Genomic DNA, 70,851 nt, shown 5'->3' on the forward strand with positions numbered 1-70,851 from the left:
GGCACCCAGCTGGAAGTTTCTTATGTTAATATTCAGAACATGGCAACGCCTTCTTTTGTATCCTAGGGTATTAAATGTGCTGGACTGATTCTGAGATCACTAAAGTTAACTGAGAAAAACTGAAGCTCTAGAGATTGAACTCAGAGTCTATTTCATTGATGTGGGAGTGTCATATATCAATCTGTTGATTTCATTGGTTAAGTTATAATAAACCAGCTGCTTGGCCTCATGGCTTGGAACATAGATGGGAGGAGTAAACAGAATAGAATTCTGGGCAGAAGAGGAAGTGAAGTCAGACTCTGCTCTGCTTCCGGAGAGACGCCATGCTCAGCTCTCCCGGGTAGACGAGATAGCTCTGCACTCTGAGGCAGACGCATGAAGCTCAGATCCACGATGGACGGAGGCTAGAATCTTCCCGGTAAGCGCACCTTGGGGTGCTTACACACATCATTAGAAATGGGCTAGTCCAGGTGCGAGAATTAGCCTGTAAGGGTTAGAGTTCATGGGCCAAGCAGTTCTTTAAATGAATACAGTTTGTGTGTTGTTATTTCGGGCGTGAGCTAGCCAAGCGGCTGGGGTGTTGGGGACGCAGCCCCGCCGCCGCTCCTATTTCAACAGATGGCGCCCAGACGTGTGGCTAACTGAATCCACAAAAAGCCTGAGAAAGCTGGGGAAAGAATGGAATGAAGCATGTTTTCTTGGTAGCAACAAATTTCTTGGGTCTACTCTGCTTGCTAGAGGCAAGCAAGCGCTCTCATCTAAGAGAGGCTTCCTGACTCAGCTTCAGCTGCAAAACCCTGCAGCTCATTAAGAGGTCCTGCCACGAAACACTTAAACGGTGTTGGTGAAAAGCTGAACGCATGCTTTTCGGTTTTCAGCCGTAGCAGGAAAAAAGCTGTGCTGTTTAAAAATGCCGGCTTTCTGGGCCGTCCTGCCAGGGCAAACTCTGACTGAGGCAGGAGGGCCAACTACCGAGAGAGGACTTGACTGTTGTCTGTTGTAGCTCGCTGGCTGGCAGGGACCTTGAAACGCCATAGAATTGTGGCTATAAACATGGCTACAGCCTGTATCTCCGCCATGAGGCTGGAAAGCTAAGGAATGGACTGGATCTAGCTGGCAAAGCCACGGCTTTAATCCTACTCATATTGCTCAGTAATTTAAAGGCTCGTGTGGTCAGAAAAAGAGAGAGATACAGTAAAGAGATTCAAAGATAAAGAAAATGTTTAAATGATTTACAGTGTGTTAAAAATATATGCAAGCTAAAAGTTAAAAGTTTTTAAAAAAAAAGTAAGAAAAAGAGAAGTTGTGTGTGGTAGTACACGCCTTTAATCCCAACACTTGGGAGGCAGAGGGAGATTGACCTCTGTGACTTCAAGGTGTGGTAGCACACGCCTTTAATCCCAGTGCCTAGAAGGCAGAGACAAACAGATCTCTGTGAGTTCAAGGTGTGGTAGCAAACACCTTTAATCCCAATGCCTGGGAGGCAGAGACAGGCGGATCTCTGAGAGTTCAAGGAGAGCCTGGTCTACAGAGTTATTCCAGGTCAAAGAGATACAGAGAATATAAAATAAAAGTAAAAATAAACGAAATAGAGGTTAAAATAAAGCGTACAAAGATGGAAAATACACAGAGAATCTTGATACTGTATACTATTATGCTCTCTTTGAATTGTTTGAATGCTGAGGAAGGAGCAACAGATGCTAAAAGATATTTGTTTATAAATGCTGCTGAACTAATCCATCGTAGAGATTTTGATGCCTTGACTTTGAAATTTGGATCTAAGGACATGATACTTTGGAAAGGAGTTTCTTATTTTGTTTTCACAGAGGATGAGACCCTGTTCATTTCTTCTATTCCGATATGGTATGATGGACCACGCCCTCCTGAACGGTTGCTGTGAATACCTTCAGAAAATTGCTTCGCTCAACTGCCAACTGAGATGAAACTAGCACACAGGTTATACCATGAAAGACCTAATTAACGACGCCCCCATTCAGCAGGAAGCAGTTTGGAGAGAAAAAACTGCGCCCATGTTCCCAAATATTGTTTATAAATGTTCTTTTACATTTAAAGGGGGAGATGATATAGGTATGAATAATTTACATTGATATGGATTTTGCTTTAGTGATTTAAATTTAAGGTTAATTTTGTAATGTATATAGGTTGTTAATGAATAATCATTAATAATAGTTAAGTTTGTAGTCATGTTAGTTAAGATTTTCTAGATGTGCATAGATATATTTTAGATAGGCATTCTTCATATTTTTCAAAGATTATAGAATATGGCATTTTAAATGTTTTAATAACTTAGGACTTTTCATGACAATGAGACACTCTGCTCCTGGCAGCACCAATCTACTTCAAGAGGAAGATGGGCATCGAAGAGGATCCTTATGGAGTTTGATAGCCATTTGGGCAAGAAACTGCTCTTGCCTGGACTATTGCATAAACTGGACACAGAGAACCCGCAGAGAGAGGACTGCTGAACTTGCCTAAAGGTGAGATGATCTTTCGGGGTTCCTGATTCATGAAAGAGTCTGCAAGACATTCTTCAGGACAAGCAGATAGTGACTGCCTTTGAAATTTCCTGCTTTGTGGAAATGTCTGCTGGAAACTATGGGCCTGTAGGCCGAAGATGGATGCCCCAACGGTACAGAGGAACTTTGGGTGACTGTCCAGGCAGCGAGATGTCTCTGTCATTTCTAGAGCTTTGGATGTTAAGTTAAAGCCTTCTTTTTTTTGTTTAAACAGAAAAAGGGGAAGTGATGTGGGAGTGTCATATATCAATCTGTTGATTTCATTGGTTAAGTTATAATAAACCAGCTGCTTGGCCTCATAGCTTGGAACATAGATGGGAGGAGTAAACAGAATAGAATTCTGGGCGGAAGAGGAAGTGAGGTCAGACTCTGCTCTGCTTCCGGAGAGACGCCATGCTCAGCTCTCCCGGGTAGACGAGATAGCTCTGCACTCTGAGGCAGACGCATGAAGCTCAGATCCACGATGGACGGAGGCTAGAATCTTCCCGGTAAGCGCACCTTGGGGTGCTTACACACATCATTAGAAATGGGCTAGTCCAGGTGCAAGAATTAGCCTGTAAGGGCTAGAGTTCATGGGCCAAGCAGTTCTTTAAATGAATACAGTTTGTGTGTTGTTATTTCGGGCATGAGCTAGCCAAGCGGCCAGGGTGTTGGGGACGCAGCCCCGCCGCTCATATTTCAACATTTCATTACAAAGCGTACCTGGGGCTGGGGATGTAGTTTAGCTGGTAGAGTGTTTGCCTAGATCCACAAGTCTGAGCCCAACCTAAGAGATGAGAGACTCTGTGTCTTAACTAGGGTTTCTATTGCTGTGAAGAGACACCCTCACCACAACAACTCTTATAAAGGAAAACATTGGATTGGGGCAGCTAACGTACAGTTCAGAGCTTTAGTTCATTATCATCATCATAGAAAGGAGGCAGCATGCAGGCAGACATGATGTTTGTGGTGATATTTTGTTCATGTTTTAACAAATAAAGCTTGCTTGAAGATCAGAGTGCAGAGCTAAGCCACTAGAGGCCAAGCTGTGGTGGCTCACAATTTTAACTTCAGTACTAGGAAGGTGGAGACAGGAAGTGATATGGCTGGGTGGAGAGAGGAATATAAGGCGAGAGGAGACAGGAGCTCAGATGCAGTCTGAATTGCAGTCTGAGTTGAAGTTTTCAGTCTGAGGTTTAGTGGAGACAGATGCAGTCTGAGGATACAGTCTGAGGACGGGATCATCTTTGGTCTGATCATTGGTAGAGGTAAAAGGTCTCTCTAGTGGCTGCCCACTCTGCTTCTCTGATCTTTCAGCTTTCACCCCCTGATAGCTGGTTCTGGGTTTTTATTTATTAAGAACAATTAGAATTCATGCTACAGGTGCGGGAGCTGAGAGTCCTTACATCTTGATTCAAAGGCAACAGGAACAGAATTGTCTCACTGGATGTAGCTTGAGCATAGGAGACCTCAAAGCCCATTCCCACAGTGACACATCCAACGAGGCCACACCTACTCCAACAAGGTCACAACTCCCAACTGAGTCTGTCTCTCTAGGGGCCATTTGCTTTCAAACCACCATACTCTGTCTCTAGAAGCAACAGCAGTAGCAACAAACCACCACTCCGGGGAGATGGCTCCACAGGTAAGGACGCTTCCCACATAAGCCGGACAACCAAGTTCAATCTCTGGAGCTCGCACAAAGATGGTAGGAGAAAACCAGCACCACAGGGTTGCTTTCTGACCACTACCTGTGCGTATTCCCCACATCATACACACAGTAGTGATAATACAAACCCACACATTTTACTGAGTCACATCTATATATCAAAATAATTGAAAATTTATGCCCTGGCAATGCTTAAGCACGCATGGGCAGCCCATATATGTCGGATTCTGTTGAATTCGTTCACATTGGGTTTCATGGTCTAAGTTGATGAGGACGACTGACCAGGTCTCTTCCTCACTGACCAGATCTCTTCCTCACATCTATATATAGACTCACTTAAATCAATAATACCGTGTAAGTAATGCATTAACCTATTACTGCCGTAAGCATGAAAATATAAAAGCAGTTTAAGGATCCAACTTGGCTCCTTTCCAAATTCGACTGTAGAATATGTTGTGTTTTCTTCCAGACATCTGTTACACTTAAGTGCTTCTTGATTCATATAAAATACCTACTTAAAAAAAAAAACAACAACCTGGCTGCAGTGGTTTTTGTTTGTTTGTTTTGTTTGATTCTGTCAGCCTTGCAGCCACACCTGAATCTACTTATATTTTAATTACCATCTGTGCCTTGTGGTCTGAAGTCAGCACCAAGCTGGCATTGGCTTGGTTACCAAATGTAGATTTTAACTAAGTCTTTATCATTGTGATTACCAATAAAGAATCGGGTCAGATGTTGGGGTGAAAACCTGCTAGATCAGAGAAGCCGAGAAGCAACCAACTGGCCTTTGTTTGTGGCCAGAGATCCAGCAAGAGAAGAGTCTCTCCACTTGTCTCAAGACTTTGAATCCCCACTCCTTCCTGTGCGACTCTCTATCCGCATTCCTGGCCCCTCTGTCCTCTCTATGGCCTATTCCCGCCAGGTAGTCTCTGCTCTGCCTCCTGATCCAAGGTTAATTTTATTAACACAGTTTTGGAGTTTCATAGCGCAATCAATCATCCAGCACTCAGAAGGCAGAGACAGATGGGTCTCTATGTGTTCAAAGCTAGTCTGGTCTAGGTAGCGTGTTTCAGGACAGCCAGGGATACACAATGAGATCCTAAATCAAAAAACAAAACAATAAAAAGTGCTAAATTGCCAGGCGGTGGTGGTGCACACCTTTAATCCCAGCACTTGGGAGGCAGAGGCAGGCAGATCTCTGTGAGTTCGAGACCAGCCTGGTCTACAAAGGGAGTTCCAGGACAGGCTCCAAAGCTACAGAGAAACCCTGTCTCGAAAAACCAANCCAAAAAAAAAAAAAAAAAAAAAAAAAAAAGTGCTAAACTGTAGTTTTGTTTGCATAACTTAAAACAAACAGATCCACTATCTCTGTCTTTCCAACTGCTATGTGCATGTTGTGATGTGTGTGCTTCAGAGTTCAGCTGTTTACCTGCAGTGCCAAAGTCCCTCGCAGCTTGAGCCTCAGCTCCTGGTGCTGCTTACTGCTGCTCTGACTGTTCTGCTGTCACTGAAGCACCCTGATGTATTTTTCTATAGTCGTCACGTTTTCAGTAAATTGTGCTTATTTATTTATTTATTTATTTATTTATTTGGTTTTTCGAGACAGGGTTTCTCTGTGGCTTTGGAGCCTGTCCTGGAACTAGCTCTGTAGACCAGGCTGGTCTCGAACTCACAGAGATCTGCCTGCCTGCCTCTGCCTCCCGAGTGCTGGGATTAAAGGCGTGCGCCACCACCGCCCAGCTACTGGCCAGCTTTCTGAGGGTGAGAAAAGTGCCTGGAAGGAGCCAGCACCCATTTCTTCCTCAGAGAGTTTTGCAGAAGCATGGATCCCATCTTCATGTGTGTGACCAGGCTACATACAACCCCATACTGCATACAACACACACATATACAACATACACAAAGCACACACACACATGCCAGGCAGGGGCAGCCACAAGACTTTAATCCCAGCATTTGGGAGGCAGAGGCAGGCAGATCTCTGTGAGTTTGAGGCTAGCCTGGTCTACAAAGTGAATTCCAGGACAGCCTGGGCGGTTATACAGAGAATCCCTTTCTCATGCCTCCCTCTGCTCCCCCAAACACATGGTGAATAGCTTGGTGTCTGTAGGTCATGTGGTCTAAGCCTTCAGGGTCTGAGGAAGTACAACAAAGAGGTCACATTGGTGGCACATTGTGGCCTCTTTCTGCATACTCCTCCCTGGGAACAGAAATAACTTGTAGGAGATGGGCATTGGCATTGAGGACACGAAGCACCTTTCAGTTCCTGGGTTTCTGGCATTCAAGCCATATCTGAAGGAGCAGGACCAGCAAGCACTGAGGCTAAGGCTTGGCCAGGGAAGCCGCAGAGCGACGATGACTGCTGTGTGTAGTCTGGTCCAGCAGCAATCTTATTCACTCGGCAACAGCTGAGTCGGGAAAGAAAAGCAGCCAAACCTTGCTGATCCCTTGGGTGAGTTACACTAGTTCTTGTTTTGATTTTAAAAAAATGTATTTATTTTATTTTTTTGTGTTGTTTATGTACGCATACATACAGGTGCCTAGGCAGCCAGAAAAGGGGGTTGGATTCCCCAAAGTTGGGGCTGCAAGTGGCTGTGACCCACCCTATGTGGGTGCTGGGAATTGAAATCAGGTCCTCTGCAAGAGCAATAATTACTACTAATAATTAGTAATAATAATTACAAAGCCATCTCTCTGGTCCCCCACCCACTTTTTTGAGACAGGGTTTCAATATCCTTAAGCTGGTCTCAAATTTGCCATGTAGCTGAGGCGGAGCTTCTGATTCTTCTGCCTCCATTTTCCAAGTGCTGGGATTGCAGCAGCAGGCCAGGATTTTTAGTGCTGTGCTGGGGGAAGTGGGTAGAACTTGCTACATGCTAGGCCAGAACTCTGCCAACTGAGCTACAGCCCACATTTGTATGTTCGCTTATTTAATTACGGAACTGAGGCATCATGCATGCTAGGCAAGTTGCAGTGTACACTCTGAGCCCTGTTTCTTTTTAAGACAGGTTCTTTTTCGAACCTACGCGGACCCCCCACCAACCATCAAGTTGTCACCATCAGGATTATGCAGTATTTAATGTAATCGATCAAGCAAATTGTCCTCCAAAGTGGCTGCACCAATATACACCAATGTACAGCCTACTCAGATATCTGTCATTACTGTTAATGTAGCGGAGCAGTTTTCCCTAGAAACAAGGACTCAGAAAGCCCAGTGCCTCTCCCAGGCCTGGCCACGCCCTAGGAGGCCCGCCCTGCCCCGCCCCTTGCCCCGCCCACGCACAGTACCTGCCTTTTCCGCTCGTTCCTCCCTTTCACTCCCGCCTCCGGGCGTCGTCTCCTTTCCCAGGGTGAGCAGCGCGAGGGGCGGGGCCCGGCGCATGACGTCACTGCCGGCCGGGCGCCATCTTGCTAGGTTGCGGCCGGCCTCGGACTCCGGGGGTGGCGGTGGTGAGGGCGTGGGGAAGGGTGGGGTGTGGGGGCGAGGCGGCGACGAGGGCGGCGACACTCTCCTCCACTCGGCTCCACGGCGTGGGACGGCGCGGACGTGGTTTCGGAGGGATGTCCGCCTTCTCTGAGGCGGCGCTGGAGAAGAAGCTGTCCGAGTTGAGCAACTCGCAGCAGAGCGTACAGACCCTGTCCCTGTGGCTCATCCACCATCGCAAACACTCGCGGCCCATCGTCACAGTGTGGGAGCGGGAGCTTCGCAAAGGTGAGCGGCCGGGCGCGTCCGACCCTGGCTGCCGGCTTCCTGGATCCGGGGTCCTGCTCCCGGCTCCCAGTCTTTCCCCAGGTTTCCCGCTTCCCACCCCGAACTCCCCGCGCGGGCTTCCCGAGTTCCGCCTGGGCTCTCTAGTTTTTCCCAGGTTCCTGCCATTTCGGTCCCTGCTCCCTGGCTTCCATCGCCGCCTCCCTACACCCTACCCCAGGTTCCCGGTGATCCGGTTCGGGGTGCCGTGTTCCCGCGCCCTGCCCCAGGCTGCCCTCTTTTCACTCCTGGATCCTAGCATCTCACGCCGCACCCCAGCTTCCTGGATCCCGCGTCCTTTCCCGGGTCCTGGCACTCGGTAAACCACTCCGACCCCTTGGTACTCTGTTTTTAGCACTGTCTCTGCGCGTCCCACCCGTTCCCGCCCGGCTCGTGAGTACTTTCCCGGGGTCTTGGGGCGTGGGGATTACTAGTGTATCCCGATCTCATTCACCATACCTCCTGCAGAACCGGTGCTTGGTCCGCAGTGACAGACTAAAAGTGTAAATAATCAAGAAGTCCACAACCAAACACTAAATAGTATCGAGAGATTTGGACCCAGCACCAGTTTAGAGCCCGAAACTCATACAGTCGGCGTTTTTCTCATCCTGTAGTTTTTCGTGGAAGATAGGAGAAGGAAAAAAAATCACAAAGTTAAAAGGAAAAAAAAAAAAGTAGGGTTGGGAGTTGTGCTTTTTCTATGATAGATCAAATTTGCTCATGTATAACTAATACAGGCATGTCAGTTTTTGAACCGGGAGTTTAAAGACACGTGATGCGGAGTAAAGATCCCTTGCTTGGTAGGAAAGAGGATCTCGGCTGGTGAATTCCTTTTAGCTTTTGAATTGTAGATGCCTTACCTGAAAATGACTGGCTCTTGAGTTCGAGATCACCCTGGCTGGCCTATGTGAGTTCCAGGTTAGCCAGGGCTACATTGTTCATTGTGAGATCCTGTCTTTTTTTCATTGGCTTAAACTGAATTTTATGTTACTTCTTAGATCATTGAACAGAGTGGCACTGTTCTTTATTGTTTCATACATCTGCATAGCTTTCATATAAAGTGTCTGTGCTTAACTTGTATGTGTGTGTTTCCAGACAGGGTTTCTCTGTGTGTCTTTGGCTGTTCTGGAACTCTACACCAGGCTGACCTCAAACTTAAGAGATCTGCCTGCCTCTGCCTCTCAGGTGCTGGGATTAAAGGTGTGTACCATCACCGCCAGGCAACTTTATTATACATTAATAAAATTAGTTCGATGTGTATGATTGTTTGCCTTAATTATATATGTTCTCTTTTTGCTGTGCCTGGTGTCCACGAATGCCAAAAGAGGATGTTGGGTTCCCTGGAACTATAGTTACAGGTATATGTGGTTAGACTTGATGTGGATGTTGGGAACTGAACCCAGGTCCTCTGCAAGAGCAGCAAGTGCTTTTAACTTAGCCATCTCTCCAGCTCCCTTATTGCACTTACTGTAGGGGGAACCCCAACAGAGCTGCGGTTGGTTTGATTCTGGAATGTTGGCACCTAGCCTTAATCCACCCTTTGTCTTCAACACCTTCTGTTTGAAATATGTAAATCGTGTCTGAGTTTCCCAAAGGTGCAAAGCCTATACAAAACTTGGCTGGAAAAAATCCATCCAGCAAACTGTGATATTCCTTGATTGAGAATTTGTATTTGGCATTGTCCCTTTGAGAGACTTAGATGAGATGTTTTGGGATATGGAAATGAACTTGCTAAAGGTATAGATTGGATAACAAAAGCCCTGGGCTAAGGCTCATACCTGGAGATTGAAGTTGAAAGTGTGTGTGTGTGTGTGTGTGTGTGTGTGTGTGTGTATGTGTATGCCTGTTGATGTCAATTTTTTTTGCTAGGAATATATCCAGTAATAGAGCACAGAATTCTGTATTGCATTATAAAAATGGAAATTTAACTTAGTTTTTTTCCTTTTTTTAAAAAGATTTATTTATATATTTTGTATATAGTGTTCTGCTTGCATGTATGTCTGCACACCAGAAGAGGGCTCCAGATCTCATTACAGATAGTTGTGAGCCACCATGTGGTTGCTGGGAACTAAACTCAGGACCTCTGGAAGAACAGCCAATGCTTTTAACCTCTGAGCCATCTCTCCAACCTCAAATAACTTTCTTTTGGGGGTGTGTGGTACTAGGGATTGAACCTAAGGCCTTGTACACTCTAATACTGTTTTCTTAAAAGCAACATAACCCCATCTTATGATACCATGTACAGTGATAGTTTCCTAGTTCACAATAGTTAAATGATTGCCATTGGCTCTGTGCTGTAAGAGATGAGATGTTGGAGTTGATAAGCAAAACTGTGGGAATATGAAGAGGACACATGGTCTGGGTCCTGAAAGAAGACCATTGAGTTACATTTCCAGCCCTTACAAAGTGGAAACAGACATTCTGGTAGGAGAAAATGACCTTTATGTTGTGATATTAACACAAATTAATAATGCTTAATAGTTTTGTTGTTGTTTTTTAATTGGTGAACTAGATGCAGGTAAGTGCATTCTGCAGCTGGAGGGCTCTTTGGAGCCAATATAAATGTGCCCAACACAGAGTTATGAACATGATTTTTTTTTTAACGTGTGATTTTGTTCTTTGGTCATTCTGTTGCACAGAAAATGTTTTAAATTTTATTTATGTGTATAGGTGTGTATGTATGTTTGTGCACCATTTGTGTGCCAGAGGAAGCCTGAAGAGGGTGTTGAAACCTCTGAAACTGGAGTTACAGATGATTATGAGCCACCATGTGAGTGCTGGGAATTGAACCCAGGTCTTCTGCAAAGGCAGGAAGTGCTCTAGACTACTGAGCCATCTCTTTAGCCCTATTGCATAGTTTTTTAAAAAAATTAATTTTATGTGTGTGAATGTTTCACTTGCATGTATATATGTGCACCAGTGCCTAAGGATGCCATAAGAGATCTTCTCCTGGTTGTGAGCCACCTTGTGGGTGCCCAGAGCTGAACTCCAGTCCTCTAAGAACAATTGTCTTACCCACTGAGCCATCTTTGCAGCCCCCTTTGCACAGTTCTTGAGTGTGAGTTTTATAGATGACAGTGTGTTGTAGTGTCAGAAGGCTGGGCATTCCTTATAGAGCTATGTGGAACAGCATAACTGAATTAAGGAACAACCAAATCTTGAGTAAAACAGTCAGGGTACAGACCAGTTTGCTATTTAGAAAAGTTAGAAAACTTTCAAAATCTAGTGTTTACATAATGTGCAGTTGCAACGAACGTATGTATAGCTCTGGTCTTGGTGATGCTTACCTCCAAAATTTGGAGGCTGAGGCAGGCAAATTAAAGTTCAACTTTAGTCTAGGCTGCATAGAGAGACTTTGCCTCAAACAACCACATTAACAAAACAAGAGCTATGTGGAAGGTAGTGGTTGAGCACTATATTCCAAGATAATGATTACCAAAGGCAGGAAAGGAAGGACTGAGATGTATGCTAGGTGATTTCAATATATTAAAAAGATAGTGGTGCAAGCGTGCAGGCAGACGGTAAAATGCTATGAGCCTGACTGGGGACACCCTTATGTGATGAAATGCTTTATACTTAGGAAGAAAATGACAGGTAAATAGATGTTCTGAATGACAGTGCGGACAGTACTGGAGGTGGTGAGCTTGCTTCTGCACAGAACTCACAGTTGTCTGGATTAGTCTGCCCCAAAATTCCTTTCCTCATCAGGGGTGATTTGTAGGGCCTCATCAGAGTCCCCTTCCACTTCTTCAGCTTTAGGATGATCTTTATCCCCTCAGCACCATGATTGTGTACTAGGAGACTATCACTCTTTTGTGTTATAAGTGGGTTGTGGTGGTGTGGTATGTATGAAGCAAATAGTGGACTCTTTTGGGTTTTCTTATTTCAGTTTTTAGTTGTTTTAGTTCAACTGATTGAAGTACTTGTTGAATTTGTATTCACTGATAATGCTTTAGATCAGTAAGAGGTGATGTTAATAAAATAAAGACTGTATTACCTGCTCTAATTTGTTTTAAAAACAGCGCTGTGTGTGTATTCTTGAAGACATTCTGTTTTTAAATGACAGTTTTCTATGTTGCGTGATACTGTTACTTATTTCTGTTTTGTAGTTAGAACTAAATAAGTTTGCACTGAAGTTTTCATAGTTAAAAAGAATTGATGGATGCACCGGATGGTGTTGGCATACACTTTTAATCCTAGCACTGAGGAGGTAGAGGCAGGTAGATCTCTGAGTTTGAGGACAGTCATGGCTACACAGAGAAACTCTGAAACAAAGCAAAACAACAATAAAATAATTGATGTTTTCAAACCAATGTAGACTGTATCTTTGAAGATAATTGTTGAACCATAGCTGCATAACTTTTCCCTCATTTTCTTCTTTTCTTTTTTTTTAAGATTTTTTTTTATTTATTATGTATACAGTGTTCTGTCTTGCATATATGCCACTCTCCAGAAGAGGGCACCAGATCTCATTACAGATGGTTGTGAGCCACCATGTGGTTGCTGGGAATTGAACTCAGGACCTCAGAAAGAACAGTCAGTGCTCTTAACCTCTGAGCCATCTCTCCAGCCCTCATTTTCATAGATTTTTTTTTCACATCCCTTTCCAGGAATAAGATCTGTAGTATAAAGTTATTTTTGTATTATTTTTGGATGGAATAAATATTTAAATTATCAGTTGATAGGCCAATCAAAAAAAAACAAATTGCTGGGCTGTGGTGGCGCGCACCTTTAATCCCAGCACTCGGGAGGCAGAGGCAGGCAGTGTCTTTAAAAAACAAAACAAAAAAAAGAAAAAGAAAGAAAACAGAAAAATCATGAAACATGTCAAATAAATATAAACATCACGTAGTTGTCTCCTAGCTTCAGCAGATAATCTTTACTAACACCTAAAACATGTTAGCTTTTTTCTTCATCTTTTTTTAAAAGTAGATACAAATTTGCATTTACTGAATTGATTTCATACAACATAAAATGTTTTGGTGAAAGTTTGTTTCCTAATAGAATATTGGGAAGAGGAGTGACTATTTCTACATTGTTGTCTGTGGTGCTGTGGGTGGAGTCCAGGACCTCTTGATGCTAAGTGAGCTACCTCAGCCCCTGCACATCTTTTAAATGCCTTAGAGGGGAATGAATTCTCAAGTTTGTTTCTGCATTACATCACACATCTCATGACTGCTGCATGAAAGAGCAGCACTGAGTGTGTAAGAGAGAGGAGGAAAAGACACAGGATAGTTGAGCATGTTGTAGATCGAGTTCTGGGTACATGGGCCCCAGGAGATGGTTTTGAGGATCCCAGGGGACCCACAGGCTAGTCCCCACCCCCCCCCCCCAGACAGGGTTTTGCTGTGGCTTTGGAGCCTGTCCTGGAACTAGCTTCTGTAGACCAGGCTGGTCTTGAACTCACAGAGATCTGCCTGCCTCTGCCTCCCGAGTGCTGGGATTAAAGGCGTGCGCCACCATCGCCCGGCCCACAGGCTAGTTTTTAAGGAATAGTTCTCTTTCCTGTAAATGGTTAGTTAGATATGGAGCAGAAGGTGCATTGTTGTGCCATAAGCATGCTTCTTTTAAAATATGAATTCCTCTGAATTGAAATTTTAGGTTTTCTTCTCTGTGACGTACACTTTTTTAAAGAGTGGCATTTGTTCCTAGTTAAGCAAGTTTCCTTTAGTTTCTAATAAAGATAAACATGTGCTCTTACTTTGAACAAACAAATGTAGTTTTATAGGGCAGAAAATGAGGGGAGAGGTCCTGTAAAAGCTCAGTGTGAAGATGTGTGCTGCTAAGCCTGGTGTTTTGAGTTCTATTCCCACTACCTGCAATGTTGGAAAGAGTTGTCCTCTGACCTTCCCATGCATTCTGAAGAATGAACACACAAGCCATGTACAATACACACATAATATATGTAAAAATATAAAAGAAATTTCTCGTGTGTGTTTGTATGCATGGGTGTGAGTGCCACCTATATACGTTCATATCAATGCCAGAGGTTACAGATGATGTCTTTTTTCAGAAACCACTTACCTAGTTTTTTTAAATAGGATCCCTCATCCAGTGATTACTGATGAGGCTAAACTGGCTAGCCAGTGTGCCCCAGGGGTCTGCCTGTCTCCGCCTCCTCATTGCTGGAATGTATTGCCTGACTTTTATGGATTCTGGGCATTGAATTCAGGTTATGCATCAGCCATAAGCCATTTCCCAGCCCAAGGTGTTTTTGTTTGTTTTTAATAAAATAAATATTCATTTGAAATGTACAGGTAGATCTTTTGCTTTATTCAGGAAAAGGCTTTTGTATTCCTCTTAATGGACTAAGATGATTTAGCAGATAAAATGCCACAACTTTCTTTTCAGGGAGCTTTCATAGCAGCCAGGGAAGTAGATTCTGCTACTGAGTAATTGCACAGGGGACCTAGCTTAGTTTAGGGAATTGGGAAGACTTAAAGATTATTAGTATAATTTGCTACAAACTGTACTGCCAATACAGATTTTTACAGTAGTTTTAATAATTTGTTTTCTTATATTTCTGGAAGTCAAACCAAGGGTCTTGCACATACTAGGCAATGCCTTCAGCTGTTCTCATCATTAGAATGTGGGTATTTGCCATGACATTTCCACTGAACATTTATTTCTAATTCTAAATTTCTGTTTTGAAGGCAGGAAGGGAAGTAGCTTCTTAGATAACCTTTGGTAGCTTCTCACTGCTCCACCCTGCTGGTTGTGTTCTCAGGCCCTGCTGCCACACAGCTGTTCTTCTTCAGAATTTTCTTGTTTTTCTGAATTAACTGTTGAATTATCTTATTAGCTGAAAGAAAAATACATTTAGGTTTTTGAGAGGGCATCATTTCAAATTATTACTATTGTCTTAAAGACAGTTAACATCTTTGCAATGACAATGTTTTTAGTTGGAAAACTGTAGTCTTAATCTGCATGTGTGGTTATTATAAGTGGTCCTCAAACTTGTTCACTATCCTCCCTCTGTCTTCCTTGTGAAAAAAGACTTAAACTGAAAAAAAGTTAGCTGTGCTTTTCTAAATTAAGAAAATGGTCTTTATTGTTGAATGTTTGTCCTGTGACACGTTGGTCCAGTTTAGGGAGCATATTTCTGCTTCAGAAACAGTTTAAGTAAAGCTCAGCATTTCACCCAGCGTGTCCCCATGTTCCCAGTTTACTCAGGAGATTTTGTCTGTTTCTACTTCCCATGTAGATTAGATCCATGCATGTCTCTCTTAGGGTCCTTATTGTTGTCTAGGTTCTCTGGGATTGTGATTTGTAGGCTGTGTGTGTGTGTGTGTGTGTGTGTGTGTGTGTGTGTTTTCTTTATGTTTAAAAACCACTTATGAGTGAGTACATGTGATAATTGTCTTTCTGGGTCTGGGTTACCTCACTCAAAATGATGTTTTCTAGCTCTATCCATTTGCCTGCAAAATTCAAGATGTTGGTTTTTTTCTGCTGTGTAGTACTCCATTGTGTAAATGTACCACATTTTCCTTATCCATTCTTCGGTCGAGGGGGATTTAGGTTGTTTCTAGGTTCTGGCTATGACAAACAATGCTGCTATAAACATAATTAAACATCCTTTGGATACTCAAAAGTGGTATTACTAGTTTTGAGGAAGTCATAATTTTCTGAGAAATCACTACACGCATAAAAAATTATGAGTGGGGCGGTAATGGCTCATGCCTTTAATCCCAGCCCTCTGGAGGCAGAAGCAGGTGGCTCTCTTAGTTCAAGGCCAGACAGCCTGGTCTACAGACTGAGTTCTAGGACCACCAGAGCTACATAGAGAAACCCTGTCTCACAAAGACAAGCAAACAAATTATGTGTGTATGTCTTGGGGCTTGGGAGGTGGAGGTGATATATGCCTGTGAGTGCAGATTTCTTTGGAGGCTTGGAAAGGGCATCCTATCCCCTGGTGTTGGAATTTCAGGCAGTTGTAAGCTTCCCAGTGCTGGTTCTGAGAACTGAATTTGGTCTACTGCAAGAGCAGCAAGTACTGTTAATTTCTGAGCCTCTAACCCCAAACTTAGTAATTTTCTTAATCATGGACCTGAATTCCCACCACCAGATGACTAGATAAATGTGATATATCCATATACTGGAGTAACATTCAACCATAAAAAGGAAGGTAGTGCTGACATATATAGCAGTGTGGACAAACCTTATAAACATCATGGAAAGCAAAAAGAAGCCTCATATATGATGTGGGAGTGATTTCTTATTAATAAAGAAACTGCCTAGGCCCCTTGATAGGCCAACCCTTAGGTGGGTGGAGTAAACAGAACAAAATGCTGGGAGAAAGAAGCTTAGTCGAGGAGTCACCATGATTCTCCCACTTCAGACAGACACAGGTTAAGATCTTTCCTGGTAAGCCAGCTCGTGGGCTACACAGATTATTAGAAATGGGTTAGATTAATATGTAAGAGCTAGCCAATAAGAGGCTACAGATAACAGGCCAGGCAGTGTTTAAAAGAATACAGTTTCCATGTAATTATTTTGGGTAAAGCTAGCCGAGCAGGCGGCCGGGTGCCAGGAACGCAGCCCTGCCGCTCCACACTACAGAGTGGCGACAGCACATATAGAAGGTCACATACTGTACAATTCTGTTTCTTTGAAATATATAAGTTAGAGAAAATCATAGAATAGGAAGTGGTAGTTGAGATGTGAGGGGGAGGGAAATAGGGAATGAATGCTTAATGGATAGGATGGGTCTTTGAAGGAACTGGAAATATATTGGAACTACATAAAGGCAATAGTTACATAATCCTATAATGGCTAAGCGCTCCTAAATAATTAATTGCCTGCCTTAATATGGTTAAGTGAGTTTCATCTTAACAAAAAGAATGCACTTTTTGTGTGTACTTGTATGTTCTCTCTCCTGTTTCTTAGCTTCCGTTCTCTGTTGACAGCTCCTCGCTGCAGTTTTAATTTCTCTTGTACAACCAACTTTGTTTTGGTACCAGTTTTCTTCAGTAGCATCCAAAAATAAATCTGTTCTTGTTCAACCGTCCCTCCTTTTGTGAAGTAGTTGTCTTCACAATTTACTTTTTTTGTGTTGGACACTGTCTTAGGATTTCTATTGCTATGAAGAGACACCATGACCATGGCAACTCCTATAAAGGAACACACTTACTTGCAGGGGTATCTTACAGTTCAGAGGCTCAGTCCATTATCATTATGGTGGGACAGAGCAGCATGCCCACAGACACGGAGCTGGAGAAGAAGCTTAGAATTTTACATATTTATCTGAAGGCAGCAAGAAGTGAATTGAGACACTGGGCATGGTTTGAACAGATAGAAGACCTCAAAGCTAGCCTCCATAGTGACACACTTCCTCCAGCATGGCCATACCTACTCCAACAAAGCTATACTTCCTGATAGTGCCTCTCTCTCATACTTGCTGATAGTGCCTCTCTCTCCCTATGAGCTTATGGGGGCCAATTATTCAAACTATCATAGGTACTAATGAATAAAGGTATACTTTTTTGCATTTTGATTGTTTTCAAAGTATGATATTGCACATCTGTAATCAAAGCCCTCTGAAAGGAGAGACACAAATTCAAGGTTAGTGAGCCGGACTCAAACTTAGCAATCAAATAAAATACCCTTGGCAGCATGGTGCCTGGTCCCGAGTGTGAGTTCCAAGATAATCAAGACTACACAAAGAAACCTATCTCGAGGGCTGGATAGATGGATCAGAGGTTAAGAACACTGACTCCTCTTCCAGAGGTCATGATTTCAATTCCCAGCAACCACATGGTGGCTCAACCTTCTGTAATGAGATCTGGTGCCCCCTTCTGGTGTCCAAACATACATGCGGGCAGAATACTATACATAATAAATATTTATTTTTTAAAAAAGAAACCTATCTCAAATAAACAAAATGAAAAAACAACAACAAAAGCCCATGATTTCAGAGGTCTCAGTCTCATCTGTCATCAGTAGCTCCATTGCTTTTGGACCCAACATAAAGCAGAATATCAGGGCAAGGAGCATGTATGTAGTAGAGCAAAGTTTAGTGTGTGGTGGCCAAGAAACAGAAAGAGCACATAAGTGGCTAAGGACAAGGTCTACTCTCCAAGTCACATCTGGTTCATCCAATTAGGCCTCATGTGCTTGAACTTCACTACCTCCCCAACCTTTCAAGTGCAAATCAGTGAGTGCACTGTGGTTCCCTGTGAGCTAGGCTCAGAAAGGCAAGAGATGTAGTGATGTGATCACACCAGAAGGCGGAAAGCAGCCAGGAAAGAGGAAGGCAGGCCAGGCATGAGGGCTCCACAGTAGTCATCCAGGTATTGTCCCTTACTATAGGCTTACTCTGAAGTTCTTCCGTGCGGGCCTTCATTAGTGCCAGTGTCTCTGTTCCATAGAGGGTGATGTCCTTCCTTTGTCTTAAAGACATAGTAAGGTCACTGAGATACCTCAGGAGGTAAAGGCACTTGCCAATCCTGACAGCCTTAGTTTGAGCCCCTGAACCCACATGATGCAAGGAGAAAACTGACTCCTGCAAGTTGTCCTGACCCCCAAACCTGTGCCTCTCTTTGTCCCGCTCCTCCCAAAGTAAGTAACTGGGAGCCAAGGTAACTGGAGGGAAGAAGGGTTGGAAAGAGATTATAGGAAAGGATTGGATGAATTTAGAAATAAAATTAAATTAGCTAAGTCAGTGATTGAGCCATCCTTCTGAACTGTGTAAAGGTTACAGACTTAAAATACAATAATACTGGCTTTTGTGTTTGCTTTTATATTTACCCTTACTGTTGAATATTATTTCTTAGGACTTTTCAATTAGTATCTAGTGTTTTTCAGATCAGCCTTAGAATTCTTTTAGTATGTCCTGTTTGTTAAGTCTATTAGTATTGTTATTAGGTAAGTTAACTTACCTTAGCTTTGGTAGCTTGAAAGGTCTTATATAGGTGGATTTTTCTTTGGGCCACCAGTTCACCAAAATAAAACAACAACAACAAAAAAAAAACCATGAAGACTTTTATTAATTATGAAAGCTTGGCCTCAGGCTTGTCCCAAAAGCTCTTATAACTTAAATTAACTCATATATTTTAATCTATGTTTTTTTACGTGGCTTGGTTACCTTTACTCTGTACTGACTATACTGCTTCCTCTCTGGCTGACTGCTCGGCCTTTCTTCTTCCCAGAGACCTCTCTGTCCTCATGCCTAACATGCCTATCTATGGGACATTCAACTCTTTATTAAACCAGTTACAGTGACACATCTTCACTGTAAGTGTGAAGGAATTCTCCTCAGCAGTCTTAGACTTTGTTCCACCTTTAAGGGCAGTCTTCTGGATGCTGGAGAAAAGGCACATTACTCAAGAGCACTAGCTATTCTTTTGGAGAACCCAGGTTCAATTCTTAGCACCAAGTACCCATAGAGCAGCTCACAACTGTTTGTATTTCCAGTTTCAGGGGATCTTCTGGCCTCTAGGCACCAAGCACCCAAGTGGTGCAGACATACATGCGTGTAAAATACCCACAGAGGCAAAAAAATAAGATTATTTTTAATGGTTGTTTTATAACTCAGGCTATGCCTGAACTCATGGTAATCCCACCACAGACTCCTATGTGCTGGGATTACAGGCAGGAACAGCTGTGCCCACTGAGTTTTAAGTTGCATTGATCTTTTCCAAGAGTGGGCTTTATTTTCATCAATCCCTTCTTCCTCTTTAATTTAGTTATCTTGTCACTATTCCTTTCTGCTTGCTCAGGTTTATTTTGTGGTACCGCCATATTTTCCTAGATTTTGGAGCTCTGAGCTTGCTTTGAGACATCCTTGCTGCAGTGTGTACTTATGGTGTTCAGTTTCCTTTCCTGGCACTACTTCGCTTGTGTCTCATAGACTTGAAATGTATTTTAAAGCATATTTTCATGCATTTTTTGATGGCTGCTTTAAAACTTTGTCATGATTCTCTTATCTCCTTGGTGTTGGCATGTATTGATTATTGATTTTTCATTCTATTTGAGAGCTTCTTGTCTCTAGTTGTAGCATGTAAAAGCTGACTCACTGCTAGGCATAACCAACACTTGGGAAACAAAAACACTACTCCAAGTTCCAATAATAGTGAGAACCATCAGAAAACAACAGATAAGAAACAAACTCCCCAAAAAGTTGATTCATATTTTGTTTGTTTTGAGACCCATTTTCACTGTGTATCCCTGGCTGTGCTAGAACTTATTGTATAGACAAGGCTGGCCCCAAGCTCTCAGAGATCTTCCTTGCCTCTGACCACTGCCAAACTGGGTTTGATAGTAAGTGCTACTACATCTGGCTTTGATTCATAGATTTACTGCACGATGTTATGAAATTCTCACTCTTGTTCAGTCCTGTTTTAGTTGGATTTAAGACACAGCACATCATAGGAGGGAGGTGTGACTCGGGTCTTCAGTGACATCACAGGGAGGGTGGGAATGGGTGTAGCCTGTTATTCGTGGGCTTTTGTGAGAGTGGTGCCCAGGAGACCTTCTCCCAGGAAGTGCTGGTTAATGGAATCCATTGAATTAAATTGTAAATCCAGAGAAATCTTTAAGGGTATTTTTTGTTTGTTTTTAAAGCACAGACTGGCCTTGAATTTTTAATTGTGATTTTGTTGCCTTGGCTTCCTGGTACTGGGATTGTGGGATGCACCACCTGCTGCTTAGGAATTGTGTAAGAGAGTATGTGTTGTGTGCATGCACGTGGAAGTCTGTTTTCTTTGCGATAGAAGTTCTGTAATTGGTTGTCAAATTCAGTAATCAGCACTCTTACACACTGATCCATCTTGCTGATCTCAGGATTTTTTTTTTTTTTTTTTTTTTTTTTGGATTTTTGAGACACGTAAATCTCCGTAGCTTTTTGGTTCCTGTCCTGGAACTAGCTCTTGTAGACCAGGCTGGCCTCGAATTCACAGAGATCCTCCTGCCTCTGCCTCCTGAGTGCTGGGATTAAAGGCGTGCGCCACCACTGCCCAGCCAGGATGTTTTTTTTTTTAACAAGATATTTAGAACTAATTCTAAAGATTCAATTATTGGGAAAAGCAGACTTGGAAGCCAGAGCCTATATCATTTTGAAGGGAAGCCAAGAGTGGAGGTAGTATCTGTAAGTTTCCAGGCAGACTGTAAACTCGTTTTACTCCAAAACGATGTTGGCACAGGAGTTAGAAGTCTATTAATGCAACAGAACAGAACAGTGGTTGAGGATGATATGTTACACGAAAAGCCTTTGTCATTTTAGACACTCAGATCCACGAGAATAATTGGAGTACCAACAAGTAGTTCTTATCCTACCCAGTGCCACAGAGAAAGTTAATTTCACCTGAATGAAAAGCAGTTATGCAAACTGAAAGTGTGCATTTACCACTACTTCTTGATACATCAAGTAGTTTTTCTAAATATGCTATCAGCCAAGATTCATGTAGGCAATAGATTTATCTGCATAAATTTCCTAAAGTTTATGAGTATAGAAAAAACTAAATTTCTGGAGCAATAGCTCCAGAGAAGATACTTACAGCATGAAAAGACTAATTTATTCATAAATATAAATTAATAAAGAAAGCAAATATCTCAGCTGAAACAAGGCAACATGATACAAATGGGAAGTAACCAAAAAAGGGAAAATAAACATATTCAACCTCTAAGGGTGGTAGTGTCATATACCTTTAGTCCCAGCAGAGGCAGATGGATCTCTAAAAATCTCTGTGAGTTTGAGGCCAGCCCGGTCTGCATAGCAAGTTCTAGGACAGCCAGGATTAATACATAGAGAGATCGATCTCAAAAATCTAAAAGAGAAAAAAAAATATACACAAAAGTCAGAAGTGTCTTGATACTTCATGTACACCATCCAGTTTCAGCATCATCATTTTTGAGAGAGGCTCTCATGTACTCAGGGCTGGCCTTCACCTCATTGTATAGTTCAAGCATAACCCTGAACATATGATTCTCCTGCCTCCACCTCCCAAGTGCTGGATTACAAGTGTGCACTACTACTTCCTGGTTTATGCAGTACTGGGGATTGAACCTAAAGTTTGTGCCTGGTAGGCGAGTACTGTCCAGCTAGCAGTAGCTTCAGCCCAGCTGTGTAGAGCCCAGCCCAGGTCTCATCAGGTTTCAGCATTAGTGACATTGTGTCTTCTCTGTTTCATGCCTATGGCTTCTCCATTTTGCTGTTTGCTTCTTTCCCCTGGTTATTTAAAGCAAATATCAGATATGGAGCCCTTTTATCATAAAGGATATGTTTACAATACTTTAAGACCTATATTATTAAACTTTGATACAACCATAAGGGGGAAATCATACCCAATGAAAATTAAGCATGATTCTTTTTAGATTTATGTATGTGCTCATGTTTGCTCCACTGAGCCATCATCATAATTATGAGCCTCATAACTGATAATTTTCAACTTAGTTTCTATGTATAGTATCCCAGGTTCCCTTAGAAATGTCTTGAATAATTAATATATAAAGTAGAATCCAAGCTGGGCGGTGGTGGCGCACACCTTTAATCCCAGCACTCTGGAGGCAGAGGCAGGCGGATCTCTCTGAGTTCGGAGCCAACCTGATCTATAAGAGCTAGTTCCAGGTCAGACTCAAAAGCTTCTTCTCACTTTTATCCTCCCCCTTTAATTTTGAGACAGGATTTCACTGTGTAGCCCTGGCTGATCTAGAAATTGCTACGTACATCAGGCTGACTTCAAACTCACAAAGATTTGTCTGCTTCTTCGTCTTCAGTGCTGGGTTTAAAGGCATGTAACTACCATGCTGACATCCTTTTTCTGTTTGTTTGTTTTAAATTCCATGTAGTTTATTTGCTGAAAAGATTGTGTTCTGTGGACTATAGAATTTCTCTCATGTCTGTCTTCAGCTAGGCATGATGGTGTGTACTTGTAATTTCAGCACTTTGGAGACAGGCGGTAAAGTCAGCATGTGATCTAGGCATACCCCTACATAAGGGTTTTAGCTAAGCTAGCTACAGCTACATGGTGACACCTTGCCTTAAAAGAAAGTTATAGGTCTCAGACTGGTATCATCAGTATCATCTGAGAACTGTGGAAATGGATAATTTTGAGATTTACCCCATACAGAAGCTAGGTAGGACCAACAGTTTGTCTTTAGTTGACTTTGGTGACTCATGTTTGGATACCCAATCTGCAAAGAACTTACTCTTCATCAACCATTGGTTCTCTGAAATATAATTCATACAGGGGGAAAAAGCACAACAGGGACTGGAGAGATGACTCGGTGGTTAGAGTCCTGACTGCTCTTCCAGAGGACCCAGGTTCAATTCCCAACCCCACATGGCAGCTTCACAACTGTAACTCCAGTTCCAGGGAACCTGAAACCTTTGTGCAGACATACATGCAGGCAAACCACCGGTGCATATGAAATAAAAGTAAATCATAAAATGAAAACCAAATAATGAATTAAAAAACAGAATAGTCTTCTGGCAACCCCCTTCCCCCCAGTATTGGGGCTCAATCTGTATTAGTTGCCTTTCTTATCACTATTACAGAATCCCTTACATTAACAATATCTCAGGTAAGTTTTTGGCTCATGGCTTCATAGGTTTTTGTCCATGGTCCCTTGTCCTATTGTTGTGGCCCTCAGATGAGGCAGAGTATCATGGCAATGAAGAGAAGACCTTTTCTATGTAAACACCCCTCTGAAAGCAAAGGAATGGATACGGGTCATTAAGGTGAGCAAGGAGAGCAAAAGACAGAAACCCAAGCTCCAGTTTGAAATATCCTCCTCTTTTCTGACCCTTTGCTGTATTCTCAGTGTCCAGTTGTAACCTGCAACTACTGTGGCATGATACTCTAGCAGATCACTTAAAAGGAAGAAAGACACACCTGACAAGTGGAGGCATACCTTGTCTCGTCAGCACCCACAAACCAAAAACTGGAGGAGAGATTTCTCTTGCTCATGGTTCAGTTTATGGTTGGTTGGCTCCTTTGGTTTTGGAAGTGTGGAGAAGCAATATTGTGGTGAATGTGGGGTAGCAAACCTGTTCATCTGCCTCATGGCTGTCAGGAAGCAGGGAGGGGGAGAGGGACGTGCCTCCAGTGACATCCCATTGAGACTTCACCTTCTCAGGTCTCTGACACCTCCCAAAAGTTCCACTGTTTCTACACCCGAGCCTTTGAGTAGCATACCAGACGCAATGATAATACCAATCCTTCCTGTTTGAGCTTTTCTAATATACCAGAAGGCGCATCTGTGTGTCCTGCACATCATCCATTTGTAGAACTGCTGTGCGCCATTTTCTGAACAGTGAAGCTTAAACTTTGTCTTTTTAGAATGTTGTCACATTTTTATTTAATTATTTTGTGTGCATGTGTGTGTGGGTTTGTGCGTGTCTGACTGAAAGTCATCCTAGTGCCTAATACAATGCCTGTGAATATAGTAAATACTAAATAATTTACCCGAGTTAATGAAATGGCATGAGATCTTCGCCATTTATAATTAACCCTTTGGTAAAATTCATTCAGAAACTTGATTAAATTGCACTTAAATTAGAAGACTTAAACTGGGAGTGGTGGCATGTGCCTTGATTCCCAGCAGAGGCATTTCAGATCTCTGAGTGCTAGTTCCAGGTCAGCCAGAGCTACACAGTTGGACCGTCTCAAAAAACAAACAAAATTAAGATTTAATGTATACTTACTGTAATCTTGTTGTCCATAACAGTTCAGTTTGTCAGGGAGGAAAATGTTGGAGATTAAGCCCAGGGCCTCCGCATGCGCTAGACAAATGTTCTACCTCATATTATAGAACTTTGAAAAAAAATCACTATGTTTATTTACTGAGCCCACCTGTAGAGGCCCACAGACAACTGAGAGATGTCAAGAGACGCCAACTCTTTTACCACAAGGGTCCTGGAGATCAAACTTAGGTAGTCAGGCTTGTCAACAATTGTCTTTACCTGTCCTAGTATAGGTTTTTTTGTTTGTTTGTTTGTTTGTTTGTTTTCTTTAGATGAAGTCCCATAACATACTCCACACTGACCGCAAACTTGTGGTCCTATTGCCTTAAGCCTTCTGAATGTGGGATTACGAAGCATTGCTATGCCAAACCTTTCTTTGTAATAGATTTTTGTTACATGATAATGACTTTTCTCCTGATCTTCTGTAAGACCTAAGTGTGCAGTTTTGTGTGTGTGTGTTGATATACATGCTGTAGGAAGATCTATACCTCTACACCTAGTGCAGCTTAAGATTTATCTCAGGGAAGTAAGTGGGATGTACAGTGTAGTACTTCATTTATAATTATTATTAATGATTATTAAATGACACTTGGTTTATGCTTTATTGATAGAAATATATTAGAATACATAAATACAGTGGGATGTAATGTTTATAATTGCTTTCATGTTGATGTGATTGTATTTATGTAGAGAAGAAATAAAGGAAAAAAGAACTTGCATTTTATTGTTGGGTTTATAATCTGCCAGTGTGTGTGTAGTTTGCAAAAATTCCCAACCAGTGAATAGAGCAGGAAAGGTAATTTTTGCTTTTGTGCCAGTCATGGTTCCTGGCACACAGCAAACACTAAATAAAAATTGTTTAAATTGAATGGAAGATGTAGAAACTGGGTTTCTTCAGGGAATCTTGTGACCAGCAGAAGCTTAGGAACTGACTAGGTCACACTTGTGACCTAACCTGCCTCTCTGCTGCCCAGAGGTGTTTCTTTAGGGAATTAGGGATTTGAGACTGAAACCCAGGTATTAGTGGATGCTAGGAAAGTGGTCTACTACTGAGCCACATCCCAGCCTCTTTGTTTTGTTTTTGTTGATTTAGATTTTGAGACTGGAGCTTACTTTACTTATTAGGTTGGCCTTAAACTGTTTGCAGTGGCCTCCCAGGTTTTGCTATTACAGACCTGTGTGAAAGCGTTAATGGCTGTTATTTTTTAAACTGTCTGAATTTGTTTATAAATCACTTTTGCAATTTTTCTCCCGGAATTGTTGTGATTGTTTTCTTTCTGTTTTTCCTTCTTTCTTTTTCTTCCCCTTCACCCCATCTCCGACATAGGGTTTCTCTGTGATAGCCCTAACTGTCCTGGAACTTGATTCATAGACCAGGCCAGCCTTGAACTCGCAAAGATCTGCCTGCCTCTGCCTCCTGAGTGCTGGGGTTAAAGGCATGCGCCACTACCACCTGGCAGAATTTCTCATATTTTAACCTTGGTTCCAAAAGAGGAAAAATTGAAATTGGTGTTAGGACCACAACCATTCCGAGCTTCTGGTATGCAGTGTGTGTGTGTGTGTGTGTGTGTGTGTGTGTGTGTGTAAGCCAGAGCAAAACCTCTGATTAATTCTTCTGCGGGTATCTACCACCTTTTTTTTTTTTTTAAAAAAAAAAAAAAAAAGACAGATCCTAGGGAGGGAAGTGGGAGGAGGTGGAAATTTTCAATAAAAAAATAAATAAAAGAAAGCAAAAGAAAAAAAAAAAAAGACAGGTCCTCTCACTGAGACCTATGGGGCTTGCTGATCAGGCTAGACTGTCTGGCCAGCAAGCCCCAGGGATCTATTTGTGTCCACCTCCTCAGCACTACTTTTTTCTTGTCTGTTTTTTTGAGATGGGATCTCACTGTATAGAAGAGGATGTCCTGGAACTTACAGAGATCTGCTTGCCTCTCCCTCCTGCTTGTGGAGATGAAAGGCTTGTGCCACCATGCTTGGCCTAATTTCATGAACGTTTATAGTAACAGAATGAAGAAAGCTATGAAGTCAAGATACTTTTCAAATACATTGAGTAATCTGGTAACCAGATTCTAGCAAAATGAGAATTCTGCTATAGGACTTTGCTACCCCATTCTTCCTTGGCTTTTTTTGTTTGTTTTTCTGAGACAGAGTTTTTCTGTGTAGTCCTGGCTGCCCTGGAACTCACTCTATAGATCAGGCTGGCCTCGAACTCAGTAGATCTGTCTGCCTTTGCTGCCCAGGTGCTGGGATAAAAAGGTGTGTGCACCATCACGGACTGGCTTCTTTCTTAGCTCTTTAATTGTTGGAAATTGGTCTGTGTATACATTCCAAAGGAGTTTTAGCTGTTAATCACAGGATATTAGGTCTGGAACAGAGGTGGGCACTGAATGGCTGTTTAGGAAAGTAAAGATAACTAAAGAGAAATTTTCATTAGGCTCTGGGCCTGTGATATTCCAACCTCTCCATAGCACGGCTTTGGAGTCTCCTTTGTAGACACAGCTTCTTTCCAGGAATTCTTTGTCACAGTTATCCAGCCAATTTATATTCTCTCTTTCTGTCTTTGTCTCTGTCTCTCTTTTCTTCCTTTCTATAAGATGAGGGGCCTGCTTGTTGGGGTTTCTGTCCTGCCCGGTACCCCACAGCCAGCAAGCCCCAAAGAAAATCACACAGAGGTCTCCTCTCCATAAATTATAAACTGATTGGCCCATTAGCTCAGGCTACTTATTAGCTCTTGTAGCTTATATTAACCCATTGTTCTTATCTACGTTAGCCACATGGCTCAGTACCTTTCTCAGAGGGGCAGGTCACATCCTGCTTCTTAGGTGGTCTGGACAGGAGTGGGGAAAAGCTTTCTTCCCAGAAAGTTCCTGTTCTCATCACCCTGCCTCTACTTCCTGTCCGGTTGACCCACCTATACTCCCTGCCTGGCCAATCAGTGTTTATTTAAAACATGATTGACAGAATACAGACAATTCTCCCACACTACCTTTTCCCTCTTTCTCTCTTCTTCTGCTTTTCTCTCTCTACCTGTTTCTCTCCAAGGCCTCATGCATACCAAGGGAGGGTTCTTCCATGAAACTGTATCCTAGTCCTTGGAACTCTTCATCTTGTGAACCTGGAATATCTCACTGTAAATGAAACAATATCCCCTGCTTCTGAACCTTAGCAACCTTGCCCTTCTGTGTCTGGATCTGTGGTTTGACTTTGGGTACTGTGCCTAAGGAGAAGAAGAATAGTGCTTATCTTTTTGTGACTGGATTCTTCCACTTGGCATGATGTCCACAGAGTTCATCTATATTGTAGACTGTCAGAATTTTCTTTCTTTGTCAGGCTGAATAGCATTTGGAAGGGGTGACCAGCACATTTTATCTATTAGTGAACATGTAGGATGTTAGATCTTGGCTGATCATGCCCCCTATTTCATTGTGGGTAAACAGCCTTTTTGATATTTCTTTGCTCAGTTACTAAATAACAATTTCTTACATTGTTTGGATTAAATCAGATAATACATACATTGCTTAGAGTGGTATGTAGCATATAATAAAAGTTAAAAAATGTTGTCATAACTAAGAAAGCACCCCATTTATTAGCTCAAGCACCCATTCAAAAGTACTGCAGTCAGTCTGTCATTTAGATAAGAAAAAAATAGTTTTAAAAATCATTTGATATAATGGGGGGACTGGGAGGAGAGGGGTGAGGGAAAACTGCAATGGCTGCAAAAATAAATAAATCATTTGATAGAGGCTGAACATGGTAGTGCATGTTTTTAATCCCAATACTTGGGAAGGAGAGGCAGGAGGATGTCTGAGTTTGCAGTCAACCTGGTCTACGTAGCAAAACACAGGACTGCCAGGATTACATAGAGAGACACTGTCAAATTGGACTGAAGAGGTGGCTCAGTGTTTAAAAACAGACTGTTCTCCCAGAGGACCTGAGTTCACATAGGGTCACTCAAAACTACCTGTAACTCCAACCTCGGGGTGTGACTTTACATGCATGCATACACATCACATACCCTCAGACAGCTAACATGAGTATACACATAAATAAAACAAAGTCTTACAAAAAATAATTAATGGGAGAGAAAGTAAAAATTTGGTAACTCAGCTTTTCCCAAGGTGCATCACTGACCTCTGTATACCTCTTTGATTCTTTTTTCCCCCACACACATCTGACCTTCAGAAGAGGTAGAGTAGGCTGCCCTGGTAATGTCAGTAACAGTAGTGGATGAGTTCATAGGAGAAGCTGGAGCCATTCCAGTGAGAAGAAAGTTTGCCTGCGTTCAGTGAGGATGTTTTACATGTCTTAATTTTTTTCCTCATTTTTTTAGCCAAACCCAACAGGAAGCTTACTTTTCTCTACCTGGCCAATGATGTCATTCAGAACAGCAAACGGAAAGGACCAGAGTTCACGAAAGACTTTGCGCCAGTCATAGTGGAAGCGTTCAAGCATGTTTCAAGGTAGGGTCCTTTTTGTACATGAGATAAGAATATATGGAATGTATTTGGTAGAAGCTTTCTTTAATTTGATGGTTTTTGCTTTCTGTGAGGATTTGAGCTGCTGCTGAGGGCATTTGGGATACTTGAATCATGGCTTTCCTGTAAGAGACCAGAATGCCTGCTTTCTTGGGATGAATGTCACTGAGAGCAAAGGAACTGAACTGTAAATGCATGCTTGTAGAACTCCATCTTATGTTTGACATTTCTGAACTTACTTAATACCACAATATTTTTATGGTTTTCTCGTGTGTGTGTATTTCCCAACATATTTAAGTACTTTAGAAATGAAGAATATGGGACTGGATGGGTCAGCAGTTAAGAGTACTAGCTGCTCTTCCAGAGGTCTTGAGTTCAATTCCCAGCACCCACAGAGTGGCTCACACTGTCTGTAATTCAAGTTCCAGTGGATCTGACATCTTACAGATATACATGAAGACAAAACACCGGTGCACATAAAAAATTTTTTAAAATGAATGAATATTTAATCATAAACTTTTCAAACATTTTCTTTAGGTAACTTTGTGTGTGGAAATCCTAGTTTATGCACTTTAAATATTTATATTTCATTTGTTTGTGTTGTACATATGCCACAGTTGGAGATTAGAGTTGGACTCAAGTCACTAGGTGTGAGACAAATACCTTTTATCTACTGAACCATCTGGCTCTGTCTTACATACTTATTTTCAAATATTATATGCTGGAATGTAATAGATTTCCTGGGCAACAGTGCTGAATAAGATAGTAAATGAGGCTGAGCTTCAGCATACGATGGTACACGGCGATCACATCCATTAGTGCTCTAGGGTGAGAATGCCACGTCAGGTGTTGCTGTTACTGCTTTCTTAATGTCATGTGACCTGCAGTTTCCACATTGCCTTCTACCCTGCAGAGCTAAGTGCTACACCTTCTTCTCTCTTTTTCTCTCTGAGACAGAATGTGATCTGTAGCTCTGGCTGGCCTTGAACTCTTCATCTCTGCCTCTCCCTCCCAAGAAGAAAGGCCCAAGTCTGGCTCAGTTGAGACTTTCTTCTTCATGCCTGAGCTGTGTGCCCAGTTACTTGTTGATGTTTCTACCCGGGCGTCTCACGCTCACTGTCTAGCTATGAACTGTGTCCTTGTTCCTGCCAAATTTGCTCCTTCTCTGGGCCTCATTCTCTCAGGGAACGACAGCTTCATTTGTGAGATAGCATGATGGCTGTCATCTAGGCTTCCTTCTTCACTGCATGCTCCGTGGAGCACACAGCCTGCCGGGTGCCATTTTCTGACTAGTTACCGGCATCTTTTCTTGGTGGTGCAGTAGCCACTCCCCTAGTATGGCTTGGTCCTCTGGGAAAACTGTAGGCAGAGTAGCAGAGTACTCATAATGCTCCCTTCTCTGAGCAAGACTGAAGGTGCTCCATTGTGGAGCTGTCTGCCTCCCTATACTCATGTGCGCTGTGCTTTCCACCTGTAGTCTGCATTTTAAACTAACAGACCCTTTTCTGAGTTCCTTGTACCTTCAACTACTTTTTTGTTTGTGTTCAAGACCATTTCTTTGTATGTGCTTTGACTGTCCTAGAACTAGCTCTGTAGACCAGGCTGGCCTTGAACTCACAGAAATCTGCTTGCTTCAGCCTCCCGAGCTGCCCACCGCCACCTGGGCAAAAAAAAAAAAAAAAAAAAGTTTTTGTTTGTTAAGACAAGGTTTCTCTGGTAGTCTCCGTTGTCCTAAAACTCCCATTCTAGATACTTTTATTTTTGAGATAGGATCTCATATATCCCAAGCTGACCCTGAACTTGGTATGTAGCCAAAAATGACTGAATTTCTTTCTTGTCTTTATTTTTATTTTTGATTGTGAATTTCTTATTCTCCTACTTGTCCCTCTCAAATGCTGCAGGGATTACAGAAATGTACCAACATGCATGGTTTATGTGGTGCTGGAGATCAAGCCCAAGATTTCATGTATGCTGGGCAAGTACTCTACTAATTGAGCTATATGCCCAGCCCCTATCTTATGCTTTTATATATGTTCCTCTCTAGAAAAATTCACCTACAAGAAAAGATTTTAGGTAGGAAGAGTGAACCGTAGTATTCTGGGCAAGTTTGAAGATCATCAAGGAATGTGGAGAGTTTGCCAGAAGCAGAGGCTGTGGGACTGTAGTTCAGGCTGAGGATTTGGGTTTCAGAGACTGTTGAGAAGAACTTGTTCTGGTTTGACATAGAGTGGATATTTTTTAAAGTGGAGAAGTTGAGGCTGGAGATGAGTGAATGATGGTGGTATAAAACCCAGGCAAGGCACTCGAGCATGGCTCAGCAGTTAGGAGCCAGCATTTGGTCCCATTTTAAATCAACATTACTTTGTGGTAGTGTTCACTATACATTTTTACTGTCAGTATTTTTTTTTTTTTTAATTTAGTGAAACTGATGAAAGTTGTAAGAAGCACCTTGGCAGAGTGCTGTCTATTTGGGAAGAGCGATCCGTCTATGAGGATGATGTGTTAGACCAACTTAAGCACGCACTCTGTAAGTATAGGGTCTTGATCTCTTTTCTCTGGCTCTCAGGAAAACACATCTTTCATAGACTTCCTGTTTTTTAGATGGAGATAAGAAGACCAGGAAGCGGACTTATGACCAAATAAAGGTGGATGAGAATGAAAATTGTTCCTCTCTGGGGTCCCCAAGTGAACCACCGCAGGTAAAAATGCAAGACAGCTGCAGGGTTTTTACTCCATGTGACCTCTGGGCTTTGATCATTTCAGTGTTCTGGGTGCAAGAAAGGCATTAAGTTAATCTCTCATATTTCTGGTTAACAAATTGCTTTTGTTTGACGTAGTATGGTGTGTATGTGTGTGAAGATTTTGTTATTTTAGTTATGTGTGTGTCTGTCCATGGGTACGTGCAAGTGAACATCCAAGGAATTAGGAGGTGTCTGTTTCCCTGGGCTGGAGTTCCAGCAATTAGAGGCTACCTACCTGTCATGGTCCTAAAAACTGAACTCTTCTGTGAGAGCAGTTCGTGCTCTTAACCACTATAATACCTTAAATGCTGTATTGTTTGTTTTATATAGGGAATGCATTTCCAATAGCTAAATATGAATAAATGTAGTGAAATGCCCACTATTAACACTAAAGATTTTATTTTTACTGGGTGTGGTGGTATACTCCTTTAATCCCAGCACTTGGGAGACTGAAGCAGGCGGATCTTTCTGAGTTCAAGGCCATCCTGGCTACAGTGTAAGTTCCAGGACAGCCAAATATACACAGGAAACCCTGTCTTAAAAACCAAAATAAATAAACAAACAAACAAAAAAAACCCAAAAAACTAAAAATCTTTTTTTTTAAATAAAATACAACCAAAACATTTGTTATATGGCTTAAACTAAAATTCTATGCTTAGATGAACATTGCTTCCTTTAAATATTTTTTGTTTTTAAACATATAAAAATGATTGCTAGAATGATAACGATAGGTGGTAGTAACACAATATATTATGTGTAAAACTTTTCAGGAAAATAAAAATTTTCTAGATTAATACTGTCTAGGTCAGAGTTAATAGCTGCCTTCTTTTTCTTCTGAGGTATCTACCGTATGAACCAGTCACTTAACTCAGTTGCTAATTAGAAAAGTTTCTGTACTCTTTGCTTTCGTGAACACTAGGGTGTGAACACCTCAAGGTCTAAAACGGTGCCTCATGTTCAACACTTAAAATAACATAGTTTTTTTTTTTTACTTAATATATAAAAGAAGGATTGGGGACAGAAGAGATGGCTCGTCGGTTAAGATCACCACTACTCTTTCTCAGTTAAGCTCTTAACCTGAGAACCCAGCTTTGATTTTTTTCCCAGCACACATTAGACAGCTTACCACTATCTGTAACTCCAGTTCCAAGGCATCTGGGTCCCTTTTCTGACCTCTGAGGTACCAGGTGTGATCATGTTGTACAGACAGACATAAATGGAGGCAAAACACATGAAAAAAGTAGTCTAACATGTATTTTTTAAAAATGTGTCTTAAGAATGGTGTATGTTGCAGACTTTTTGCTAGTGAGTATTTAATAAGGATTAGGCGTATGAAAGAGGTTTCAAGTCCTCTATATTTGTTAGAGCTTTATTTCTTTTGGTTCTGAAGTTGTGTAATTTTTTAGACTCTCGACCTTGTTAGAGCATTACAAGATTTAGAAAATGCAGCCTCAGGTGATGCAGCAGTTCATCAAAGGATAGCTTCTTTGCCTGTTGAAGTTCAAGAAGTGTCCCTGCTTGAGAAAATAACAGGTAAGAGAAGAGTGAGGTCCAGAGGGTTATCTTGGAGGTGGGTGTGGGAGCGGCTTGTCATTGTTTTGTTGTGCATTAATTGTATTACCTTGTGCTTTTCTTAGATAAAGAATCTGGAGAAAGGCTTTCTAAAATGGTAGAGGATGCTTGTATGTTGCTGGCAGATTATAATGGCAGACTGGCGGCAGAAATAGACGATAGAAAACAGCTCACTCGAATGTTAGCAGATTTTCTTCGTTGTCAAAAGGAAGCCCTTGCAGAGAAAGAACATAAATTGGAAGTGCGTAACCTTTTCCTTCTTTAGTGCATTTTTATTTAATTTTCTGTACCTTAATGTATCTGTGCATCTTAGAGTTCTTGCATCATGGACTATTTTAGACAGTGACCCAGGTAAGCTGCTTCTTGCTATCAGTTTTTCCCTATAGACTGCTTAAGTAAATGTAAAATTTTGGTCTTCTCAGAAGTTGTTACATTTGAAATCATCTCTATGAAATTTCATGTAATAGTAGAAATTAAAACCCTCTAAGCACAAACATAATAAGAAAAAGTCAAGTCTAGTAAGTCCTTGTGTTAGTGGTAATTCACTAAGGTTGTTCAGCTTATTGAATTCCTATTCTTAGCACATACTGTCTTTTAGGTCCATCATTAAGTATTCAAATTACCCCCTCCACATCTGATTTTCACGCTTACCATATCCCCCCCCCCCCCCCTTAGCCATACTCTCTGTGCTTACACAGTGCTGTTCTGGAAAAGGTTGTTGATGGATTAGGTATGGTTGTTACTGTTGATGGAGTAGCCATTGTAAGCATAGGAGAACTGGGTTTAGCTTTGTTTAAAAGACCATTCAGTTAACGGGTTCTTACTTGAGTTGTTTTGAATTTCAGCGCCTTGTGAAAATGTCTTGAATTCAGTCCCTATATTATAGACATCTCACTCTAAATTTGTAGGTCTATCATGGTGTTGCCTCATAAATTTATTTATTATTTAATTCTTGGCTCAGCAGTTTCTCACTAGTCCCCAGGTGGTGCTTAGACTGGCTTGCTATTGCAGTTCTGAGAGAATTCCTTGATTATTCCACATACCAATGCTCCACTCTTAATTTTATGCTGTCCTTGAAGAGGTTGCCTGTTTGAAATGGAATGGATAAGTGGAGTTTCCTAGAACATGAATTTGGTAGCTCACTAACCTGTTTGTGATAATGTAGTGGCCTTCAGTCTTAATGTATCCTTCCTTGTTTCCCATTTGCAGCGGTATGAGTGAGTATGTTAACAGTTTTTGTCTTCAGCCTTTTGGTACAGTTTCTTTAACTTCTGTTGAGCTTCTATTGCAGGTATTGGACACGGCATATCTTCTTACGATGTCATCACCATTAGCATATTTCCGGCTAAAAATAAACATCAAACTCCAAAGCCTGTATTGTCTCATGTTTTTGAAAATTGAAGAACGAAGATTATTTTATTCTATTTAAAACTGCTTTCTCACTTTTGGTGTTGACTATCATTGGTTTCAAAAATAGAATTTATATTTGACATGTAACTATAGGAAATAGATCACCGTCCCTGCCCCATTTGCTGGTACTTTCTAGCCAGATTTACTAGTTAATAGTCATACAGAGAGCTGATGACGTTAGCGCTACCATTTACCATGTCTCTGGGGTACTGTTCAAGGCCCTTCACATAATCCTATACAACAGGACACGTTATTATCCACACTGTATCTTCATGGAAGTAAGGCATGGGAAAATAAAGTAGCTAAGCACTACTGGATTGTTGAGAACCCCAACAATGCCTCCAGCATTGGTGCGTTCACTCCAAAGTCATGTTGACTTTAGTATATCCCTTTTGAAAAACCAGAAGTCCTATTTCTTCAATGCTTTCTAATCTACCCTTTCCAACTAATCACAGGCTTGAAATCAAGGAAGTTTGATTGTTCAGCATGAATGAATTTTAAATTGAAGAAGCCACCTCAATTATGATCAGGGTTTTGTTTTGTTTTTGTGTTTTTAAGTCTTTCTAGTTTTTCAAGACAGGGTTTTTCTTTGTACCACTGGCTATCCTGGAACTCACTACTTGTAAACCAGGCTGGCCTTGAACTCAGATATGTCTGTCTCTGCCTGCTGAGTTCTAGAATTAAAGGTGTGTGCCATTATGCCCCAGCTCATGATCATATTTTTAAAGATGCCATTTTCATAAACTAGGAAGTTATTTAGGAAGAACTCATTGTAAATTGTCATTGAGAAGCCAAGGGGTTTTTTTTTTTGTTTGTTTGTTTTTGTTTTTGGTCATATGACGTGACAATGACTTTAGACATGCTTTGTATTAGTAGGTGGCATTACCCTGAAGTAGAGACTGAGGACTGAAAGTTTAAGGTTTTGTATCAGTTGCACTGTCTCTTAAACTGGTTTAAGTTATCCAGGTCACTAATCACCATTGTTAGAAAGTGAAATAAAAATATCAGTTTAGGAAGTGGTCTTTTGTCTTGAGGAAATTAAGAAGTGGTTCATGTCTTGACAAAGCCACTATTAAAACATTTGAAATGATAAAAATATGAAGTGCTTCTAACTGTTTTGGTAATTTTGGATTAACTTTGAAAAGTGAACAGATAATAGACTTTTAATCTAGGCTGTTGCACTTGCCCATAATCCTAGTGTTAGTGAGACTGAGGCAAAGAAATCCTGAGATTAAGGCCAGTTTAGGCTATATAGCAATCTGACGGGGGATGGATGGATGGATGGATGGATGGATGGATGGATGGATGGATGCTGGAGATATGGCTCATTGGTTAAGAGCACTAGCTGCTTTTTCAGAGGACCTGGGTTCAATTCCCAGAACCCACATGGCAGCTTATAACTGTTTGTAACTTCAATTCCTGGGAATCTGATACCTTCACACAGACAAAACACCAGTACACATAAGATGGGGGGGGAAAGATTTATTTGATCTGCAACATTGAACCTCTAGCCTCAACTTTCTTATTGCTGGGATTGTGTCTACCACCATAGGATAACTTAAAGTGACTCTTTGATGTGATGTTTTTTGGAGAGGATACAATGTACAGATGAGAAGTTCTTCCATATCAATGAGATTCCTATTGCTTAGTTTCTAGAAGTTAGTGGAAGAAAACATGCTTTTATAAAATCAGTGCTTGCCACCTTTAGTCTCCGAGGCAGAAGGGGGGGGGGAGCTCTTAAGTTCAAGGCCAGTCTGGCTTACAGAGTGAGCTCCAGTACAGCTAGGAGGCAGAGAAACTCTAGAAAAGAAGCAAAATAAACACATGGATAAGCACACATGATGATAGTGCTTGCTAATCTTTGTAAACTGTGCACTTCCAAGTCTAGGAATAGATTATGAAGAAGGAATCCATAATTCCAAACACTAGAAGTCATAATGAGAAAGCATATAGAGAGGATAAGTGCTTATTTGATATGTGAATATTGATGATTAAAGCTTGTTCTGGGGTAGGAAGATGGCTCAGTGAGTAAAGTTATATCTGGGCAAGCATGAGAGCTGTTAGGATCCATAACCCTCTGTAAATGATGAGCACGGCAGCATGTACTTGTGATCCCAGCACTGGGAGGCAGACAGAACCTTTAGCTGAATCTGAGTTCCAGGTTCGGAGAGAGAAGACGCTTTCTCAAAGTGGAGAGCAGTGGAGGAAGACACCCGACTGTTGACCTCTGTCCTTCATGTGCGTTTGTGATCAAGCACAGAAAGCTCCTTTCCCTTGAGTTGTCATGGTGCCTCTGTTAAACTGTATTCACTGTGTGAATTTGCTTAATATGGATAGAACCGTAGTGCAGGCTTGAGCACTGTAAGATGTTGAGGATTGGTTTGCAGTAGGGAAGAGTGCTGGGGTTTATCCAGAAGGTCTCAGTCGTGCTAGCTATGTGCTCTCCCACAGTTCTATTCCAAGCCAGGCTGTCAGAGCCTGCAGCATATGTGTATGATTTCACCCATACTGAGGACTGCATATTTGGGAGTGTTTATTTTTCTTTCAGTTTCTTTTATCTTTTGGCCAGTCTTGAGTTCTGATTTTATGACTTATCTTTGCCTGTGTAGATATAGATATATATTTAAAATAGCCTTCTCTATCTATAACCATAAAGGCCTTGTAATGTTTTGTATTATTTCTCAATAATTTTATTGAAATTTGTTTTGCATATAATGCAAATTGAAAGTAATAATTAATTGCCCTTTTATTGATTGGTAGTAGGACAGGTATAGTTACTCAGGTCTTAATCTTAGTACACTGTGGACTGAAGCAGAAGCATGTGTTTGAGGCCAGCTTGGTCTTTGTATGATCTGTGTTACATAGTAAGATTCTGCATCAACCTTCTCCCCTAAAACCCAAAATTAACGATTTCTTTACTAGTGTTGTGAAATGCTATTTCTGCCTAGCTTAATTCTTACATGTGCATACTGACCTGTAAGTTTTACATTTAATTGTGCAAATTGTGATTTTGATTGCTTTCTAATACCATTCATGTTTGCCATTTCAACTAATCATGGTTATTGTATGTATGCAATTTTATTTTTTCTCATTTTCAACTTTGTATTTTAATTGAGAGTGCTCATTCCTTTATCATGTCATGGGTCATTTTCCCCCCTGCTATTCATACCTAAGATAAAGTTTAATTAACAAGTTAGATATAATTAATAACAGTTTAATAAGCATATGAAATGTGGTTTCTCTCCCTCTCATATCTTGGTTTGCTGTAATAAAATTGGTGGATCCTGGGGACTGAGGATGACTGACAGTGTGAGGGAGAAAAGACAGGAGGACTGCTTACTAGAAAGACTGCATGGAGCTCAATGTACACAGTGACTAAAGTCTGGCTCAGCCATTTGAACAGAGAAAATGGCCATTTTTTACCTTGTGAACGTGTACCTGTTTTGTTCCTCCCATTAGTAAGAGAGCAGCACCTGAGTAATCTATGGCTACAGGGATCGAGTGAACAGTGCAGAGGCTGAAAGGGGACAGTGCCAAGTGGGCTGGAGTTCCCCTCTGTGGAGAGCGGGTGCAGATGAACAGGTGTGCTGCCTGCGGAGGCAGAGTCCTCAGTTGGTCAGCACCGCCTACAGTTTGCTATTGTAGCAGCTGAGGATTCTTAGGAGTGAGAGGAAATTCAAAGTAGGTTGGAGCCACAATGAAGAAGGCACTTGAATTTCCCTGAAGAAATGATCACACAAATTCAAAGCGCAGGAAGGAGCAGTAGTGCTGACTGTACTCTTGGTTGCTGAGTGAACCAGAGAGGGAAGGTGGGCAAAACTTCATCTAAACTGCATGCTGGCAGTGGTGGTCTGAGCTGCCCAGGTAGTAGCAATGAAGTGTTAGATGGATTCTTTCTTGGCTCTGAACCCAGACTGGCCTCTTTGTTGCCTGTGTGAGGTGAAGTTTCGTTAATACTGTAAAGGTAATGTGTGTTCACCATAGTTTTGCACCCATTGCTAAAAGCATAGATCCTTCCTACAATTCTATTATTCCTTAACTTTTAACAAGATATGAAGGATGAGATTGTTGTATCCATGTCTGTTTTTGTATCCTATCTTATTTTGCACTTTTACTGTAAACATTTCCATATAATCATCACCACCCCCCTTCCCTTTTATTTTTTGGGATGGCCCGAGCTTTGCCCATGCCAACCAAGTTCTCCTCCATCTACTCTTATCTTGATTATCAGTCTGACTTTAATAGCCAAGTTATAGCCTGTTACGTAGTATTTAACTATTTTTTTTGTTTGTTTTTTGAGTCAAAGGTTTTTTGTGTAGCGTTGGTTGTCATTGAACTAGCTCTGTAGATAAGGCTAGCTTTCAGTTCTCTCTGCCTCCCGAGTGCTAAAGTTAAAGGCGGTGCACCACCACTGTCTGACTTCTTTCTGTTTCTTCCTGTTGAAACTATTGGCTGAAATGACATTTAGCATTAATAAACATTTTGGCAGATCTATTACATTTAACTTGCTGGTGGAAAATACTGCTCTGAATCTATTTCAGGTTAAATCTTTGCTTGTTTGTGATAGTATTGAATTCTTCTGAGGAAAAAAAGTTATGGCAGCAGAAGATACATGGTTTTTATGTGTGCACAGGTCACAGGACAAAATCAGCTATTGTTTCCCAAGCACTAGACCTGTTGTTCTTGAGACAGCGTCTTTTACTAGCTTTGTACTTGCCAAGTAGGCTAGGCTGGTTGACTAATGAGCATCCTAGGTCTCCCTGTCTCTAATTCCTCAGTGCTGGGATCACAGGTGTGCCTCAACACACTCGTCTTATGTTTCATGGGCTCTGGGAACCAGATCCAGTCTTCATGCTTGCGTGCCTCCCATTGTTACAACCTTTTCGATAGTGTTGAAGTTCATTCTGTTGTCGTATGTCCTGCTTCTGGAACTCTTTATTTTACAAAATTTATGCTCTTCACCAGGAAACAAGTTTTCAATGCTTCCCTTTTACTTAGCTACCAGTACCATGGTCTGTGATCTTGACTACTAGAATATTGAAATGTTTATCTCATTTGCATTACAGCTTCTAGGTCTGTCCTTGCTATAGCATCTATCAAAAACAATCTCATTCTTTGGGATTCGTTGATTGGCTAGGTCTCTGAGTTCAAGGCCAGCCTGGTCTACATAAGAAAAGGGGTTGGGGGAGAAGGAGGAGGAGACAAAAGAAAGAAAAGTTACTCCTGTCAACTCTTGTCAAAATTCTTTTCAGTAGAGAGTAGCTTTGTTGACAACCTTTTTTGCCTCTGCATTAGAGGCTGGAGTTTTATTGTCACAAACCAGGGTTTGACGGTTTTGAAGACTTGTTCTTTTTTGCAGGGAGACCTTAGTTGAATTTTAGCTTTTCTTCTTTATTACTTAGAACTTTTCATTGTACTCTTACCATGCATTAAGTATTCTGAGTTGTTGCTACTTCATCTTGCTCATCCTTTCTCCTGGTTTAACCATTTCTAGACTGTTTTTCCTCTATATTCTGTCACTGTTGCTGACTTGTGTTTGTTTTGTTCTTCTAGAATGGAATCTTTATTGTCTAGTGTTAGTGGTGACTGTGTCCTCATCATCTTGTTGTTGTTCACTGAGATGAGATCTCCTGCTGTAGTACAGGCTGGCCTAAACGTGAGAGTTTCCTGTCTCTAGTCTTCCAAGTGCTAGAATCACAGGCATGCCCAGATTAATATTGAGTAGAGTTGGTTTTGTCAGATTGTTTAAGTCTTTGTTGAAGAAAGGGATTTACTATCACAGGTGCTTAACTAGTTTGCAAACTGTTATGTAGGATGAATGGAGAGGGAACCAGAAGACAGGAGATCCATTTCAAGACTGGATTTCTGGACTTACCTAGACCTGACTAGAAGTGGATTTTCCCACTGTGTATTGACTATTATCTAGTATGCCTGCTGTTGTTACAGTCTGTGGGTTTTCTAACTTCGCTTTGGGGAGCTGTAGGAAACGTAGGATTCCTTTTAAAAATGACTTGAAATAAGTTAGCAAGGATTATGAATGTCTGCAATGACTCTAAAATATTCATGCCTTCAGAGCTTAGCAGAGACCATGGCGGCAGTGTCGGACTTGTTCAGCACGAATGTAAAATACTGTTTAATTAGCTCCTGTGTCTTTTCTACAGATGTGAATGTGTGCTTCTTGCTTAGTTGGTTAATTCCTTAGACTTTTGATTGCTACCAGTGCTTCCCCACCCTTCTCTGTCTACCCCTCTCCTTGATTTTCCTGGAACTCACTATGTAGACCAGACTGGCCTTGAATTTACAGAGGTCCCTCTGCTTCTGTCTCATTAGTACCACTTTTACTTTCCTAACCCATGGATTGAAGAATTAGGCAATTCAATGGTTTTTTTTGTTTGTTTGTTTTTCAAGACAGGGTTTCTTTGTAGAGCCCTGGCTGTCTTGGAACTAGCTCTGTAGACCAGGCTGGCATCGAACTCAAAGAAATGCATCTGCCTCTGCTCCCAAGTGCTAGGATTAAAGGCATGCACCACCACTACCCAGCTGAATTCAACCTTTTAAAGTATATGGTTGATAGACAAGTATGTCCTTTGAGAAGGAAAAAAATCTAAGGATAATTTAAGTAAGCAAAGTAAATTACAAAATATGTAATGATCCTTCATTTCTATTATTTAGAGAATATTCAAACAAATTTCAATAAATCATTCTTTTATGACATAAATTTATGGCAGTTTTTTTTCTTCTAGGCACTGATAATTTTTTTAGGTTTATTAGAGTTTTATTTCACATATGTATACAATTATTTTGATCTTACTTATCCCTATTACTCTTATCCCTTTTCACACTGAAGAATATGTCTCCCCTGTATGAGTGGATAAGATATGGGTGTGCCTGGGGGCGGGGGAGGAATAGCGTAACTCTCTCTCTCTAAATCAAAGGAGAACTGAGGGAATCTAGACAAGGCAAGAAAGAATATAAAGCAAAAGCATCAAAGTCATAATGGCTCTAACTTTAGGTCAGGGTGCAACAAAGTGAGTCACTTTGTAGTTTGAATTTAATGTGTTATGGTGATACTTTACCTGTGAACAGGATATAGTTATAAAAATGTTTTAAAAGCTGTCAAGATAGCTTAGTTGATAAGGTGCTTGCTGCCAAGCCTGATGACCTGAGTTCAATTCCTGGGACCCACATGATGGAAGAGAGAACTGACTTCTACAAGTTGTTTCTAATCTCCTCAAGTGTATGTGCAATACATTAAAGAAAAAACGTACTAAAAGTGTGTATAAAACAAAGTGTTGAGAGACCGGTGAGATAACTCAAGAGGTGAAGGCACTTGCTCCCAAGCCCTACCTGAGTTTGGTCCTCAGAACCCATGTGGAAGAAGCAAGAGCTGGCTCCTTCAAGTTATCCTATTACCTCTATACTTGGGCACTGGTAATGCACCCCCTTCTGGGTGGCTGGGTGGGTGGATGAATGTATGATTAGGCTGGGGGTGTAGCTTAGTTGGTAAAGTGTTTGCCTAGCAAGCATGAAGACGAGTTTGATCCCCAGCACCACAGCACTAGGGAGGGGCAGGAAGATCAGAAGCTCCAGATTGTGCTTAGCTACATAGTGAATTGGAGGCCAGCTTGAGCTATAGGAGACTGCTTCTAAAAACGCAGTTACCAACATTTATGGTACATGGGGCTGGATGGGAGGGTTAATTACAAATTTCTTTATATTTTGGCATACAATCCTTCAGTATTCAAGGTAAAAATTTGTATGCTCATAAGAAGTTAATTACAAAATATAGAGAGTAAAATATAGAGAGTATAGTTTAAATGTTTCTCCTTGGAGCAAAAGAAGAGTAAAATTAACAGGAAGGTCATGTTTGGAAAGTTTTTTTTTTTTTTTTTTTTTTTTTTTTTTTTTTTTTTTGTCTTTTTGAGACAGGGTTTCTCTGGTTTTGGAGCCTGTCCTGGAACTAGCTCTTGTAGACCAGGCTGGTCTCCAACTCACAGAGATCTGCCTCCCAAGTGCTGGGATTAAAGGCGTGCGCCACCACCGCCCGGCTCAAGATTTTGTTTTTAGTAGATTAAATGTTTTTGGGATTTTGATGGGCATGCCAATCCTTGAGTCAGTCAGACAAAACATTTAGAAATCATTTCTTGATTCTATTTGAATCCATGAAATCTTGCATTTGTATCACTGGGAATCTCATCCAGTTCAGCTGTATAACATCTTTATTGTCCTGTGGTGTGGCATGCAGTGTCAGCTGAATATCCCTGTGAAAGGACCAACGTTTGCCACTCATGGTGTCTGCTGGTTTTCACAGTGTCACCGCTTGAATCATTGCATAGGACCTGCCTTATGAAATGAAATGTGGAATGTAGGATGTAGATTTGTCAGGAACAAGAAGCTGTTTGGTTTACTGTCGTAAAGTGGGTTTTGTGTGGAAGTTGGGCATAGGTAGGTAATTTTGAAGTTTGGTAGTAGAACTAGGATGAGGCAAGGGAACAAAACAATAACAACAGCAATTAACAGACAGTGCAGTTTTTTTAGGTCCTGCAAGCAAAGTGTGTTGTGTCTTCAGTAATAGGGTTTTACAATTTGGTTCTTTCACGCAATCAAGACTGATGACAGTAGCTTGTGTTTGAAGGATTTCTCTGACCAATAACTCATGGGGAGGTATTCCAGGAGTGGCTGAGATAAATCGTGAACCTCTTAATGATTAGACATTTAAGGTGAGCCTAATGATGTTGAGAGTAATGTGATTTCATAGGTAGAATTTGACTGGCCTATAGTCAGTCTTTGTAGAACAGTCCCCAAATCTCATATTTTAGGTCATGATGAGGAACCCCTAACTGCTGTGGGTCAAAGTCTGTTCCATTCATGACGCTTCTGTGAGTCTGATTCCAACATAAGGTAATATGCTTGGGAGTTTATAGAAATAATCAGAATTTCCATGTCACAATGCAGAACTAAGAAACTGGTTGCAATAGGAATTCAGTTTTTAATAAGCCACAGTGTTTTCATTCCAAAGACTTTTAGTTAGTGTACTGTTGAGAAAATAACAAGTGTGTTTAGGTTTTTTTTGGATTAAAAAACTGTACCTAAGCAACATCAGAAACATTAACAAATAATTAAGAAGAGGAGATGGGGGGCTGGAGAGATGGCTCAGAGGTTAAGAGCACTAGCTGCTCTTCCAGAGGTCCTGAGTTCAATTCCCAGCAACCACATGGTGGCTCACAACCATCTGTAATGAGATCTGGTGCCTCTTCTGGTATATATATGTTAACAGAACATTGTATGCATAATAAATAAATCTTTTAAAAAAAAGAGGAGATAGGTACTTTTTTTAGGGATTTATTTATTAATTATGTATACAGCATTCTACTTGCATGCGTCCCTGTAGGCCAGAAGAGGGTACCAGATCTTATTACAGATGGTTGTGAGCCATCATGTGGTTGCTGGGAATTGAACTCAGAACCTCTGGAAGAAGAGTCAGTGCTCTCTCTCAACCTCTGAGCCATCTCTCCAGCCCCCGAGATAGGTAGTATTTTGTTGCCAATTGTTTTGAGAAATATATGTATGCGCATGCACATTTACTCTCACAGTTAAGTTGCTTAGAGCTACTTCTGAAAACTCACCCAAGATTAACTTGACCCATCGTTCAGATTTGCTATTTACTATGTCAATTAGGGAAAAGCACTGGTTAAATGTAGCTGTTAGCCAGGTGATGTAGGATGGTATTGAGCTGAACTAGTAAATATGGGATACTACATAAGCAACGTGAATGAACTGTTCACAGTATAACTAGAGCCAGGAGTCCTGGCCAGGGTACCAGAGGAAGTGCAGTGCCTTAGAGTATAGCACTAGGAGAGAGGCATGTGTGTCTTCAGGTGCTTGCAGGCTATGGAAAGGGAAAAGTTTGGTTTACTTCCATGGCAGAACCAGGAGCAGTACTATTAGTGTTGGGTCGTTGGTCTGACATCTAATTCAACCTTAAATAGTCTAATTCCCATGAGATTGACATAGTGCTTCACATGCAAGCTTGTTTGCTCAGTATTGCCTGGTACATTGTTTCAACATCAGTTAAAAACAAAACACACTGATCTCTAAAAGACAGCCAAAAGAGACAAAGCAAGTATCAGAACCAGACTTAACATGGGACTTTTAAAAATAATTGGGCCAGGAGTTTAACAAATGATTAATATGCTTAGGGTTCTAATGGGTAAAGCAGACACCATGCCAAATTGAGCAGATAATGTAAGAGAGGTAAAAGTGGCCCAAATAAAAACAAGGTAAAAGAAAAGTTCCCCAATTTTTATCGACAGATGACTAATTCAGTAGAGGACAGCCATGGGTAATTGGTGAGCTTGTGAGAGGCCAATGAGGATTTCTTAAACAAATGCGGAGTAGAAAATAAACGGGAAGACACAAAATGAAACCCATATAATAAATACATCAAAGAATGGAGACAGTCTTGTTTCTTGCCTGTAATACCAGAAGAGAAAAGTAGAAGAAATGTGAAGCCACAATGACTTAACGATTTCCAGAATGACTGGTAGAAACCTAATCTAGGGAAACTAGAATGTCCGGCAAGCTTAAGAGAACAAACTGCAGTTTAAACCTAGACAGATCCTGCTTATATTGCAGCACCAGCAAGAAAACCTGGAAAGAAACCAGAGGAGGAAATACATGCAACAAAGAAAGGCAGTAGTGTGAAGGGAATCCAGTAATGATGTCTAGTATTCAGGAAAGCTATGGTAAAAAATGTTGAAATACCCACTGACCTGGGGTTTTCTGTCAAAAGACACTTGTGCAAAGAAAGTAGTGAGTTTGCTGTTAGAGGTGATGGAGTGATGAGATGAAGGACGTGGAAAATTGGATCCAGTGTTGACGTGAGATCTGTATGACCGACTCTGAGGGCAGCTTTATGCAGAAATTCCCTCTTGGTGCTTAACTCATGGTATCAGCATGTGGAAGATACAGCAGAAATGTAGTATTGGTCATTATACAAAATTTTTATTCCAAACATGAACCCAGACTCATCTTTCTGGCATATTTGTTAAAAGCTGTGAAACAAGATTCTGTGGGGCACCCTGTTTAGATGTCATTCTGTACGACATTTGAAAATCCCAAGGTAATATGTTATAGTAGCAACAATATATATGTTACAGAAAATGCACTAAGGGAGAGACTAAAAGAGACACAAGTTAACAAATGATGTCAACTCCATTTAGTCTTCACTATGTGTAGAAGCAGGTCATTTCTGTAAGTTGCATCTTGCTTTTGAAGTCGTCAGTGTTGTATGCTGCCTGTCAACCCCTGGCCACCCTTTTTATTCTTTTTTTTTTTTTTTCTGTAAAACTTAATGTCGATGTAGGAGACAGTGGTGACTGTGCTACTGAAAATAAAGCCACGGGTGTTTAATGACAGGCCTATTGGTCCAAGTCACAGTTTTCTCCTTGGCTCTTGAGTTGGGAGTCAGGACTTCTAACCCTTTTCAGTGGGCAGTCCTGTAGGTGATTTAGGACTTTTTGCTTGGAAAATATTCAGAATACCCATAAAATTAAAGCCGGGCAATGGTGGTGCACGCCTTTAATCCCAGCACTTGGGAGGCAGAGACAGGCGGATCTCTGTGAGTTCGAGACCAGCCTGGTCTACAGAGCTAGTTCCAGGACAGGCTCCAAAGCCACAGAGAAACCCTGTCTCGAAAAACCTAAGTAAATAAATAAATAAACAGAATACCCATAAAATTCCAGGTCTCGAGAAACAGATTGGCATAGTGGGCAAACATAAGGATTGAACCAATCTGTATAGATTTGTGTTTCCTTTTCTTCAGTTGTCAGTTTTTTTTAAATAAGCAATCCATTTTTATTCATTTTTTTATGACTCTTCTAAGGGAAAATTTATTTTCAATCCCAGTTTTAATTTCTGAAAGTGGGTAGGCATAAATAAGGTTACATTATCATGGTGTGAGTTTGTCTAGCTCAGATATAATTAATCTCCATTGTAGTTTGCTTCTTCCCTTTTTTCTCTGACCATAGTTCTCTTTCTCCTTTCCTTTCCTCTCATCTCCTCTAGCCCCTCCCCTCTTCTGTCCTGTCCTCTCCTCCCCTCTTTTCCCCTCCTCTCCTCTCCTTTTCTTAGCTTTCCTCATTTTTACTTTAACGTGGGTACTTGGGGAAAACTTTACTCGGTCAGAGTCGGGCAAGACAGCTGTATTAAACGCTAGTTAGTCCCCAAACTACCAGTTGTTGGTTTTGAGTGAAGATTCTTACTGGTTGTGACTTAGTTTCATCTGTAACCTGTAGTTTCCACCTTAGAGATTAAATGGAGTGTTTAGAATAATGACTGGTGTTTTTGGTTTGGACTAGAGTGTGCTCACTGTTGAGTCCATAACAGAATTTAAGTGATCAGATATCAGTTTAATGATACATGCACAGAAAAGTACAGAGATGAACTGCCTGGATATTTATATATATCTGACCCTTCTGAAATTCTATGGAAATAATATTCCATTTTCTCCATTTTTAAGAAATTTTGTGGACAAAGTCTTTGACGATTGTGCTAGGATGTTACTGTTCTGAAAGAGTAGAGATGCTTATGTTGGTTATTGCCGATCTCGTCATGTTATTCTTAAATAACAGTGGAGATAGCAGTTGCAAAGGGAGGAACGGACTGTGTAAGCCTGTTTTCATAGCGTTCTGAAATCTGCTTAAGTTGCTTCCAACAGGTCACAAAACCAGCTCACGGGAATCAGCTTTGGGGTTCCTGATTTGGTGTAGTACTCTTTATAATACAGCAGAAGTGTCCCAAGAAGTGGGTAGGGTTTTAATAGGCAGGTCCTTCTCACTGCTGAGCCTTCTTGGCATCTTGGGGGATTCAGTGGAAATTCTCTACTTTTTGTTTTTAGGGTTTTTTTTTTTCCTAAGAAAAATGTATTTTATTTAGTTACGTCTGAAAACCAGATATTACTAGTTCAGGCCAGCCTCATTTGTGCCTTACTCTTCTAAGTCCCAAAAGCACACACATGTGCTACCACATCTAGTTCTCTTGTGGGTTTTTGTTTATTCTTGTCACAATTGTGTATGAAGAGGGAGGGCAGAAGTAGGAGCATCTTTAAGAAAAGGTGATTACATGTACAAGTCGAAAAACATTTAAGCCAGCCAGGCAGTGTTGATGCATGCCTTTAATCCTAGTACTCGGGAGTCAGAGGCAAGCAGACTTTGAGGCCGGCCTGGTCTGCGGAGCAAGTCTCAGGACAACCAAGGCTACACAGAGAAACCCTGTCTGGGAAAACAAGAACAAGAAATGCTTTAAATCAGTAAGAGTTTCAGAACTATGAGACCTAAAATAACATTTTTTTCCCACCTCTTAAAATAGGGTCTCCAGAACTCTAGCCCAGGCTGGCCTGATACTCACTGTATAGACCAGGCTAGTTTTGAATTTTAGGCTGCTCTGCCTGTGGCATCTAAGTGCTGGGATTATAGTATGTGTGACCACACCCAGCCTGGGAAGTTTATTCCTCTAGCTCAGTGCTTCTCAGCCTGGAGGTCACCTAAAACCACTGGAAAGCATATTTACATTAAAATTCATAACAATAGCAAAAGTATAGTAATGAGGTAGCAATGAAAATATTTTTACGGTTGGGAATCACCACAGCAAGACGAACTGTATTAAAGTGTCCAGCGTTAGGGAGACAGAACTATTGTGAATCTGTTTTGAGCTAATTCAGATGCTACCGCAGAATGTTAATCACACAGCACTTTATGATCTGAAAGTTCAAGGTTCTTTAAGCATCATGGATCTGTAAAACATGCCCTTATTTTCTAAAGAGAACATGGGGACTTGGATGACCAGGTAGAAGATTAGGGTGGCAATGGTTTATCTCAAGTCTCCTGGCTTCATGACTCATTGCTCTGCTTGTTACCATAAGACTTGGGTAACTGTCCTCTCCAGTACAGATGTGGAGCTTGGAAACAATCCAATGCTATTTAGAGTTAGAACAAATGAGCTTTGAAAAGTGAGCACATAGGAAATCCGCTGAGGCTGGAGTAGGCAGTATTGGTGGCTGTATTGGTCAAGACAGAGTTTATGAGGTCGTTTGGGATATTCCGTATAAAGTGGGCATCAACTGCAGAGATCTAGTTAAGGCTGATCACATCATCTAAGGGACAGGTTTGACCCCAGGCCTTCAGCATAATAGGATCTTGTAAATCTGAACTTTAACTCTGTGGTAAAGCATGGCAAGATGAAGGCTCCTGCTGTCTAAGATGACAGGCTTACCTTAGTGCATAGGTGGAAGGATGATCAGACACCGAAATAGCTCTATAACATTGAGTTAGAGCCGGGCGGTGGTGGCGCACGCCTTTAATCCCAGCACTCGGGAGGCAAAGGCAGGTGGATCTCTGTGAGTTCGAGACCAGCCTGGTCTACAAGAGCTAGTTCCAGGACAGGCTCCAAAACCACAGAGAAACCCTGTCTCGAAAAAAAAAAAAACAAAAACAAAAACAAAAAAAAAATAAAACAACAACATTGAGTTAGTTTCCCCACCTTGTGGGCCTAGCCTGTAACAACAGAGCCATCTTCCAGCCTTAACCCGTTGTTTGAGATGGGATCTGTAGCTGTGCCAATTCTGGAGCTCTGCATAGACCAGGCTGACCTCAAACTCAGAGGTCCTGCTGCCTCTGCCTCTTTGCTGGGATTAAAGGTATGTACCACACCTGGCTTATGGGTACAGTTTTTAAGGATGGAGGACACGGATTGAACCAGTGGTAGTGAGCTTTGTATGACGCTGGGAACTGAAAAGATTGCAAGCTTAAAGGTTGTGGGATGAGACTGGCAAGTGAGGCAGAGATGTGGGCCTTTGTGAGTGAGCAGACTGGCAGGACATCGGAGACCAAGCTTCGGGGTATAGGCTGCCTAAGGAGTCAGTTCTGTTCGTCTTACTGTGGGGATGAAACTCAGACCAGTACACGATTGCTTAGGTTTTCTCTAGTGGAGATTTTTTAGGGAGTTAGCTTAGATACATGAAGTAAATAGTGGTATATGCTGTTTTTGATAAAGATATAAGGGATGATACAGCTAAAGTTTGACAGATAGGGATTTCAAATTAGGAAAAAAAATGTTATGAGGAAGGAGGGTTCTGAGAGAGCCCATATCTTTTCAAACTAAATGTCTTCTGTGTGTGCACATGTTCGTGTGTGTGCCATGTTGCATGTGTGGAGGTCAGAGAACAGTGTGGGACTAAAGTTGTAGAGTAATTTAATGGTACATGGAAAAAAAAGGTGATTATACTAGTAGGTAGAGGATTATTTTCAGTTTTGATTAAAGACTTAAATATACAGGGTTACAAAACCCCCAAAATGTCAAATACAAAAATGTCAGCGTTACTGTCCATGTTTAGTTCTTACCTTTGTTTTCACACACACATCCTGTTGAAGCATATGCGCTAGTGTAGTGTTAGCTGTTAACTTTTAAATTTTTATGTATTTATTTAGGACTGTGTTCTTTGTCACTCTGGCTGGCCTAGAACTCACTGTGTACATTAGGTTGGTCTTGAATTCACAGAGGTCACTTGCTACCTCTTCCTGGGTACAGGGACTAAAGATTCCATTATACTTGAGTGTACTTCAAAATTTAAAACCAGCTATCCAGGGCTGGAGAGATGGCTCAGTGGTTAAGAGCACTGCCTGCTCTTCCAAAGGTCCTGATCAATTCCCAGCAACCACATGGTGGCTCACAACCACCTGAAATGAGATCTGGTGCTCTCTTAATGGCCTGCAGGCATACAGACAGACAGACCACTGTATACTTAATAAATAAATCATTAAAAAAACAACAACTATCTAATCAGTAAAAAAAAAAAAAAAGGAAAGAGTAGAATTTGTAGAGAAAAGGATTCAAGTTGTTTTTCTTTGGTTAAGGTCACACTGGGGGTTGGAGCCTAGGCTACACAGTGAAATTATCTCAGAAACAAGATGTTCTGGGACTTCATTGTGCCTTTCCCTCTTCCAAATACAATGTTTTACCTGTTACTGATGAGTGAACCCAGGGCTTTGCATGCTAGGCAAGCACACTACCACTGAGCTACACCCGTTAACCCCCTCCAAAATTGATGTTTAGAAGTATATAGTTAGAAAACTATTCCCCTGCTTCTAACTGTTTTGTGTATACCACTCAGCTGCCATGGTGATATGCACCTTTGGTATTCTAAGACTGTGTCCTTGGCAAGTAAAGAGTTAGCCCTTGGACTATAGGGCCCTTGAAATGCCTGTTAGTACAGCTTGGCATCATAATTGGTTGGAAAGGCAAGGATGTTGTTACCTCTGATGTTCGTGGCTATCTGGTGCTTTGCAGCTAATGTGCCCAGTTCTCTCAGACACTCCCCCACCCTATTTCCTAAGTGCTGTGTGTCATAGTAATCTGACAAACCCTCTGCCCTGCCAGGTAAATTCTACTTCTACAGAGGAGACTTAGAAGTCCCAAGACTGCTTCCTGGTTGATAATATTTTTGGCATCAGAAATGTAGGCAAGTGGCTCACAATTTTGGCTGCTAGCATCATTTGGGAGGCTTTTTACAAAATTCATATAATCTAGACCCCTTTTCAGATATTCTGAGATACCAATGTGTAGTGGGGCCAATAGCATTCTTTTACAAGTCAGGTGGGTTCTTAGAAATCCCAAGGAGAGTGGGGTGTGCTGCCAGCACTGAGATACACTGAAGAGGGGTTCTGCATGCTTATTCTTTTGTTCCCACTGCAGGCCTCTGTTGGCTAAAAGAATGTGGGCATTTTCACATGCTATCTTGGGGAACTTAACTGAGGATGTCAAACCTTCATACCTGCCACAGATAGTGATCTCTTCTGCTAAACCAGATTATCTTGATTGACCTCTAGTCTCTCATTCCTTGGGGTACTGGTTGCCAGCCTTTTTAAACCTGTTTTTTTGGTGCCCAGTTTGGTGAGCTGTATAACCCATTTGAAGTTAAATGTTTTAAAATACATAGAAGAAAATGTATACCATTACTTCAAGTTGCATTCAAGTGGGGCTATCAGAATTTCAGAGTGTATAATAATGTATCACTTATTAGTAACAGTGGGGGTGTAGTCATGACCTTAATTTTAAAGCAGTAATAAATGGAGCTTGTAAGAAAAGGTGCTGGCGCTGGGATTGTAGCTCCATTGGTAGAGTGCTTGCCTAGTGTACACAAAGCCTGAGTTCTTCTCCAGCAGCACATAACCTGGATGTGCTGGTGCTTGCTGTCATCCCCGCACTCAGGAGGTGGAGACAGCAGGCTCAGACACTGGTCATCCTCCGCTACACACTGGACCATGGTCAGCTGTGGTTACATGGAACCATCTCAAGTCTACCATCACCAACAGAACTATAATGTATTATGAAGCAGCTGGTTTGTATTGGAGACAGAGTCCCAGTTTACTGATAATGCTGCAATGGTTTATTGCCAGCAGTCACAGAAAAGGATTTGAAGTTTCAATTTAAGGAAACATAATATTTTGATACAAAGTAGTGTTGTTTCATTATGTTGTATTCATGCATGGATTTAACACACTTTTATTCAACCCCTCTATTGCCTCTGTAGCCTTTTTGACTAAAACAGTGGAATGTTCTTTTATTTGGCATTAACTGAATAATACACTCTGCAGAGATCAGTAGAACCCTAGATTGCTTTTTCATCATGAAAGCTAACAAGAATGGTTTGTCTTTGCAGGAATATAAGCGCAAGTTAGCCAGAGTTTCCCTGGTTCGCAAAGAACTCAGAGCCCGGATCCAGAGCCTGCCAGACTTATCTCGATTGCCCAATGTCACTGGCAGTCATGTGCACCTGCCCTTTGCTGGGGACATCTACAGTGAAGATTGATGGCCAGTCTCTTCCAAAGCCAGGACTTTGCCAGACGTGGAGACAGGTTAGGTGAATAGTCCTGCAGAGTTATTTTTGTACGTTTTCAGAGAATGGTACAAGAAATGACAAGGAATTATAAAATGGTTTAAATGTTGGTTTGTTTACTCTTTTATTAGTGAATTAGCATGACTTAGTTAAACCAAGTGATTCTGTGTATTAATGAGCCTAATAGTGCTTATTTTCAAAAGATCTTTTTGTAAGTTTTGGTTTTTTTGATGTTTTTGAGGCCTTGTGAGAAATTCCATGTTTCTGTTTCTTCATGTATTTTCAATTGTTTTTCTTTATTTTTTTTTCAGTATCTAATCACTGTACACTATCTAATTCCTAAGAGAAGAACTGATCAAGAGCTGATGTGAGACTGTATTATGGTATTGTTAGGACTTGATTATAGAAGAGACTAAATGTTTCCACCTCACCTTTACCCTTCTTACCACCCAAATATTGCTTCTCTGTGTCCTCATGCCTTTGCATTTTTTATTTCCTAGAGGTCAGTAACTTAACCCTAGGCATGGGTGTCACATGGAGGGTCAGATTACAGCCTATGGAGCGTTTTTTTCCATAGCACTGCAGTGACTCCACCCCGAAGGCCAGCCCAGGATAAAGGCCTGCTCAGTAGACTCCCTTGATTACACTGTAGAGCTAAGTGCATTCAGTGCTTTGAGGACGATGTAAGTTTTGACGTCCTACCAAGAGTACAGCTGACTGCTTCTGTCAGGTCAGTCATCATGTGTCATTGGTCCCTTTAACAAAGCACCAGCCGTGGGGAGTAAAGGAAACGTCAGAAAGTGACATGCTTATTCCCTCATCCATATAATGTAAAATAGCACTTAGCTTAAGTAGCTCAAGAACTCAGTATCCATAATACTCAGTTAAGCAGCCTGAAACATTTTATTTCCTTAAAGTTTTTGAATAATTATATATTTGGGAATTAAGCAATGCTACTACAGGGTAGATCTGGTGAATTTTATACTTGTATGTTTACAGATGTACATAAAAAGCAAATGTACCTTTACTCAGTCCTGGTGTGTTAGAGAGGTGCATGCTCTCCAGCTTTCTTTTAAGTTACATTGTGAACCTGCAGGTTTGTATTTGGTAATGACAGGGAACTATTTTTCTCCTTCATTGCTTTGTATTTCTCGTTGTAATCAGAGTCAAACTAGTTAGTTAATAGAACACCTTTTAAGTTTCACAGGCCAATTATATCTTGCTACTCTGAATGGCTTCATTGTTTCTTTCTCAGTATTAAGAGATTATAGTTGAAGTGAATTACATGTGAAGGATGACAGGTAATTTATCTTCAATAGTCAGTAGGTTGGGAAACAGTGCTTTTAACAATCTGACCTCTCTCCGAGCAGTTCTGTGTATAGCATCATGCATCCCCTGACTGTCCTAGCTTCCAGTGCTTTAGATAGCTTTGGGGAGTTAGGACACATTTCCTTATAGAAGCTATAGCAGGGTCCCTGTGCACACCACAGACCTACTTAACCTGTACTGTGGCTGAGGAGTGGCTCATGGCACATCCTGAGCAGCATTTGTCTGTCACAGGAAGGGGTTTGTGTGTAGCAGCCAGCCTCTCCCCTGACAGTAGGGTGTCTGCCAGTGCTGCTGTCTTTTCCCTAGGTGTAGGGATGGAAGAAAAGATTCAGCAAAGGAGGGTGGACAGATGCACATTCACACCCTGGTTATGCCTGTTTTGAAAGTATGCCAAGTAAGTTAGTTTTTGTTGTTCTTGATGTTTTTGGAAGCAGAAGTTTTGTGTGTTAACTTATTTTCAGTATCTTGAACTTATTTATGATTTGCTGACATGGTGATTTATCCATTTAAGTAGATACTTTTTTCCATTTAAAACTAATTTATAAACGGTGTACTCTTGGGAAGATACAAAATCTTTTAGAAGTTTGCTGAAATATTTTCACCATGAAGACAGACTTAGATACTCTTTTGATGCCAGTATCTGATCTAAATATTTATGATAAAATGTATTATTTTTTTAAAGAGCTTGATGAGATCTGTGATAAATGCTAGTACTTAAATCCTGGGTCCCATAAACCACAGTTGTTAGTTAGCTCACTAACTGAACACAAACTGTACAGTATGTTCTAGAAGTAAGTTTTCCAGCCTTAACAGTAGTTAACATGGTAAGCCTTAGGAGATAGTCTAAGCTGGGTGTGGTGGTGCACGCCTTTAATCTCAGTACCTGCGAGGTAGAAGTAGGATCTCTGTGAGTTTAAGGCCAGCCTGTTTGTTCTACAGAGTTCTGTGTAGTGAGATTCGTGCCATTAGTTTCATGGTGAGACCCTGCCTTAAAAGAAAAAGGAAGGAAGGAAGACAGACAGATAGACAGACAAACAGGTTTAGGTGAGGGTATAAAATACCAAACTCTAAATCATGCACATTTTCTCTACCATGCATCTGAGGTGTGAGAGCAACCTGGCCTGGCCCTCAGGGCAAAGTGAGTCACATTTGCAGCAAGGCCCTATGCTGTGAATGGACACCCTCCTCTTTTCTCCACAAACAGTGCAGAGAGCTGTCTGCAGTGGCAGTTTGAACAGATTCCTGGTGCCTCTCTGCTCCTGCAACACTACAGTAAGTAAAAGAACCACAGGGGGAGCTGGGAGCCTGGAAAGGAGCTGTGCTCTGCGCCAGCCTTCCCTGAGGAAAGCCACCCTGCAGGTGTGTGATAGCGCTCCACAGCATTCTGAATCAGGGCTTCTCTTTAAGAAATCCCTTAGAATCAACAAAAGCTAGGATGATCCAGCCATCATGATTTTCAGAGTTCAAAGAACGTGGTTGGTCCGCTGTCACTGTCACGTGAGCAGTGTCACGGTGTGTGTTCACGGACTGGTCTGAGAAGTCTGGAGAGGACAAGGACAGTGACCCGGAGGCAGGAGGCCTTCCTGAATTCCCACTCTGATGGACAGGATGTGAAGTAACACAAAACCCTACTTTACCAACTGCTAGGAGTTACTCCTAAAGATGAGCCGTGCTTCCCAGGTGTGCTCTACAAAGTTGCTAACAGTGTGGACTCGGCTCTCCTGTACAGAAAGGGAACGTGTGTCACTTAATGGATTTGGTTATACAGAGCTTTTGTTGCCATCTACAGTCAGTCTGAGGTGACAGGAGCACATGGGAAAAGGATTCTCCCTGTCTTTTACAAACCCTTTAGCTGTATCTGAAGACAGTATAAGATATTAATAAAGTTTTATGTTCTTTTTGAAGAGTTTTTGTGCGTGTGATTTCTTTTTCTTTTCCTTTTTTTTTTTTTTTTTTTTGGTGACTCCAGTTGATTGCATAAAGGACAGAAAGGCATGGGGCTAAAGGGAGGAGGGAGTTGGCAAAGTCCTGGAAGTGTCAGTGAAGCAGAAACTACAAAAAGAGGTCCCTGTACTTGGTCAGTAGTCCAGACTTGTAGGACTATCAGTATTACTATGTCATTTGTTAAGTTGCAGGTGGCTGAGCGCCAAGTTCTTATCTCAAATATTTAAGCAGGGGCTGGGGAAATAGCTCAGTGGGTAAGAGCCCTTGCAGTAAGTAAACATGAGGACCTAAGTTTGGTTTCCCAGCACCTGAATAAAAAGCTGGGCATGGTTACAAGTGCCAGTCCTGGGGGTGGAGACAGGCAGATTCCAGGAGCTCCCTGGCCAGCTAGGATAGCCAGAATAGCTTCAGGTTTAATGAGAGACCCTATCTCAAGGTACAGAGAGCAGCAGAGAAAGAAACCCAATGTCCTGTTCTAGGCTCAGCTTGGGTACATGTACCATGCATACACACACACGAATTATGGGTAATGATGAAGTACAGGTTTACAGTTCATCACATAGTTGGCTCCTTGGAGGCAGAGAAGAGCCACTTGTTACATGCCCCACTAGTACAGTGCTTTCAAGTGGACAGCCAGTCAATACCCGAAGCTTCCTGGAGTATAGGCTTCCTGTGACATCCTGAATTAATTTTTGTGGTGCTAGGGATCACAATCAGGTGTGCTGTAGTGGTAGCTAAACCACTTGTTTTCATGCTTTGGATTTAATGTAAAATTGGAAATACTAAAAATCTGTTTGGGCAAGAGTTTTGATAAGCCTCAGCTGTGGCTGGGAAAGTGGTTCAGTTGTAGAAGGCTTGTAAATAAGACTACAGCCCTGGTTAGATCTCTGACACAACACACACACCACTCACACACACGACTTAGTTGAAGTTACTAGAAAAGGTCAAACTGTCCTGATTTTTGCACTCTGGGAAATTTGGGAAATACGGTCCTCTGGCTAGTGCCTTTCCCCCCATTCTTACATGGCACTTAGCCACTTCATCTGAATTCATGTGCTTCCTGTTCGCATTACTCTAGTAGAATGTAGGCTTTATAAGCTACAGAATCCATAGCCACATGTTCCGCCTCAGAATCCCATGCCAGAGGCTGCAAAGAGGCAAGCCCGGTATGCATGTGAGGGACCCCAAGGGTCTGCATGACAACTCTGCACCTTCCCAGTTCTCCTTCACATTTTATTATTATTATTGTTGTTGTTAATAATAATAATAATAATATCTAACCTGCAGTTCACCGAACCAGCTCTGCCTTGCCTTGTTCTTTTTCCCTTTGGTTTGGTTTTGTTGGTTTGCTAGGCTTTCTCACAGACACCTAAGCTGGCCTGGGGGTGGGGTCTCGCTGCCTCAGCCTGCTCAGTGCTCACATTGATTTGGACTGCCCTTGATTGCACTGCTTAACCTGCTCATTCTGTTTCCAGCGGAGCTGTCTTGTCTCTTCCCTTCATTGTTCCCTTGTCTATTCACTGTTCCTTCTTCCGGCTTCTCTGTTTAATATTAATTGCTGCTTGCTCTGTTTATTTCCCATCAATCCCCACCTTTAAATCTTAGATTCCATGAGACTGTCCGCGTTCCTTTACTCCCTCCCAGGTTAGAAAAGCTGAAAATCACCTTTAAAAATTTATTTGCCAGGTGGAGGTGGCACATGCCTTTAATCCCAGCACTTGGGAGGCAGAATTAGGCAGATTTCTGTGAGTTTGAGGCCAGCCTGGTCTACAAGAGCTAGTTCCAGGACAGCTAAGACTGTTACACAGAGAAAACCCTATCACGAAAAAACAAAATATGAATGAATATATTAAAAATTTATCTATCATCTCTGTCTGTCTGTCTATCTATCTATCTATCTATCTGGATTATAGGTGTGTACCAGCATGGCAGTTAGAGTGAACTACTGATAGAGATGATTTCAAGTGATGTTTGATGGAGTGTTTTTGAGGCACAGATTACTACTCAGCTGCTCATGTGTCTTCAAATGTCTAAAAGCTAGTGGGAATGGAATAATACAATTTTCAGAATTTTATTTTTCTAAGCTAGGGGCATATTAGATCAGAACCATTAGCCTTGGCCAAGAACTTGTTCTTAGTACAAATTATTGGGCCCAGTTTTACAGAATCACAATATCCAAGGTTAGGTATATGCACCTCTTAAATGAATCCTAGATAATTAAGATTAAAAAAAAACCCATTTTTTTAAAGAACATTTTGTTATTTTATCTCATGTGTATGTGCGCGTACAGATATGTACATGTACCTGCAGGTCAGGGGTTTTGGATACCCCTAGAACTGGAGTTATAGGCTGTGTGAATTGTCTGAAGTTGGTGTTTGGAACACAACTCAGGTCCTCTGCAAGACCAGTAAACCTCTTCATTGTTGAGCCATCTCTCCAGCCCCTGAACATCCTATCTTAAGCATCCACCAGTGCTCCTAATCTGTTGCTAAAGTGAGATATGTAACAAACTTTAGAATTAGCACATTTGAGTTGTGCTTCATGGAGAAACACAAAATTTGAACTTTTTTTTTTTTTTTTTATGGTTTTTCGAGACAGGGTTTCTCTGTAGCTTTGGTGCCTGTCCCGGAACTAGCTCTTGTAGACCAGGCTGCCTCTGCCTCCCGAGTGCTGGGATTAAAGGTGTGCACCACCACTGCCCGGCTAAAATTTGAACTTTGAATTAATTCAAATAATTGTGATTCAGAACCAGATATATTCTAGATATATCTGGATTAGCCAATCCAGATATATCTAGAAATACTGCTCTATTCAGTTAATTCTGTCTTCCTGTGTGTGCTATTGAGAATGGAACCAAGTACCTTGCCCATGGTAGTCACTCACTCTGCCACCAAGCAATATGTTTCTTTGTTCACCAAATAAAACTTTACCTTACTTACAGAAGTACAAGTTGAAGGAGGAATTTAAACGTCATATATTAATATATGGCTTTCCCCAAATAATAATGTCTCTTTTTGCTATTGCTTGTTGTCACAGAGTCTCACCTACGGTTCAGACTGGCCTTGAACTCACCGTCTTCCAGAGTTCTGGGATTATAGACAGCAAATTCTTCCTGAGACCAAGCTGTTAAATCACTCCCAGTGCTATTGTGTAATCTCATTATATTCACTATACTGCCATAAGTAGGGGAGTGGGGTTTGGTTGTGGTTTTCAGATCTGAGCTGCAGTTAACACTTTTCATCTGGTTTTGAGCTGGTATGTGAGTGTTGTAGGGCCTCAGGTGAGCTTCCCGGCCAGTTCATCATGTACCTATCTATTGGCATAGACGCCCAAGATAGCAACACGTTTAGCGTTCTGTTTGAGGAGCTAGTCTAAATGTCTTTAGTAGCATTAAGGAAGACAGACAACAGTTGTCAGTCCCTGTCTCTTTGCTTCCTTTTATGCTCATTAATGGAATAGAACAGTAAAATTTTAAATCAGTAGCATAAAACAAGATCCTTTCCAGTCATCTAATTCCCCACTGTGAACTTACAGAAAGCTAACTCCAGTGACTGAGCTTATTGGTTTTTAACGTGGTTTTTCTCTTCAGCAGCACTTCTAGTGATACGGTGCAGGGCCAGAGTTAAGAAGCAGTTTTTAAGTAGTACACACTTTAGAGCATACCACTTAATAACAGTATTTAGAGGAATGTCTTACAATTTAGGAAAGAATTTTCATTATGGATTTTTTTTTAGATGTATTTACATCTTAGTGTTTGCCTGCTTGTATGTCCATGTACTAAGTGCATGCCTAATGCCCAGGGGGATCAAAAGAGGGCATCTGATCTCCTGGAACTAGAGTTCTGGATGGATGTGAGGCCCTCTGCAAGAGCAGTAAGTGCTCTTAATCACTGCACTGTCTCCAGTCCTCGTTCGGTTATACACATAGCACTTGTAGGGGTCGGCTCCCCCTTCCACCATGCGGGTCCTGGGAATTACCCAGGCCGTTGTCTGGCGGTAACTGCTTCTGCTTACTGGTCATCCTTCCAGCCCTCTTGGAATATTTTTAACATCTTTATAGTTGGTGAAATAATCACTTTTTCAAATAAACCAGTACGGTAGGCACGCAATTTTAGTTTTAGATGTTACTCGGCCATATGTGAAATACAGCATTTATGAGGTCTATTTTTGGCAGTTAATGACCTCTGAATATCCCAGTGCTTGTTATCTGTCATTTCAGAGACTTTAGTTTCTTAGAAAGCTGTAGACATTTATCAGACATCATTTGTCTAAAATATTGTTTTTTCTTGCTTTGATTTCTGTCTTTGCCACACTGGTGCACCATGTGGATCTAGACCATATTTATGATACCATACTACATTACACTAAAAGTTTTGATTTTTTTTGGGGGGGGGGGGCGCTTTTCAAGACAGGGTTTCTCAGTAGCTTTGGAGCCTGTCCTGGAACTAGCTCTGTAGACGAGGCGGCTGGCCTCAAACTCACAGATATCAGCCTGCCTCTGCTTCCTGAGTGCTGGGATTAAAGGCGTGCGCCACCACTGGTGGCCTGGCCTAAATTTTGAAAATATTTTTTAAAATACAGGCTTTTTTTTTTTTTTTGTATGCTGCTGAAAGAAGTCGTCATTTGTATTTTATGTTGAAGACCTTTGTTTCCTTTGGAAATAAATGACAATAAAAACTGTTAAAAATGAAATAAATGCTACCATTCAAAATCCACTGTATCTTTATTGTAAGAACTGTCAGTTTCTTAAACCCTCAACCCTTTATTACATTGACTCTTTGTATATGGGGGGGCACTCATGTGCATGTCAGAAACAACTGGTACCGTGGGTTCTCTCTGCCTTGTGTGTCAGGCATGGCCCCAGTGCCTTTACCCTTGAGCCATCTCTCTGGTCTGCTCTTTTGTATTTCATCTTCACATTTACCAGGGGAGTCCCAGTCACTTGATTTAATGAGGCATTTTCTGCATAAGCACCAAAGGATGCCAAGAGCTTGTTTTTGGACCAAGTCTCCATGTGCTCAAAAATCCAAGAGAAGACAAAAGCTGTTAACGAACTGGAGTCTGAGAACCTGCACTAGGCAGTCCAGTCCTTTTCAAAGGCCGTTCTCTTCACAGAGAAGATAAGAAGTGCCTGAAGTCCAGCTTTGGGTTCTTCTCAGATGCACTCTGACTAAGCAGCGCTTTTAGTTGAGAGAAGTGTTTCTTTCTTTTGCTCCCACTCCTTGAGGAGCAGATGGGTGTTGACTGTCCAGATGCAGGTGTTCTGAAACGAGAGAATGACTACCGTTCACACATTGCCAAAGGACATTCTTCTGTAGAGAACTCCTCCCAGCATCTTCTACTCAGCAAACCACATGAATTTCAGCTCTCTATGGGCACTGGCTGTCCTCATCATAGTAATTCTCATTAACAACAACGAAAACCTCTTGGAATATCAGGTTCTGACACCATTTAGGAGGCGCACTGGATGGTTCTAGAAGTACCTATGATACCCGAAAGATAAACCGGGAGGTAATGTTATCAGGCTGAGTTCTCTTCCCACCTGACTGCAGGATTCATGACAATTCTAAGTGAGAACTTTAAGAACATTCCATCCTTACAACTGAAGACCACGTCGTTCCTCAACAGTGAAAGGCTTGGGCGGCACCATTCCACCTGTCTTCCCCATTAGACTTGGCAGTGCCACAGACAGACACCAGCCTAGCAGGTGGTGCCAGGTGCATATGGCACACTCCACAGACATCCACAGAAGAGGCCGTTCACCATCTAGTATGAGTGTTCCTGTGGGTGCTGGGGATCTGAGCTCAGGTCTTGGTGCTTACCGACTACCAACTGAACCCTGTCCCCAGTACCCCAGATGCAACTAAATTGTTTTAAATATGCCACATTTTCTTTTATCCATATTTACACAAAAAGTGACATTTTCTGTTGAATTCTTATACAAATACTGACTAAATAATATACATAAAAGTAGACTTGACAATTTAACTCAGTATCATAAACTTTGAACTCAATAGAAATTTCAAACATTGAACAGAAACAACTCAGTCCTTGCTAGATTTTGTTGTTTATGCTCAAGATATTTCAGTTTCTTTTGTAAGAAAATTCTCTAAATTCTTCCCACAGTATCTTTGGAGTTGCATTTAAGTTTATGACTGCACAGTGATAGTACTGAGGAGTCCTAGAATGAGAACTCGCCATCTCTGGCAAATCTCCATTCAGTTAGATTCCAACGAGCATTTGTGACAAAGCAAAGTGGTACAGTTTGGAGACATGGTGTGAGGGCTTCAGGTTTGGTGGCACAGAATAAGCCAAGGAAGGACACAATGGGCAGGCAGGAGTGGGGCTGGGAAGACATGATCACGTATTTGACCCATGCCACAGAGTCAGGGTTAAATGCTACTGACAGAGCTGCATGTTAGCCAGGTCTTCATCAGGAGATCACTGCTATAGTCCTCATAAAAAGTCACTGAGGACAGCAGCAGCAGGAAAGAACAGGTAGAAACTGGTAATAAACACTAAGGTTAGCCGGGCGGTGGTGGCACACGCCTTTAATCCTAGCACTTGGGAGGCAGAGGCAGGCGGATCTCTGTGAGTTCGAGGCCAGCCTGGTCTACAAGAGCTAGTTACCGGGACAGGTACCATAGCTACAGAGAAACCCTGTCTCGAAAAAACAAAAAAAAAAAAAGAAAGCCAGCCAGTGTTGGCACACACCTTTAATCCCAGCACTTGGGAGGCAGAGGCAGGTGGGTCTTTGTGACTTCGAGGCCAGCCTGGTCTACACTAGTTCCAGGACAGGCTCCAAAGCCACAGAGAAACCCTGTCTTGAAAAACAAAACAAAACAAAAAAAGACTAAGGTGTAGAAGCTAGCGATCCTCCTGCCATTTTAATGAGTTTGTACAGGAGGGCATTTTGTCCAGAGTTAAACAGGAGGGAGGAAAGCCTTGGTAAAGTTGGCTGTGGGTGTATGTCAGGTGCTAAGAGACGGCATAGAAGTCACATGCACCGATTTAAGAGTTGAGGATTAGAAACCAAAGGCTCCTGAAGAAAATGTGCCAAGAAGCTGGGTGGTGGTGGCGCGCGCCTTTAATCCCGTCTACAAAGTGAATTCCAGGACAGGTTCCAAATCAACAGAGAAACCCTGTCTCAAAAAACAAACAACAACAACAACAAAAAGAAAATGTGCCAAGGTACATGGAATACTCAAGAGTGCATATTAAGTGATATTTCATACTTCATAGCAGCTAACAAATTAAGGTACCTGAAAGTCAAAAAGGGGCTTTTGCCTTTGGAATCAGACATCTTATGACTTGGGTGCGTGGAGCCTGGGGTATTTCTCTTTGGTGTTTTCAGGTTGGCTTTGTTTGTAGCAGTGGCTGTGTTGCTCTTCAGTGCTGACAGGAAGCTTCTACTCTTGCCATGGTGTTTCACTGTTTTGTTGCATGTTCTACAGGTAACCAGCTACCACAAAAAGAAGTTGGTGCCATGAGTTCTCTGGTAATGTAACTCAGTAAACCACAGGTATCCTCAGGTTCTATGTCAGTATGACAGAAGCAAGTTAGCACAGAGGCTACCCCCAGTCTACCAGGAGGAATCTGACAAGACAAATTATAAAAACAACAGTATTGCTAATAAGAGGGTATAGGCTAAATAGTTATTTAAAATGCTATACAAAGAACTATAGGCAACTAAGAAATGTGGAAAGCAGGAGGAATAGTCTTCCCCAAGGAAGAGCGCACCAACTGGCTATCTAATACTAAATGCCCAGTCTTGAAAGTGTACATACACATAGCAGGTTATATTTAGGAATATATATGTACATACATATATGCATGTAACAAACAAAAAAGAGTCCATGAATTTGAAAGAGCAATAGGTACATGGGAGGTATGGAAGGAGGAAAGGGAAGGGGGAAATGGTTTATCTCAAAATAAAATAATTTTAAAAAATATAATAAGCTGTACTTCTTCAACATGAAACTGGTTTGTGTGGGAACTGGGTTTTAGAGACCAGACACTAACATTTGGCTAGTCTTTGTAACAGCAGTAAAGATTGACTATTTCCTTTATGATGGTATATTTTAGATTTATTTTCCCAACAAAACATGGCAGATCGCTGACATTTTAAGTAGTGCCTTAGGATCCATAGTGATTCTGTAAATGTTGGTATGACTGTAAAAACCTTTCAGTTCCCATCATTGCTTCTAGAAGTTAACTCTTATAGGGTTCAGATTTAATATTTGTTTTGTTTTATATATAGATGTTTGCCCATACAAATATATGTGTACCATGTACATGACTGGTCCCATGAAGAGGCCAAAAAATGGTACAAAAGGTTGTGTTGGAATGGCTGCTGGGAACTAAGTAGCAGCACATGCTTTTAGCTGCTGAGCCATCTCTCCAGCCCCAGTAGGATGTACTGTTAAGACATGGTCCACTTGGTACTTAAATGCCTTTTCTACATAGCTCATGTCTCATTAGAATGTAAATCTGAGGTACTCAGATTTCAAACACCGACAAAGATGCAAATGAAGATCTGTGTGGTGGTTTGAGAACAGCCCCATAGGCTCACGTGCTTGAAATCCAGTTGGTGTAACTGTTTGGGAAGGATTAGGATGTTAGCCTTGCTGGAGGAAGTGTTACTGGGGGCGGGCTTTGAAGTTTCAAAAGATGGTGACTCCCAGTGTCTCTCTCTGCCTCAAGGTTGTGAATCAAGATGAGAGCCCTCAGCTGTTCCTTCATTCAGCCACTATGGAGTCTAGTCCTGGAACCGTAAGCCTAATTAAACACTTTCTTTTATAAATTGCCTTGGTCGTGGTGTTTTATCGCAGCAGTAGAAGTGTGACTATAGCAATTTGCATTAAAGGCCTGCTGCCTCATAGTTTTTGGGAAAAGATCGCATACAGATTAAGATAAATTAACTAGCCGGGCAGTAGTGGTGCGCGCCTTTAATCCCAGCACTCAGGAGGCAGAGGCAGGCGGATCTCTGTGAGTTCGAGGCCAGCCTGGACTACAAGAGCTAGTTCCAGGACAGGAACCAAAAGCTACGGAGAAACCCTGTCTCGAAAATCAAAAAAAAAAAAAAAAGGATAAATTAGCTAAACATCCTGAGCCTTTCTAGTGATCGCTAACTAAAACTTCAGCAAAGTAAAACATCAGAAGACTTATCTTCCTATAGGAACATTTTCCAAATATGTTGCAGCGATGTTTTCTAACAATTTCCTGTGGCAGGAGGCTCACAGGTTGAGATCAGCCTACCCCACACAGTAGGTTTAAGGCCAGTTTTGGCTGCATAGCAAGACCCTGTCTTAGGCCAGACCTAAACTATAGTAATATCCAGTGCCTACAAGTACTTGAGTAGGCTGATAATGTTCACACAGAGCATGCAAGATATAAAACATATCTGATGGTGGGCTTCATCTTGTAAGCCCTAGGGAATTTTTGTTGTATTCCTGATACTAAACACTTTGCCGGGTGGACAAGTACTTACATGCTGACATTGGACTGTACACAAGGGTAGTGTCACCAAAGGAAGGATTAAGTGGTACCCTATCCTGTGAGTTACACTGGAAAACAGTGACGTGAGCACAGGCAGCTCGTCCGTCACTTGTTTTCAGGCAGTTATCAATAATAATAGTAATAATAAAACTAGCTGGTATAGTGGCACACACCTTTAATCCCAGCACTCAGGAGGCAGAGGAAGGCGGATCCCTGAGTTTGAGGCCATGAGTTCTACAACGGCTAGGGCTACATAAGAGAACCCTGTCTCTAAATAATAAAAGTAAATTGTGCCCTTGGTGAACTGCTGATACAGAAACACTGTGTGTGCCCTTAACAGTCCAGATGCTGGAAGGCTGATTTCTGACCTAAGGGACGGAAGACAAAATAAAACCACATTTTTATGTACTAGAGTTGCAACCTTACCAGAACACTTGTGGAGTCTTTGTACTTTCTCAACAGCTTTGCTTCTTTAAAACTGAGTGTATAATTTCTTGCTTCTCGATTAAGGAGTTTCTGTATCTTGGGTGTCAGTTTGGCCTTGGGTTTGAGGCGCACTCTAGAGTTATCCAGAACCAACAACTGGAAGCAGTGTGGACATGTTTCTTCAAAAGTGCTGTTCTCCTCTACAATTACATAAACCAAATTCACAAGTGAGCATGTTTGTTACCTCAAACAAATGGCATCATAAATGGGAAAAAGATAAATATACCCATGTTATCAGCAGATAGTCTCTTGAAGCAAACTCTAGATACGAAAATTCATAAAAGCAAACTGGCAGTGATGTACTTTACAAAATTCTCTAATTCCCTCCAGCTACTCCTTCAGCAACGTACAGGCAGGCTGCTGGCCTTTACTACTTTGCTCATTTGTTGCTTCGTTATCAATACATTTACCACACTTAAATTGCACAGGCTTTGCCCTCCCTCCCTTTCTTTCATATTAGTACAACCAGTATTTTTGGGGTACTGTGAACAATGGACAACCAGATGACAAACAACATCAGAGTGCTGGGCCAGGGGATGGGGGTAAGGGAGGGGATCAGATATCAGGGTCCTGTTATTGTAACTAAAGAAGGTGGCTAGGGAAGGCTTCATCAAATGACATTTGTAGAGAGAAATGACAGCAGGCAATAAGTAGAGTCCCAGGCATGCTAAGGCATTCGGGGAAGCCCTGGAATACAACAGCAAGCAGGTCTGGTGTGGCTGGAGTCAAGTGAACAAAGTATGTCACAGAGGTTATTTGGCATGCTGGCTTAGAAACAGGCTGCAGGAATACAGTTAGCAGCAATCCAGGAGAAGAACACTAATTGTTTGGACCAGGTTAGAAGCAATGGATATAAAAATGGGGAGGTATTTTAAAGCCAATGTGATTTGCTGACACAAGAAGGACCAAGGAGAGATGTTAGGGAGTAAAGAATGGCTTCAAAGTAAAGACAGAATCAGTTTACTCCGGTGGGAAGAACTAGTCATTTAAAAAAAAAAAAAAAAAAGGCTAAGAAGGCAGTGAGATCATGAGTCTAGAATCTGGAGGAGATATCTAGGCTGGAATCAGGAATGTCTCAGTATACTGTACCCAACCCTAAGACTGAATGAGAAACTGTCATCTAAGAACTGAGTTCTGGGGACACAGTATTTGGATCTTGGAAGATTAGGAGAACCAACAAAGTATACTCAGGTACAGGAGCAAGAAGAAGAACCACCGGTCTTCCAGGAACATCAGTGTGCTATCGAGATGGTTCTGTGGGTCACGGCACAGAGTTCCATCTCCAGGAATCCCTCTAGCAGGACAGAGTGTATTCCCAAAGCTCTCTGACTTCTCAACGTTCATGCTCTTGGAAACACAAACACACAATGTGTGGGCTAGAGCACAAAAACACTTTAAAAAAAAAAAAAAAGACTGACCAATGTGTCAAATGGTAAGGGTTAAGACATATTAAAGAATTTGGAACTTAGGTTTTTCGTGCAACTGAGAAACCTAGGACTTTGTTTTTTCTATGAGACAAGTCGATCGGCCTTCTCTTTTGGATCACTGGAAAGTCGGAATGGCGCAGAGCTGGGGGACACGGGCCGAAGCCACCGCAGCCGGCGTTCTCCTACCGTGTGTCGAATTGTAGGCCCAGCTGCAAAAGAGAGCAAGGAGTGAGGCCGGGACACCGTGGCCGCCCACCCGCCCGCCCGCCCTCCGTCCCTCTCCTACAGGAGGTAGCGGGCCTGGCCAGGGCAGCTTTCCACCAGGCCGCGAGCCGCCGCTTCAAGGTAGTGCTTCTGCCGCATAGCTAGCGCGCCCGGCCTCCGAGACGCCGCGAAAGACCACGCCGGAAGTCAGCTTTCGTGTGTAACCATCGTGGGCCTCCGTACTCAAACTCCCTCCGGAAACACGCACTCGCGATTTTGAAGTTCCGATCTTCTCGGTTTCACACCGGGAGTTCTTAGTCCTCTGGTTTTGATGTGGCTCCCTGTAACATCCAAAGTGAAGTTCTTGTGCCCGGAATGGAACAGGCTCCCGAGCCCAAGGCTCCACCAACCTCACTGACTTCATTCTTGTTTTGCTTCTTCTAACCATCAGGTCAAGATCTGGGTAATTTAACAACGTTAATCAGTCAACTGCCATCCAGGTGGTTTTCTTTACTCTTCTAGTTTGTTCTCCCTCCCTCTCTCCTTCCTTCCCTCCCTCCCTCTCTGATTTATATATTATGTGTATGGGTGTTTGCCTGCGGGTATGTATGTGCGTCTCTTGTGTGCTGTACCTGGGGAAGTCAGAAGGTATCCCGACCCTTGGAACTGGAGCTAGAGCTGCCACGTGGTTGCTGGGAAAGAAACCCCGGTCCCCTGCAAGAACAATTAGTGCTCTTAAATGCTAATCCAGTAAATGCCCTTAATGGCCAAGACATTTCTCCAGCCCTAGTTTGATTTATTTCACGCACATTGTTTTTCTTTTTTTTTTTTTAAATATTTATTTAGTATACAATATTCTGTCTGTGTGTATACCTGCAGGCCAGAAGGGGCACCAGACCCCATTACAGATGGTTGTGAGCCACCATGTGGTTGCTGGGAATTGAACTCAGGACCTTTGGAAGAGCAGACAATGCTCTTAACCTCTGAGCCATCTCTCCAGCCTGCACATTTTTTTATGAGTTCACTTTACTAATTTAATTTTTTGAGACAGAGTCTTTCTTCATAGCTCTGGGTGTCCTGGAACTCACTATGTAGACCAGGCTGGCCTCCAACTCTCATATTTGCTTGGCTCCTGAGTGCTGGGATTAAAGGCAAGTACCACCACGCCAGCCTGGCACGCATATTCTTTTTTTTGTTTGTTTTGTTTTGTTTTAGTTTTTCGAGACAGGGTTTCTCTGTAGCTTTGGAGCCTGTCCCTGGCACTAGCTCTTGTAGACCAGGCTGGCCTCGAACTCCCAGAGATCCGCCTGCCTCAGCCTCCTGAGTGCTGGGATTAAAGGCGTGCCCCACCACCGCCCGGCAAGAAATAGTTTTTTCCTTTCTTGAGGTAGAGACATACCTTGTAGTCCAAGGTGTCCTCAAACTCACTCTGTAGTCCAGCCTGTTCTTTATCTTACCCTACTTTTTGCCTCAGCCGACTGAGTCCCAAGATGACAAGTGTGAGCCACCACACCACATCTGTTTCCAGACTCTGGTCCCTTTTACCAGCCTGTAAGGCAGAAAAGAAGGGAGAATCACACCTCCTCTACTTTCCATCTTCCGGTCCTTCCCCTGCCTCTTTCTTTCCTCTCCGAGACCACTCTCCTGTATTCAAATGCCTGCTCAGCAGCTCTGCTTGACTTCTCACCTGTTTTCTCAGTGGCAGAGTCGCTAAAATAACTGTCCTGATTGTCCACAGAGACCTGCCCAGGTGCCCAGTATACTTCCCCCCCTCGGATCCTGACCCCCAGCCCCTGATTCCTCTTTTCACCACTTCCCACGGCTCTGCTCTCGGGTCAACAGCTCCCTCCACGAGCCACAAACCATGACTTTGCACTACCAGGTCCAGCATTTCCTGAGAGGGTCATCTCACACATTATGAGTCCAGGAAGAGATAAAACCCAAAAATCAAAATATGGCTTCTCCAGAAATGTTCTTGGTTCTCTAGCCATAAATGCCAGAAGAGAACGCTAGTTTTTCTTCTTCTTTTGTTGTTTTTTATTTTTAATTTGTTTTGTTTTGTTTATTTTTCGAGACAGGGTTTCTCTGTGTAGCCCCGAATGTCCTGGAACTCGCTTTGTAGACCAGCAGCTCACAACCACCTGTAACTCCAGATTCAGGGGATCCGTTGACCTCTTCTGGACTCCTTGTTTACCAGGCATGCTTGTAGTGCACAAACATGAAGGCAAAACACCCCTATATATACAACAAAATAAATAAATATTTAAAATAAGGTGGAGAAATGACTCTAAAAATGAATTGCATTTTCTTAATGTGGCATATAGAACAAAACACAGTACAACAGAATAATCCGCTTACAAGTAGTGCGCATTTCCAAAGCCTGTAGTGGATGGAAGACACCCCCCCCACACACACACACAGGTGAGCAGCCAGCAGGGAAGCAAACCTTTCTGCATTTCTTCGCTCGCTTGCAGTTTCCGACAGTCACCAGCAGAGGGAAAAATAGTTTAGTTTCGCGTGGATCCCCGCGAGGCGCAAATTCTCTTACCGAGGAGAAGCAACCAAGAGCACCAGGGAGACCCCGGTCTGTGGGCGGGCAAGCTGGCTTGGAGGAGTCCCTCGGACCACTCAGGCTCCGCCAGGTCGGTGCACAGACTCTCGGCAGCTCCCCTCAAAAGAGATACGAGGGATAACTTGGTTGGGACTCCCTGCTGACCGCCCAGCCCCTGACACTGCTGCCTAGCAAAGCATTCTCTGGAGCCGGCGGACCCTGAAGGCGAGTCCGAGTGTAATCCTGAGGGACGGAGCCCAGGTACTACTGGGATCCCGGTATCCGGGCCGAGTGCGAACCAGGTAGGTAAGCATCCTCTGGGGTACGAGCGCGATCCCGGCGAGACTCCTCCGTGGTTCGAGCGCGATCCCGGCGATCCCGGCGATCCCGGGCCAGCTTCACCGCGCATCCCCGGAGCCCAGTCCATTCGCCCCAAGTCGTGGCCAGGGCCGGGCGGAGGACTCGGGCAGTCCGAGTGTTGAAGGATCCGGGCTGCAGCCCTGGGCATAGATCGCGGAAAGGACCCTTCTGCCAAGGAGGTGAGGTATAAACGGTAAAAACAGTCACGCTAGTACTCGGGTCAGTGAGGGGGCTGGAGAATCGCTATTTATTAGAACGGGTGTGAAGAATTACGTCGAGGACCTCGGCTTGGACTGTGGTGAGCAGTGCGGAGCCGGATCAGTGAGCTATGGAAAGGGGGACACGGAC

The 70,851-nt window shown here is 42.0% G+C and overlaps 2 protein-coding genes and 1 long non-coding RNA gene across 9 annotated transcripts; 2 read left to right on the forward strand and 1 right to left on the reverse strand.

Moving 5' to 3' along the window:
* The first annotated feature begins 7,617 nt into the window (after positions 1-7,617).
* Rprd1a (regulation of nuclear pre-mRNA domain containing 1A) lies at positions 7,618-55,938 on the forward strand. Of its 4 annotated transcripts, none has more exons than XR_007590526.1 (8): positions 7,618-7,897; positions 28,945-29,074; positions 31,510-31,616; positions 31,691-31,788; positions 33,237-33,363; positions 33,468-33,643; positions 52,529-54,428; positions 55,239-55,938. XR_007590526.1 is itself a non-coding variant. In XM_050134983.1 (8 exons), the coding sequence occupies exons 1-7, from the start codon at positions 7,747-7,749 to the stop codon at positions 52,676-52,678; spliced, it is 939 nt and encodes a 312-aa protein (XP_049990940.1). In that variant the 5' UTR covers positions 7,618-7,746; the 3' UTR covers positions 52,679-52,724; positions 53,017-55,938. The 4 variants fall into 4 exon arrangements, 3 of the variants coding, with proteins under 3 accessions (XP_049990940.1, XP_049990941.1, XP_049990939.1); XM_050134983.1 differs by having other exon boundaries at positions 52,529-52,724; positions 53,017-55,938; XM_050134984.1 differs by having other exon boundaries at positions 52,529-52,724.
* A 4,743-nt stretch (positions 55,939-60,681) lies between these two features.
* CUNH18orf21 (chromosome unknown C18orf21 homolog) lies at positions 60,682-67,861 on the reverse strand. 4 transcript variants are annotated; one of them, XM_050135062.1, is made up of 5 exons: positions 67,675-67,838; positions 67,575-67,597; positions 65,902-66,101; positions 63,240-63,439; positions 60,682-61,240 (listed from the first exon to the last, which is right to left on the reverse strand). In XM_050135062.1, exons 1-5 carry the CDS (start codon positions 67,749-67,751, stop codon positions 61,087-61,089), a joined length of 654 nt encoding a protein of 217 aa, XP_049991019.1. In that variant the 5' UTR covers positions 67,752-67,838; the 3' UTR covers positions 60,682-61,086. The 4 variants fall into 4 exon arrangements, with proteins under 4 accessions (XP_049991019.1, XP_049991021.1, XP_049991017.1 ...); XM_050135064.1 differs by lacking the exon at positions 63,240-63,439 and having other exon boundaries at positions 67,675-67,861; XM_050135060.1 differs by lacking the exons at positions 67,575-67,597; positions 67,675-67,838 and adding an exon at positions 67,149-67,373.
* Positions 67,862-67,914: 53 nt separating this feature from the next.
* On the forward strand, positions 67,915-69,864 carry LOC126497162 (uncharacterized). The gene is made up of 2 exons (XR_007590535.1): positions 67,915-68,055; positions 69,671-69,864. It is a non-coding gene; the product is annotated as an uncharacterized lncRNA (long non-coding RNA).
* The last annotated feature ends 987 nt before the right edge of the window (positions 69,865-70,851 follow it).

The sequence above is a fragment of the Alexandromys fortis genome, unplaced genomic scaffold (genome assembly GCF_014885135.2).
Source record: "Alexandromys fortis isolate MF-2015 unplaced genomic scaffold, M_Fortis_MF-2015_v1.1 scaffold_25, whole genome shotgun sequence".
Lineage (NCBI taxonomy): Eukaryota > Metazoa > Chordata > Mammalia > Rodentia > Cricetidae > Alexandromys > Alexandromys fortis.

Excerpts from the sequence above, each read along its gene's own strand:
- Rprd1a (XM_050134982.1), top strand. The coding sequence starts at position 7,747 with ATGTCCGCCTTCTCTGAGGCGGCGCTGGAGAAGAAGCTGTCCGAGTTG. Across the intron at positions 31,617-31,690 it reads CCAACTTAAGCACGCACTCT|ATGGAGATAAGAAGACCAGG; the intron begins GTAAGTATAGGG and ends CCTGTTTTTTAG. Across the intron at positions 33,364-33,467 it reads CCTGCTTGAGAAAATAACAG|ATAAAGAATCTGGAGAAAGG; the intron begins GTAAGAGAAGAG and ends TGCTTTTCTTAG.
- CUNH18orf21 (XM_050135060.1), bottom strand. The coding sequence starts at position 67,305 with ATGAACGTTGAGAAGTCAGAGAGCTTTGGGAATACACTCTGTCCTGCT. Across the intron at positions 66,102-67,148 it reads CTTCTTGCTCCTGTACCTGA|AGGAGAACAGCACTTTTGAA; the intron begins GTATACTTTGTT and ends ATGTAATTGTAG. Across the intron at positions 61,241-63,239 it reads AGCCCCTTTTTGACTTTCAG|AACACCTGCATCTGGACAGT; the intron begins GTACCTTAATTT and ends CTCTCGTTTCAG.